This window comes from Diceros bicornis, chromosome 18 (genome assembly GCF_020826845.1).
Source record: "Diceros bicornis minor isolate mBicDic1 chromosome 18, mDicBic1.mat.cur, whole genome shotgun sequence".
NCBI lineage: Eukaryota > Metazoa > Chordata > Mammalia > Perissodactyla > Rhinocerotidae > Diceros > Diceros bicornis.
The window spans coordinates 14,723,979-14,789,740 of record NC_080757.1 but is presented as its reverse complement, the minus strand read 5'-3'; the positions used below and the strand labels follow the sequence as shown (position 1 = coordinate 14,789,740).

Here is a 65,762-nt window from a genome sequence, read left to right as displayed (position 1 = left end):
CCCTTTCCCATATCATATATACACAGAATCATAATATGTCAGAGTTGAGAGTATTCAGTAAAACTGGAGGGCTCAGAGACCATGGTTAGCTCATATGGTAGCAAAATATAATATTCTAGAGGTGTGGGTTCTGGCAACGTGGAAGACTTAGCTGATGCTGACGGTCCCATTCCTATTAAAATGCATAGAAATTCTATATAAATTATTAAAGAAAAAGAAAAAGCACGTCTTCAAACCTAAAAGAAAGAAATGGTATTATTCAAGAATAAGAAAGAAAAAGAAAACTCAAGAGCAAGTGTTGTTAAGGCGGTGCTGTTGCTATGGTGGCCCCTGGGAGATGTGGCCACAGATCCATATGAAGCACGGAGTTTATATTGAGCCTTCTGTGTAAAGCACTTGAAGCATTGTTCTATTTGTGAAAAGAGCACTAGAAGAAATTTTTGCCGTATAATAACTGAAAAGGAACAATTAAAATGGATGGAATTCACAGAAAATAAGATTGTCTCCAAAGGAAATCCAAGAAACTTTCTAGATGAAGTAAGAGCGTTCAGCAAATTTGTCTGATATAAATCATTGTTAAAAAAAATCAATACTGTTGTTACATTTGAGCAAAAGTAAATTGCAAAATCTAATTTAAGGAAGACTTCCTATTCCCAATTGCAACAGAAATTTAAAGAATCTAGAAATAATTAAAACAAGTGAGGACCAAGACTACTCAAAAATTGTGAAACTGTACTGAAGAACAAAATGAGTACCTAAAAAATGTGGAGATAAGCAGTGTTAATGGAAACTCAAAGTTGTAAAAATGTCAATTCTTCTCCAATTAAGATATGAATTCACTGCAATCCCTATCAAAACATCATAGGTTTCTTTTAAACATGGAACTTAGTAAACAGATCAAAAAATTTAATAGGAGAACAAAGAGCCAAGAAGAGCTAAGACTATTTGAGGAAAAGGATAAGGAGGGAAGAATTCCCTATCAAGTGTGAAAATGATTTACTCTGGAACTTCATACAATGGCTTAGTGTTGGCATAGGGACTTTTGCAATCTTTTATTTAATGTAGATGTGACAAACACATCCACATAACAGACTAGGGAGCCTAGAAACAGATCAAGTATTTATTAGAAATTGGTATATGACCTGGGTTGGTTTAGAAACAGGCAGAGAACAGTTGGACTGATTGACTGGTAAAGAGTGCTGGGACAGTTGGATACCCATACATAAAAAATGATACAGAAAAATAATTCCTAATGACTTAATAGTGAAAAGCAAAACTTCACAAACTTTAGAACAAAGTATGTTTATGATATCAGGGTAGGAAGGGATTTCTTAAACCAGGCACAAATGCACAACACAAAAGAGAAAATGTAACATTTGACTACTTGAAAAATACAACATTTGTATGAAACAGACACCATAAAGGAAGGAGAAAGACAAGTCATGAACTAGAAGAGGTGTGTGCTGCACACATAATCGATAAAGGGTTAGTATTCAGAGCAGAAGAGTCCTACACACTAATAAGAAAAGACCAAAAACCCAGTAGGAAATAATGGGCAGCAGGCTTGAATATACAGGTTATGGGGGAAGAAACCGGTGTGGACAATGACCAAAAGAAAAGAATTTCAACCAAATTAAAACAAAATTCAGATTAACATCCTTTTTCTTGGAGCAAGTATAAAGTCTGACAATTTCAAGTATAGGGAAGAAATGGAAAAATTAGTATGATCATTTGGAGAACAATTATCCCATATCTAGGAAAGCTGAAAATTCTTGCACCTCTTGCTGACTCAGCAATTCCACTTCTTGATTGGACACTACAGAAACTCTAACACATGTGTTCCAGAAGACATTCAAAGGATGTATATTGTCATACAGAAAACTTAGAAATGGATAAGTTACTTGTGACATTTTCTTATTAGTGAATTCTGCAACAAAGTGAATGTATTCACAAGGAATAATTTGTAAAAATTCTAATGTGATGGAAAAAACAAGTTTCTCTAAGATGTATGGCGTAAACGTATGTGTAAATTTTATCATATAAAATAATACATGCATATGTAGTAAAAGTATACATCCTGAATAGGAGTATGTTACCCATTCTAGAATAGCTGTTATCTCTGTGGTGTAAGAGACAATACTTCCTCAATGTTCTCCCCTGCATATCACACCATGCACCTACTTCCATCCTGTCTTTTTTCCCCAAAGACTCAGAAGAGAAGTGTCCATGTATCCAGTAGTCTGTCATCCCTGATTTTTTCTGTTTCTTCAGCTATATTGCTCCACCGTTCTTTAAAGATTTTATTTATTTATTTATTTTCCCCCAAAGCCACAGTAGACAGCTGCATGTCACAGTTGCACATCCTTCCAGTTGCTCCATGTGGGACGCGGCCTCAGCATGGCCAGAGAAGCGGTGCGTCGGTGCACGCCCGGGATCTGAGCCCCGGCCGCCAGCAGCTGAGCGCGCACACCCAACCGCCAAGCCACGGGGCCAGCCCTGCTCCACCGTTCTTTCAGCTGAAGTATCTTCTTTCTCCAGTATCTACCTCAAGAACCCATTGTCTGGTAAACATATTGTAGTCTGTTTAGTCATTCAATGAATGTTCCCCAATCTTGTAACTCTAGCTACCACTTTGGTTTTTATTTATATTTTTCCTTTCTCAGGCAGGCTTCTTTATAGAGATGTCTCCTTACTGGACCCAAAATTATATTTATAATATAATTGGTTTTGTGTACTCTTTACGGTAACAGTGCCTACCCATCACCTAACAGATGAAGTCCAAGTTCCTCATCATGTAGAAAATCTCAAAGACAAAGTATCCATACATTTGAGGAATATTTAAGGCAAAAATGAGTTATAGATGTTTATTAGGAGCATAGGATAAAAGCAGGAAGAAATCAGTCTGGAAAAAAGTTTGGGTTAATATCATGGAGGATTGTGAAGCAATGCAAGAACTTTGTTCTGTCTTCATTAGCAGCTAAGAATCAGCATGGTGGATGTGGGTTGCACTAACTCTTTCTGGTAATAGACATATGCAATCTTTTGTTTAATGTAGATACAGATATTTGGACACAAATAAAGTGACTAATCAATAGGGCAATATTTGGGAGTGACAATCTGGTATATACACAACCATATGGTGATAAAATAGAAGAGTTAAAGAATATAAGAAAAGAAGCACCAGAAAGATAAGAGGTTGGTGTAATCATTGCAGGAACTGAAGAAACAGGGAATCAGGGGAGAGAGGTTTCTGAGCCCAGAGACTTGAGGATAGAGATGATCCATACTGCGAGATGTAGGGTCATCATGGAGAGAGAGGATTTTTGCAGAAAGCCTGGAGAAAGAGGTGAAAGAAACTTGTACTCCCAAGAAGAGGAGAGGAGGTGCATCATTGCGAATGCTAGAGGCAGAGTGAGAGCCTTGAGATCACTGCAAAGACATCTGGAGTCCACGCAATGCTGCTCACTAAAATACTCTTCCTGGGAAGTGTTCGTGCTCTGAGAATTCCAGCACGTGAGAGTGCCAGTGCTGAGGACAATTTTTCAGAGACACATGAGGCCAAATTCCTCCCCTTAGCATCAGGAGTAGCAGACAAGGCCAAAAAATGTCCTCTAAATGCTTTGAGTCTCCGCAATAGTTCAGCCCATCAGTGCTCTGACTATGAGATAGAATTTTCTGAAGGGGCCTGTAACATGCACCACTGAATGTGGGAGTACAAGGGGCTTCTGTAGCTCCTCTCTTCGGCAGTGGGTTTGTGTGAGTGCATACACACCCACACCTTGCACACAACACACAACACGCTAAACTTCAAGAGTTAGAGAGAGCTCCAACTTGGGGAAACCGAAGCAGAAACACCCCTTTCTGATCTCCTTTTTATGGATAAGAACTCAAGGATAGCCATTTGTCAGAAGGGAAGCCTTCTCTCTCTCTCTCTGTCTCTGTCTATCTGTCTGTCTGTCTGTCTGTCTGCCTCTCTCACTTTGCCTGCTTGATTTTGAGACCTTCGGTTCTGGTTTCAGGTGAAGATGTGAATCCAAGTTTTGCCACTGTCTCTGTGTGACTTTCGGTAATTCACTTCACTATTTTTTCATCTGATAAAATGAGAAAATAATTTTACTTACCTCTTGGGAGTTTTGTGGGGGTCAAAGGAGATAATGCAGGTAGTGCAGTTCTGGCTGTCTATCTCTTGATGTCACTGTCGTAAACACTGTCTTCCCCAACATCCACAGGCTCCACCTGGGGAGTCAGCTCAGATGATGTCAAAAAGGGTCCTGGTCCTGGGCCTTCACTCTTTTTCCACAAAGGGGAAGTTTACAGCCAGCTGGTCTAGCCCCTGTTAGCATCCCTTTTTGGAGGCAGTCATGCTGGAGAAAGTGCCAGGAGTAGTCCTGGAGAGGTGGTCTCTTGTCCTCTGTTCCTGAGGCAGAGGAGTTAGAACTTGGATGGTTTGGAAAGAGGGGCCCTGAGTTTCCCAACATGGAACAGAAGTGGAATCAGCTGTCTTGGATGGAGCCTGAAGATGAAAACTCTAGTTACTTCCTCAAGGCAGCAGGGTGGCTGATAGGATAGAGAAAATTGTGAATTATTCACCAGGTTATAAAGTCTCTTGAAACATGACTCCCTCTGGGTCTTTATCCCCCACTATAGTCAGAGTAATTGTTGACATTCATTACACACTCCTATAGCTGTGCCCTGAGAGGACACAGTGGTTCTCAAGAGTAATCTTTCCCAGAGTTCTTCTAGAAGGAAGGATGGGGGAGAGGGTTATTGAGACAGTGTGTCTCCAGGGCCCAAGCCCTGGGCTGACATATTCTAGCCTCTTGGTTGGAATGTCGGCCCCTGTCCACTGCTGTTCAGTATAAACTGGAATCACCCCATAGGATACAAGGACTGTGCTACAATTGAGCTCCTGGTCTTTAATCTAGACTATGCTGAAGTCTTTCTGGTGTAATTGTAAAAAGAAGAAATATTTCACCATTTGTCTATGATTTGTCTTGCAAAGGGTTATAGTGGAAGTTAAACTTGCTTTTTTCTAGTATTATGACAGTAAGTCTCTGAATTTTTTAGATTCTTAGAGAAGGAACAAGCCTACATGTTTTCTAGTTCACTCTACGTATGTGTCACCTTATAACAGCCCTGATTAATGGTCAGTATGCCATGACTTAGCCCCTCCTGTGGAAGAGAGGTCACTACGTTTCTGTAGAGGACCATGGTGAAGACTGTGAGCTCCGGCTGAGTTTCAGTCCAGATTCTGCCACTTATTGGCTGTTACTGACTTTGGATAGTTATTTAACAAACTTACTCATCTCTATAATCGGAATAACAACAGCAACAATCACAACATCCTGATAAAGTCATTATGAGGAACAAATGAATTAATATCTGAAAAATTCTTAAACCAGAGCCTGGTACATAGTTAGCACTAAGTCAATGTTAACTGTTATTTTATCACCATTCCACTACTGCCTTTTTTACCCAGAATATTACCTATTAACTGCCTGTTTTACTACTAGTCATGTAATTGTTGTACAACTCTCCAAACTCTTCCTCAGATTCTGCACGTGGTAGGTGTTGAAACATATGTTGAAGTGCATTTTCCTTTAGAGATATTTCTGGTTGCACCATCCTATTTGTTCTGTTGTTATCTGCCCTGTGATCAGATCATGCTCAGTGTCCAGCATATGGGCTCTCCAGACACAGATAAGATGACGTCTCAGGATCAATATGTTCTTGCTAGTAATCACATTTTCCTCTTTATGTCCTTCTCAGAATCTCACCCTACTTCCATATTTCTTTTTCTAGGTACCCATTAGGGGCAAGGAATTGTGCAATGTCATCGAAGAGAGCTACAAAGAGAATGAGGCCTTGACCTCAAACCTTGCAAATATTTCTGTGTGTAGTGACTACAGCTTTCATTGGTTTATGAAAGGAATCTCTGATGTTCCAGGCCATAGAGAGAAAAAACTGTGGATGGTGAGAGAGGCTAAATTTAATTGTCTGTTAGAAAACTCCAGGCTTCCTTCAATCCCTTCTAGTTGAAAGACACTTAAAAAAGAATGATCTGGGAAATCTATTTGCAGAGTAAGAGAAGAGGAGCAACACCTTAGGTACTTGGAAGAAAAACATGTTTGAAAGCAGTTTAAGGAAGGGAACAGAAAATTAAAAAAAGTAATTTCTTCATGTTCTTAAGACATTTAAAATGAGAGTATCAAACAGAAACCAATTTAGATGAAAATGAAATTGACTTAGAAACAGCAGACAGAAGTGAATAAGAAGCAGAAAAATTATTTTAATTGGCATTTTAGGCAGAATTCACAGTTCAGAAAATTAGTAACGTTCAGAACAGAATTCAGAAGTTGTCTTGTCTGTTCGGGCTGCTGTAACACAATACCACAGACTGCGTAGTTTATAAACAACATAAATGTATTTTTCACAGTTCTGAATGCTTGAGAAGTCCAGGGTCATGGCGCTGGCAAATTTGGTGTTTGGCGAGGGCTTCCTGGTTCATAGAAGGCGCCTTTTCCTTGTGTCCTCACATTGCAGAAGGGACAAGGCAGCTCTGTGGGGTCTCTTCTATAAGAACACTAATCCGATTCCTTAGGGCTCAACTCGCAAGAACTAAACGCCTCCCAAAGGCCCCACCTCCTAATACCATCACCTTGGGCATTATGATTCCAACGTATGAATTTTCGGGGGACACAAACATTAAGACCTTAGCAGAAGTCCCTCCTTAAGGAAGATCAAAAGAACAAAAAATTTAAAACAATAAAGGAGAAGAGAAATGTAGGGTGTTGGAGAGAACGTGATTCTCTAACTTAAGAATAATAGTAGTTCCACCAAAAACAAGAACAAACAGAACAAAAGCAACAATTAAAGTTGCAAAAAAAGGTAATATTATAGAGAATCAAAAATCAGAGCACAATCAAAAACCTCACCATATTCTGGATGATATTAATGAAAATATCCTTAGATGTATCTTAGTGATATTTTGGTATTTTATTACAGGAGTAACATTTTTATGAATAAAAATTTCAATAACAGAGAATAAATCTTTTGAATAAATTTTTTAGGAATAAAAATTTCAATAAAAGAGAATAACAGATCACATAAAAAAGAGATAGACATTTAATTTAGCTTCTGGCTTTTCTCAACAAAACACCAATACCAGAAAACATTGAAGAAGTATCAAAGTTTTCAGAGGACAATTTCACAACCCAAAATTCTGTACTCAGCTAGGCTATTTCTGCTGTAAATATTATGACAAAATTAAGTGAAATGTTTCTTTAAAAATAGTATTTTATTGTTACAAATTTAAGTATTGTGAATAGTCTTTATTTTAAATTTTCTGAATAATGTAATGAAGACCATGAATTGAAGACTGGGAAGGAATGCAAGGAGCAGAACTCATTCTAAATCTTGTGATACATAAAGGGGACTTAAGATTACTATTGTGTTCTTGACTTTATAAATACAGAAATAAAGGTTTAAGTATATCAATTCTACTGTTTAACTAGATATCCACTATCAGAATTTTTTAAAATGGAGATCACTGTATCAAATAAAATCAACTGTGGGTATATGATGTTATAGAAAGAGACATAGACTCTCATGTTTTTAGTTTAAAAGAAGTCTGTTGGCGTCAGATATCTATTTTACCTTTAAGTAGAAAGGCAAAAGATCTAAATTCCAAGGCTCTTAGAACAATCAACGAAAGTAGACATTACTGATCACCCCAGAAGTCAGAGGTGCAAATTTGAAATCATTATTCAAGTGAATCGTTAATTAATAAATGAGGCCATTTAGTTTAACATGCAAGAAAGATCATGAACAGATTAAAGATTGTGTTTCATAGGCTATAAAAATAATATCCACAATTCAAGTATCTTGACAAAACTTCTTTTCAGGGACATTTTTATATTTAACTGAAAACACAACAGGATGGTTATATTTGAATCTTTTAACCAGGTTTTCTACATTTTTTATAGCTGAATAATAATCCATTGTATGTATATACCAGTTTCTTTTTCCATTCATCTGTTGATGGACAATTAGGTTGTTGTCATCTCTTGGCTCTTGTGAATAACGCTGCAAGGAACATGGGACTGCAAATATCTGTTTGACATGCTGATTTCAACTCTTTCGATAAATACCCAGAAATGGGTTTGCTGGGCCATATGGTAGTTATGTTTTTAACGTTTTTGAGAAACCTCCATACTGTTTTTCATAGAGGCTGTACCATTTTACATTCCCAAAACTGTGCGCAGTGATTCAATATCTCTGCATCCTAACAGATGTGAGGTGATATCTCATTGTGGTTTTGATTTGCATTTCTCTGATGATTAGTGATGTTGAGCATATTTTCATAAATCTGTTGAGCATTTGTATGTCTTCTTTGGAGAAATGTCTATTCAATTCCTCATCCCATTTTTAAATTGATTTATTAGTTTTTTTTTGATACTGAGTTGTAGGATTTCCTTATCTATTTTGAAATTAACCCTTTATCAGATACATGCTTTGAAAATATTTTCTCCCATTCTGTAGGTTGCCTTTTCACTCTGCTGATTGCTTGCTTTGCTGGCAGAAGTTTTGTAATTTGATGTAGTCCCATGTGTCTGTTTTTGCTTTTGTTGCCTATGCTTTTGGTGTCATATCCATGAAATCATTGTAAAGTTAATGTCATGAAGCATTTCTCCTGTGTTTTCTTCTAGGAGTTTTAGTTTCATATCTGATGTTTGTCTTTAATCCACACAGTTGATTTTTGTGTATGGTATAAGATAAGTGTTCAATTTCTTTCTCTTGTGTGTGGTTATCCAGTTTTCCCAACACCATTTGTTGAAGAGAGTTTCCTTTCCATTTTATACATTCTTGGCACCTTTGTCAAAGATCAGTTGACTGTATACGCAAGGATTTATTTCTGGGCCCTCTAGTGTGTTCCATTGGGCTATAGATCAGTCTTTACGCTGGTACCATACTGCATTTTTTTTTTTTCTGGGGAAGATTTGCCCTGCAGTAACATCCATTGCCAATCTTCCTCTTTTTTGTTTTTGTTTTTTTTTGCTTGAGGAAGATTAGCCCTGAGCTAACATCTGTGCCAATCTTTCTGTATTTTGTATGTGGGTCACCTCCACAATGTGGCTGGTGAGAGATGTAGGTCTGCGCCCGGGATCCAAACCAGCAAACTGGCAGGCAAAGCGAAGCGTGCAGAACTTTAACCACTCAGCCACGGGCAGTACCCCTTACTGTCTTTTAATAATTTAGCTCTGTAATATAGTTTGTAATGAGGACGTGTGACGCTTCTAGCTTTCTTCTTTCTCAAGATTGTTTCGGCTATTTGTGGTCTTTTTTGGTTCCATATACATTGCAGAACTGTTTTTTTCTATTTACATAAAAAATGTCATTGGGATTTTTATAGGGATTGCATTGAATCTGTATATTCCCTTGAGTAATATGGCTATTTTCACAATATTAAGTCTTCCAAGCCATGAATACAGAATGTCTTTCCATTTATTTGTGTCTTCTTCAACTTCTTTCATCAATGTTTTGTAGTTTTCAGTGTACATGTCTTTTACCTTCTTAGTTAAGTTTATTCCTAAGTATTGTATCCTTCTTGGTGCTTTGTAAATGGATTTTTTCTTAATTTCTCTTTCTGATAGTTTATTGTAAGTTAAAGAGACACAATTGATTTACCTATGTTAACTTAGTATCCTGCAACTTTACTGAATTTGTTTATTGGTTCTGACAGGATTTTTTAAAATATAGTCTTCAGGGTTTTTCATATATAAGACCATATCACCTGCAAACAGAGAGAGTTTTATTTGTTTTTTCCAATTTTGATACCTTTTATTTCTTTTTCTTGTCTAATGGATCTGGGTAGGACTTCCAGTACTATGTTGAATAGAAGTGGAAAGAGTGGCAGCCTATATTTATAGGAATATAGCCGTTTCTTTCAGATCTGGAGGCTTTAACTACTTTCTGCAGTTTATAGTCTATAGGTTACCTCAGCATCTGTCTTTTTTTTTTTCCCCCATTCTCTTTCAGGATACACCTGTGTATCTAATTCCCTGTATTAAATCTTCTTGGTTTAAATATACCTGGTGTGATTTCTGTTTCCAGAATGGATCCTAACTGATGTACCAGGTATATAATGGATGGGTAATGTGCAGTATGATTATGTATAATCATTATCAGATTATATTCATAGACTAATATTTTCATACATTCATTCTGCTTTCCACAAATATTCATTGGATGCACTTTATCTGACCAAGACTGCAAAAAGTACAATGATATGTTAAGACAGCTCCTGTGTTAAGAGGCTTGTAAGCATAGTAGGAGTGGTTAAACATAATAGTCCAATAAAAGTGACATTTGAATAGTGATTTATAGGCTTCAAAGTATGAACTATTGTGATCCTTTCACCTTTTGACAGTGGCTGGGCAGATATTACTATTCCTATTATGTAGATGTAGAAGCTGAGCCTCATTCTTTCCCAACTTTACTCTGATAGTCAGTAAAATAGTTGGGGCATGAACCCAATATTTTGTGTTGCCACTCTGCCAAAAGGAGTAGAAATGTGTACAAAGGGGTAATTTCAATAACATGTATCGTAAATTGTTACAAGTTTTTGAGAAGAAGAATTTCTAGCTGGAAAGATAGAAACTTTGTTAGGCTTGTGTGAAAGTCAGAAATATGTGGAAAATACAATTTATTAATCCATTTATTCAAAGGGTAAGACAGTCTCTGCTCACAGGGATCTTACAACGTAATGGAGAAGACAGAACCACACACTGATTTTATGACACATGATAAGGAAAGAACAGCATTTTGGAGTCTTTGACAAAATACTCCAATGCAGAGTGTGTTAGTACAAGGACCATCCTGAAAATTAGGAATTGTTCCAATGACCAAACTCATAATAATCCCATTGCCCAGGAAGGAACAGGCATCTGTGCTGACATCAGGAGGTTGTGAATCATCACAAGGACCACTGGGTTAAGGTCCTAGCATAAAGAAGCCTAGTGAATTTCCTCCCAAAGCATCCCATTTTCAAATAAGACTTTCATCACCTCCTTTGATAGGCTTTATCTCTTTGGAAAACTCTCTGATATAGATAATCACAAAGTGTTTCTCTTCAGTCTTTTCTTCCCCTTCTTTATTATTTCTTTTGGTGGCTCATCCAACTCACTGTTGCTTCAACTACTGCTTAGTAAACTCTCAGGACTATATTTGTAGGCTTGACCTCTCTTTCCCATATTTCTATATTCAGCTATCCTGCTAAGTCTGTCCAAAGCCCATACTGTGCACATCCAACCTAAGTAGTTTGCAAGCTTTTTTGAGGAGGAAAATCATACTTTGCTTATTTTTATCACCTCCAGAGAGATCACCGTGAAATATTTTTTATTGCATGAACTAATAAGTTTGCACTCAATATTTCTTGGGTTAAATCAAGGTTTATTTCTTGGGTTCCCTACATGTGGAATGCTGACAGGCACACTCACCCAGTTTGTTGCTCACTTCTACATCTCCTCTTTTGATTCTTCATTTAAAATAATTCTTACATAGCTCAACTTTTCTATTTATTGTCTCAGAACACTAGCTTAGATCATCTTCACCTTCTACCTAAATATTATAATGCTTCCTTAACTGCTTGACTACAGATTCCCTTCTCTTTGAGTCACTTGCACTCTGAGGCATGCTACTTATGGCAAACAATACTAGCTGCTCATCCAAATCCAATCTCTTCTTCCTGGACATACAATTAGACTACATTTCCCAGGCTCCCTTGCACTGAGGTATGGTCATGTGACTGACTCTAGCCAATCCATCTGTGTGTTCCAGTTCTGGGCTTTCTCCACGCTCTTTTCCCCCTTGTGCCAACTGGATGGAAATGGCCAGGAGGCTGAATGGAATGGTGGATTCACATGGTGAAATGAACCTGTGTTCCTAGTTATCCACATCCAGGAGAGCCACCATCCACCAAGAAGACACCCACTGGGACTGTTACATAAGAGAGAAATAAAATTTTATTCTGTTTAAACCATTACACATTTTGTCATGTCTTTTTTTTCTTTGGTGAGGAAGATTAGCCCTGAGCTAACACCTGCTACCAATCCTGTTCTTTTTGCTTGAGGAAGAGTGGTCCTGAGCTAACATCTGTGCCCATCTTCCTCTATTTTGTATGTGGGACACTGTCACAGCGTGGCTTAATGAGTGGTGTAGGTCCATGCCCAAGATCCGAATCCATGAACCTGGGCCACTGAAGCGTAGTGTGCCAAACTTAACCACTATGCCACAAGGTCAGTCCCACATTTTGTCATATCTTTGTTCCTGTAGTCCGGGATATCCTAAGTAATTTACTAACTTTTCTAAAGAGAAATGTACTTAACAATTAATTCAATCTATAATTAACTCATTCACCAATTGTCAATGTCTCCTATAGTACACATGAATTATATGCTAGACACAGGGGATGCAGTTCTAATTATATTTCCCCCAAATATGTTGTGCTTTTTCATCTCTGTACCAAAAGAAATTTGGTTTTCTCTCTCGAAATGTCTCACCCTATCTTCACACAGAATCACATTATCTCAGGGTTGGGAGAGTTTGATAAAGCTGAAGGGTTCTGAGACTATGGTTAGTTCATATACTGTGGAAGTGTAATGTTTTGGAGATGGGGTTCTCAGCAACATGGTGGACTAAGCTAATGTTGACAGGTTTGATTCCAACTAAAATACGTAGAAATTTTAGATAAATTTAAAAATTAATGCAAAAAGCACATAGCCAAAAATAAAAGAAAGAAATGGGGACACATAGGTATTAGAAACAAAAAGAAAACTCAGAGCAAATGTTGTAAGCCATAGTAGATGCGGTTGTACTCCCTTGAGGCTTCCACACAAAAATATGGCCCTAAAGGCGAGGGTCTGGTGTGTTAATTCCCCTTTTATACAGGAGATGTGCCACAGATGTGCATGAAGTTGAGAGATAATTTGAGTTCCCTGCATGAAACACTTGAAGTGTTGTCCTACTTGTGAAATAACACTAGAAAAACTTTTTTTTCCCATATTAGAATTGGAAATGAAAGAACAAAAGGATAAAATTCACAGAAAATATGATTGTCTACAAAGAAAACACAAGGGAATCTCTAGATCAATCAAGGATTCCCAACAGATTGTCTAGAGATATCAGCAAGTTTGTTTGATATAAACCAATATTAAAAACAATCAATACTATTCTTATACTTAAATAATAATAAAGTAGAAAAGGTAATTAAAAAAACTGCTCATTCACAATAACAATAGAAAATATTAAGGAATCTAGAGATAATTCTAACAAAAGAGGTCCAACTGGTTTCAAAACTTTACTGAAGGACTAAAAAAGAAGAGAGACATGCAATGTTAATGGCAAGAAACAATGTGGTAAAAATGTCAATTCTCCTCGAATTAATCTATGAATTCAATGCAATCCCAATCAAAACACCACAGGTTTCTTTTAAACACGGAATTTAGCATGCAGAAGAATAAGGAGCCATAAAGTGCTCCGACAATTCAAGGACAGAGAATAAGGAGGAAGGAATTGCCCCATCAGGTATCAAATGATTTACTGTAGTAATTCAAACAGTGGAGTGGTACTGGTTCAGGGAATGAAAAATAGATCCATGTAACAGACTAGATAGTCAGACACAGATCAAGCATTTATTAGAAGTTGGTATATAACATGAGTTGGTTTGGAAATGCACAGGGAAAGGATGGCCTGACCATTTTGTAAAGAGTGTTGGAACAATGAGGTACCCATATATGGAAAATAATACCGAAAAATAATTCTTAAAGGATTAATTGTGAAAAAAGAAACTTCAAAAAAATTTAGAGGACTACATAAGCGTATCAAACCAACACATGTACTTCTTAATGTTATACAGTGTTATATGTCAATTATATCTCAATAAAGTTGGAAAAAAACTTGGAGAAGAAAAAAGTTTATGATAGGGAAAGAATTGATTTCTTAAAACAGGCACAAAACACACAAACATAAGAAAAAATATATTAAACTTAGACTACTTTAAATTTAAAACATTTGTATGAAAAAGACACTAAAAAGAAAGGAGAAAGACAAGACATGCACTGGAAAGAAATATTTGCTACACACATAATCAATAAAGGATTAGTATTTAGAATACACAAGAGTTCTACACACTAGTAAGAAAGACACCAAAAACCGAGTAGGAAATAATGGGCAGCAGGCTACAATAGGCAAGTCATAGAAAAGGAAGCTGGTCTGGGCAATAAACAAAAGAAGAGATGTTTAAGTTAAAACAAAATTTAATTTAACATTTTTCATCTTGGAACATGTAAAAGCATAAAATTCTGACAATTTCGAGTGTTGAGAAGAAATGGAAAAATTAGTATTGCCATTTGAAAAACACTTAGCCCATCTCTAGGAAAGCTGGAATTCATCTACCTATGGCACAGCATTCCACTTCTAGATTAGACTCTAGGGAAACTCTGGCCTATGTGTTCATAATGACATTCACAGGGATTTGTATTGTCATGGAATAAACTTGGAAATGGCCTACCCATGAGGAATGGATAGGTAAATTGTGTGAATTTCTTATTAATGAATGCTGTACAACAGTAAAAATGAATGAATTCACATAGACAAATTAAAAAAAATAATAGGATGGAAAAAACAAGTTATGGGAAAATATATTCTCTATCACATCATATAAAAATTTTGATACATAAAATAATACATGTGTATGTAGTAAAAGTATAAACCTTGACTGGAAGTATACTACCAACTCTAGAAAATTGGTTATTTCTGGACTAAGAGGGGGGAAAATAAGATTTTGAATGGGAACGGAGAGTTTCATGTGTTATCTGTAAAATTTATTTGTTTAAAAAATTTGGAGTAAATATGACCAAATGTTACATTTGGTAAATCTAGGCGATGAGTTTTTGTTATGTCTTTGTCATTCTGATATTTTAACAAATTCATAATAAACAAATTTTATTTAAAATAAAGATTTCAAAGGTTTGGTGATAACTGAGTCCGGAGTGTGTTCGTGGAGCTGGGTGGCTCAAGTGCACTTTCGCTGATTGTAGGAGATAGAGTGTTGCTTGCGAACAGGTTGAGAATAAACAGGATTTTACACTGCGAAGAAAGATCCAGGGACCACATATAATGCTGAGTGAAGGTTGCAATGAAAAAAGATTCAGGTTAGAGGAAGCAAAGTAGTAATTAGATGCAAATAGGGATGGACTTGTACACTATTTTGCAACGTTATTTAATTGTCCGATGCTGCCACTCTCTGCTCATTCATTTTCTGTACACCTGCTCTTTGACCCAATGGTGATCTCCAGCCTCTTAACCTCTATATGCCAGCCTAGTTCTAGCACTTTCATCTCTCACCAGCATGCACCCCATGGCCATGCACCCTTCCAAAAAACTTCAACCCAAGACAACATGTCTGGGTGGCCAAGAGATAGTGCAGAAATCACACAAATGTGGGGAATCAGCCTGGAAAAGAAGTTTGGGATTATATTGTGGAGATTTCAGATCTTTTGCCCATTTTTTAAATTGGGTTGTTAGGTTTTTTTTTTTGTTGAGGTGTATGAGTTCTTTATATATTTTTGATATTAACCCCTTATCAGATACATGGTTGGCAAATATCTTATCCCAATTGTTAGGTTGTCTTTTTGTTTTGTGGATGGTTTCCTTTGCTGTGCAGAAGCTTTTTAGTTTGATGTAGTCCCATTTGTTTATTTTTTTCTATTGTTTCCCTTGCCTGGTGAGACATGGTACTTGAAAATATGCAGCTAAGACTGATGTTGAAGAGCATAATGCCTATGTTTTCTTCTAGAAGTTTCATGGTTTCAGGTCTTACATTCAAGTCTATAATCCATTTTGAGTTAATTTTTGTGTATGGTGTAAGGTAATGGTCTACTTCCATTCTTTTGCAGGTGGCTGTTCAGTTTTCCCAGCACCATTTATTGAAGAGATTTTCCTTTCTCCCTTGTGCGTTCTTGGCTCCCTTGTCGAATATTAGTTATCCATAGATGTGAGGGTTTATTTCTGGGCTCTTGATTCTGTTCTTGATCCGTGTCTCTGTTTTTGTGCCAGTACCATGATTGTTTTTGTTACTATAGCCTTGTAGTATATTTTGAAATCAAGGAGTGTGATACCTCCAGCTTTGTTCCTTTTTCTGAGGATTCCTGTGGCTATTCGGGGTCTTTTGTTGTTCCGTATAAATTGGAGGATTCTTTGTTCTATTTCTGTGAAAAATGTTGTTGGAACTTTGATAGGTACTGCATTGAATCTGCAAATTGCTTTAGGAAGTATGGACATTTTAACTTTGTTAATTCTTCCAATCCAAGAGCATGGAATATCTTTCCATTTCTTTGTGTCTTCTATTTCTTTCAACAATATTTTATAGTTTTCAGTGTACAGGTCTTTCACCTCTTTGGTTAAATTTATTCCTAGATATTTTATTCTTTTTGTTGCAATTGTAAATGGGATTGTATTCTTAATTTCTCTTTCTGCTACTTTGTTGTTAGTGTATAGAAATGCAACTGATTTTTGTATGTTGATTTTGTATCCTGCAACTTTATCATATTCATTTATTTTTTCTAAAAGTCTTTTGGTAGATCCCTTAGGGTCTTCTATATATGAAGTTGTGTCATCTGCAAATAGTGATGGTTTGACTTCTTCCTTTCCAATTTGGATACCTTTTATTTCTTTTTCTTGCCTGATTGCTCTGGCTAGGACTTCCAATACTATGTTAAATAAGAGTGGTGAAAGTGAGCATCCTTCTTTGGTTTCTGTTCTTAGTGGGAGATCTTTAAGTTTTTCTCCATTGAGAATGATATTAGCTGTGGGTTTGTCATACAGCCTTTATTATGTTGAGGCATTTTGCTTGTATACCCATTTTATTCAGAGTTTTTATCATAAACCTGTGCTGTAATTTGTCAAATTCTTTCTCTGCATCTAATGAGAGGATCATGTGATTTTTATTCTTCATTTTGTTAATGTGGTGTATCACATTGATTGATTTGTGGATGTTGAACCATCCCTGCATCCCTGGAATAAATCCCACTTGATCATGGAGTATGATCTTTGTGATGCACTGTTGCATTTGATTTGCTAGTATTTTGTTGAGGATTTTTGCACCGATGTTCCCCAATGATATTGGCCTCTAATTTTCTTTTTTTGTGTTACCCTTGTCTGGTTTTGATATCAGGGTAATGTTGGCTTTGTAGAATGAGTTAGAAAACTTCCCCTCCTCTTCAATTTTTTGGAAGAGTTTAAGAAGGATAGGTATTAAGTCTTCTTTGAATGTTTGGTAGAATTCACCAGGGAAGCTGCCTGGTCCTGGACTCTTATTTTTTGGGAGGTTTTTGATTACCATTTCGATCTCCTTACTGGTGATTGGTCTACTCAAATTGTCTATTTCTTCTTGATTCAGTTTTGGAAGTTTGTATGATTCTATGAATTTGTCCTTTTCTCCTAGATTATCCAATTTGTTGGTGTATAGCCTTTCATAGTATTCTTTTATACTCTTTTGTGTTTCTGAGGTGTCCATTGTAATTTCTCCTCCTTCATTTCTGATTTTACTTATTTGAGCCTTCTCTCTTTTTTTCTCAGTGAGTCTAGCTAAAGGTTTGTCAATTTTGTTTATCTTTTCAAAGAACCAGTTCTTTGTTTCCTTGATTTTTTCTATTGCTTTTTAGTCTCTATTTCATTTATTTCTGCTCTGATTTCTATTATTTCCCTCCTTCTACTGATTTTGGGCTTTGTTTGTTCTTTTCCAGTTCCTTCAAGTGTACTATTAGTTTATTTGATATTTTTCTTGTTTATTGAGGTAAGCCTGTATTGCTATAAACTTCCCTCTTAGAACAGCTTTTGCTGTATCCCATGAATTCTGGCATGTCTTATTTTCGTTTTTGCTTGTCTCCAGGTATTTTTTGATTTCTCCTTTGATTTCTTCATTGACCCAATCATTGTTCAGTAGCATTTTGTTTAATATCCACATACTTGTGGATTTTCCAATTTTCTTCCTGTAGTTGATTTCTAGTTTTATATCAGAAAAGATGCTTGGTATTATTTCAATCTTCTTAAATTTATTGAGGCTTGTTTTGTGGCCTAAAATGTGGTCAATCCTGGAGAATGTTCCATGTGCATTTGAAAAGAATGTGTATTCGGTGGTTTTTGGATGAAATGTTCTGTATAAGTCTAAGTTCATCTGGTCTAATGTGTTATTTAAGGCCAGTGTTTCCTTATTGATCTGTTTGGAGGATCTATCCATTGGTGTAAGTGGCGTGTTAAAGTTCCCTATTATTGTATTACTGTCTATTTCTCCTCTTATGTCTGTTAATAATTGCTTTATATATTTAGATGTTCCTATGCTGGGTGCATAGATATTTACAAAAGTGTTATATCCTCTTGTTGGATTGTTCCCTTGATCCTTATGTAGTATCATTCTTTCTCTCTTGTTACAGTTTTTCTTTTAAAATCTATTTTGTCTGATATAAGTATTGCTACCCCAGCTTTCTTGTCACTTGCCATTTTCATGGAGTATCTTTTTCCATCTCTTCACTTTCAGTTTGTGTCTTTATGTCTGAAGCATGTCTCTTGTATGCAGCATATATATGGGTCTTATTTTTTTATCCAATCAGCCACCCTATGCCTTTTGACTTGAGCATTTAGTTCACTGATATTTAAAGTAGCTATTGGTAATATGTACTTATTGCAATTTTTAACCTTTTTTCTCTGGTTGTTTTAGTAGTTCTTCTCTATTCCTTTCTTCTTCTCTTGCTCTCTTTCCTTGTGGTTTGATGGCTTTCTTTAGTATTATATTTGGGTTCCTTTCTGTTGGTTTTTTGTGTATTTGTTATATGTCTCTGGTTTGTGATTACCATGAGGTTCATATATAATAACCTATGTATATAGCAAACTATATTAAGTTGATGGTCTCTTAAATTTGACCTGTTTCTAAAAGCTCTACTCTTTTACTCCCCTCCTCCCACATCTTTGTTTTTGATATGATATCTAACCTCCTTTTTTATGCATGTGTATCCATTACCCTCTTATCATGGCAATAGATAATTTTAGTACTTTTGTCTTTTGACATTGTTATCTTCACAGGTGGTTGACCTGCTACCTTTACTGTAGTTTTACCTTTACCAGTGATCTTATTGCTTTTCTTTTTTAAATCATTTCTTATTCCTATTTGTGGTCTTCTCTTTTCCGCTTAAATAAGTCCCTTTAGCATTTCTTGGAAGACTGGCTTCTTGGTGATAAACTCTTTAGTTTTTGCTTTTCTGGGAAACTCTTTATCTCTCCTTCCATTATGAATGATAACCTTGCCAGGTAGAGTATTCTTGGCTGTAGCTTTTTCCTTTCAGCACTTTAAATATATTGTGCCACTCCCTTGTAGCCTGTAAGGTTTCTGCTGAGAAGTCAGCTGATAGTCTTATGAGGTTTCCTTTGTATGTAACTAGTTGCCTTTCTCTTGCAGCTTTTAGGATTCTCTCTTTATTTTTAATTCTTGACATTTTAATTATAATGTATCTTGATGTAGGCCTCTTTGGGTTTATCTTGTTTGGTGCTCTCTGTGCTTCCTGTACCCAGATGTCTGTTTCCTTCCTTAGGTTAGGAAAATTTTCAGCTATCATTTCTTTAAATAGTTTCTCTGCCCCTTTATCTCTCTCTTCTCCTTCTGGGACACCTATAATACAGATCTTAGTGTGCTTGATGTTGTCCCAAAGGTCCCTTAGACTGTCCTCGTACATTTTAATTCTCTTTTCTCATCTGTTCAGCTTGGGAGATTTCCTCTAGTCTTTCATCGAGCTTGCTGATCCATTCTTCTGTATCATCTACTCTGCTATTGAGTCCCTTTAGTGAATTTTTCATTTTCAATATTGTATTCTCCATTTCTGATTGGTTCTTTTTTATATTTTCCATTTCTTTGTGGAAGTTCTACTGAGTTCATCCGTTCTTCTTCCAAGATCAGTGAGCATCCTATGACTGTTTGAACTCTTTGTTGGGTAGATTGTTTATTTCTGTCTCATTTAGTTCTTTTTCTGCGGTTTTGTCCTGTTACCTTACATGGAATGTATTCCTTTGTCTCCTCATTTTGCCTCTTTCTCTGTGTTCATATCTGTGTATTAGGTAGGTCAGCTACACCTCCCAATCTTGGAAAGATGGCCTTATGTAAGAGATGCCTTATGAGGCCCAGCAGTGTGCTTCCCTCTGATCACCAGTTCCAAATGTTCCAGGAGTTAACCCCGTATGGGCTACGTGTGTCCTTCTGTTGTGGCAAGGGTGCTCTTGTTGTAGACCCCCAGGGAGGCTGAGCTATCCCCCTGGTCAGATGGTTGTAATGTTCAGTTGCATGTGGCTGTTATGGACCCTTCAGTCTCTTTATGAGGTGTGGGAGCCCCTGCACATTTGGCTGCAAGGTCTAATAGCACATTCCTGTTGCAGTTTTTCTGTTAAGTGTATAGGCCTCCAGCGTGGCTGGTGGTTAGGCTCAGGGTTTACAATTGCTATAGGCCTCTGGCCTATAAGGCTCTTGTTAGCTCTCTCAGGATTGCAGCAGAGTGGGGCTGGCACCAGGCAGGGGAGCACCCCATTGTTTCAGGCTTTGGAAGGTGGGGCCAATCCCCTATGTGGCTGTTTGAGAAGCACAAGTCTGCTGCAGCTGACAAGCCCCACTGCCCAAAGGGCCACACACACCATCAACACAGTCCTGCCCTGTGAGCACACCCTGACCCCCTGAAGCAGACCCAGTTGCCCCACTGCAGAGGCCCCACACACTCCACCAATGCCCCAGACACTCCATCCGCTCCACACGCATGCTCTGCCCCACAGAGGTGGATCCCCTCACCCAGCTACAAAGTTTCCAGGCACCCAGCCTATGCAGGTGCACAAGCTTCCCAAGGGCTTGCTGTTGGGTGGGGCCAGTCTGTAGGGCATGCTGCTTGCCCTGGGTGAGCTGGATTAAGTTGGTGCTCTAGTGGGGTGGGGTAGACCCTCGGCAGAGAGTCCAAGGGAAGAACTCCAATGGCGTCTGCCAGGGACTGTGCCAGCACGCCTGCACCAGGTCACAACAATGACTGCCTTCAACGTCTCAGTCCCTGGAGAGGTCTCACTTCTCACCAAGAGGTACCCTGGGCCTATCAGGTCAGTCTCTTTCACCAAAGGACTGTGCACCTTTCTGTCTGGTGATTTTAGGTTGCTTTCCAAAACAGGTGAATTTGTGTGTGGGCCCTTTAAGAACTGGCTTCTTTTCTTCTCATAGCCGATTGCTTTTCTGGAGGTATTCCCTGTTGTTGTTAGTAGCCAGCAAAGCCAGATATTGTGACACTTGTCTCTGTTGTGCTTGGTCCGGAAAATGCTTATAGCAGTAATGCTACCCCGCTCAGGTCTCCCACTCCTCCAGGAAAGTGGGAGCAATATCTTTGGATTGCTCCTCGGAGGCTGTGAACCACTGCAGCTTGCAAACGTGGCTTTTTTTCTCTCCATAAGGGAATTTCTGTCTCTTCCACCTTAGTCAGGACTGTTGTGTGTTACAGGGGTTTCTCTTATCCAGTTTTCAGTTCTCTTTCAGTGGTAATAGTTCCAAGAACGTTTGTAAGTCTGTTGTGTCCATGGGAAGAGGTGAGTTCAGAGTCCACATATGCCACCGTCTTGACACCAATCCCCCTCATCATATTCTTGACTTTAACATAAATGCCTCCTTACCCCCCAAAACAAAGTTGATCTTTTAATAAAGATATACAATATTTAATCTTGTTAGTGAAATATCCATTGGTTTCTCAATTAATGATTATTTTTAATTGAGAAATGGGTTTTGAATATTGTTAAATGCCTTTTCAGCATTCCATGGATGATAATATTATTTTTCCTAATATGCAACCAACCTTTCATTCCTGGAATAATCTTCATGTGGTGAAGATAGAGTGCTCTTTTAATGTTTTCTTGGCTCATCCTCATGTTTTTCTGAGAATTTTTGTATCAATATCCACAAGTGAGATTCTTCTGTGGTTTTAGTTTTGTGCAATTAATCAGGCTTTAAAATAACTGTTATCCTCGCTTTATGAAATGATTTTTGAAGTTTTTCTTCCCTTTCTATACTCTGAATGAGCAACTCTCCTCAGAGGACAGCTGATTCCTGCTATCTTTTTCTTCAGGATAGGGAAGGCATGATTTTAGGGAAGAAATATTTCCTCTGCTTTGATTTTTGCCCAAGCCCTTGACCCAATGCTACATCATTTAATAATTCCCATGACTTCCTGGGAAACCAGAAGCATGAATGGAATGTAATATCTGTGATTTATGTTACTGTCATTCTCCCCTTGTGGAATTCCTTGCTATCCTCTTCAGTGACACTGACTACATGTGGATAGACTGAGTGATAGTGATGAGAATGGGAACTGAAACTAGAAGGATCACTTCTCTTTCCTGCTTTAAAGTTTGATAACTTCTATGTGAGTCCATGTTTCCCACCTGTGTCCTTTAGCTCAACTATTATCATGGCTGGAATGCCCTCTCTGCTTGTCAAAACTCTAGCCATGTCTTCTGCTAGTGCACACATCCTGACTTACTTAGATATCTCTCCCTATTATTTTATATCTCATCTATGAGCCAGCTGTTGAGTCAGGCGAACGCACTGGGCATGAGGAAAGCTGAGCTCAAATCCTCATTTCCTGCTTTCTAATTGCAACACATTGAATAAGTCACTTCTCCTTTTGGATATTTGGTTTCTTCATCTGTAAAAGAAAGTTAATATTATCTGTGCTGCGGGGCTATTTTGAAAATTAAAAGAGACAATAGTGCATGTGATATAGTAAAAGCACATATACACACACATGTATATTTGACATTTAATGAAATACCTACTTTCTCTGAAACTGTATGGTACATGGGGAACTTCCTTTGTAGCACTCATCACTTTCTTCCTTGTGTTGGCTATTGTTTCATTTTTTCAAAAACAAATGTCTACGTGCCCACTCAATAGTATTATGGCACACACTGAAAATCCACTGTGCTATGTGCTTTGACTGATAGAAAACTGAGTGAGACACAGAGCTTGACTTACAGGGACATCAAGTCAAGATTCTACAAGTTTCTTCCTCCCCCTACTAGAATTCTCACTCTCCATTATGGCCCTCTTTCCTAAAATTTAGTCATTCTAAAGAGTCTCTTAGATGATTTCATCCATATTTCCAAGACTTACTTATCAACAACTCCACTCTGACTCATGCTCTGTTAATTTTGCTGCAAAGTTTCATACCTTCTTTGTACAATTTATTGAATCCTTTCATGAGAGTGTCCCGCAGGAACCCTTTCTGCCCACAATGGAACTGAGTTTTCTTACATTACTCTCTTCTTCACTATTTTAATTAAAGGTATCCTTTATTATCATAAAATCACTGCATTCTATTGTTTTCATTTCCATATCATTTTTGTTTCTAATTCTTTGTCTATATATTCACTCTCTTTTCCTTAGATTGCTCTGAGACGCCTAATTAAACTCTGGTCTTACCACTGCCCATTCCTCCCTAGTGCTGTCTCTCTCTATCCAATCCTAGACTAAAGAAAAATTCTCATCATTGCTTCATGCAGAGCTCCTTATTTTTTACCTTTCTACATCTATCCGTCTATCTACCTAGCTATCATTTACTTATTTATTTATTCAATAAGGAAAATATTGTAAACACCCATTGATCCACCACCCAACATGAAAATTAGGACTTTAGTAACAACCTATATCAATGACATGGTGCCTCACTTCCATTCTCTTGACTCACCCCTCTTGAATATCCTCTCATCCTGAATCCTATACTCATCTTTCTCTTCTTTTTGTTTTTAATGCACTTTTAATGCACTTTTTATTGCATCTATATTTATCCCCAGAAAGTGTAATTTTTGGTTGTTTTAGTTATTTATAACCTTATGAAAAGGTTATAAATAATAATCTTTTTGAATTTACATATTTTCAGCTTATATTATTATGGTTAAGATCAATCAAATTATAGCATGACTCTGTGGGCCATTAAGAAAATAAAGAATTTCTCTACTGGCTGGAGTGACTGATTCCAAGTAGAAATATATTGTGTGGGGTGCCAGGAGATCCATGTCTACAACTATGTCAGATGCATTTGTATGTCCATGCCCAACTGTAAAGTTTAATAGAAACTACATCAACATCAAATTCAGTACTATTGAAGACACAGATGCTCAGGAATGAAAGTTTTGGTCACTTCAGCAAGTGGGGACCAAGTGACAGCAGTTTAGCAGCTCCTCTCAGAGATCTGAGCATCAAATATGTGGTCATCCCACTTCTGAGCTCCTAGGTTCTGGTAACACCTCCTTTTCACATAGTTCCCCCAGACCTAGTGGAAGTAACTTTTTCCTGGAGTTAAAAACTTTGGGGATACATCAAAATCCACCTTTTTTCTTTTTTAGTCACTTTCAGAATACATTATGTATTTAATTCCTTGTTTTATAATTTTATTTATTTATTTTTTTACCCCAAAGCCCCAGTAGATAGTTGTATGTCATAGTTGCACATCCTTCCAGTTGCTGCATGCAGGACGCGGCCTCAGCACGGCCGGAGAAGCGGTGCGTCGGTGCACGCCCGGGATCCGAACCCGGGCCGCCAGCAGCAGAGCGCTGCGCACTTAACCGCTAAGCCATGGGGCCGGCCCTAATTCCTTGTTTTAAATCTTCTTTGTTTAAAAATAATGAGTATGATTTCTGTTTCCTGAATGGATCCAAAGTGACTTTATGACATGCTAGGTATATGATGGATGGGAAATAACATTGAATCTGGTCTTGTCTAATCATGATCAGATTATATTTATTCACTTACATTCATTCATTCTGTCTCCACCAGTGGTTACTGGATGCACTTTAATGACTAACATTAGGAGTAGTACAGTGATGTGTTAAGATAGCTCTTGCCCTCAAGGTTTGCAAGCGTGGTAGGGATTATTAAACATAATAGTCCAAAAAAATTGACATTTGAAGAGTGATTTATAGCCTTCAAAGCATGAACTACTATGATACTCACACTCCATAACAGATATTATTCTTTCTATTAGCAGTTGTGGAAGCCAAGACTCAACCCTTCTCAACTTTACTCTGCTAGTCAGTAGCATAGCTGGGACAGGGACCTAATATTCCTGTGTTGCCACTCTGCCAAAAGGAGCAGTAATGTCTAAAAAGTGATCATCTCAATAGGATGTCTCATCAAACTGTTACAGGATTTCTGAGAAGAGGAATTTAGTGGCTGGAAAAACAAAGGTGGATTCTTGGAGGGAGAGGACATAGACAGGATTTTCAAGTGCATCCTAATTGGTAACTGCAGTCACCAATATGACCTCACTTTGGTTATGAGGAGATTCTCTTGTTGAAGAGTTTCCCTAGGGCAGCCTTCATGTCTCGATTTCTCAGACTGTAGATGAAAGGATTTAACATTGGGGTCACTGCAATGTACATCACAGTTATCACAGCATCCTTTAGGCTATAACTAGTTAGAGGGCGGAAATACATGCCCATGACTGTCCCATAATACAAAGAAACAACTGTGAGGTGGGAACCACAGGTGGAGAAGGCTTTGAGCACACCCTTGGTGGATGGAACCCAGAAGACTGTGGAAAAGACCTGAACATAGGAGATGATGATGCATAGTAATGGCACAGAGAAGACACCAACTCCTAGGTACATCATCTTCACATTGAAGTGGATGTCAGAACAGGACAGCTTGAGCAAAGAGGCAATGTCACAGTAGAAGTTGGCCACTTCCTGGTTTCCACAGAAGGACAGACTAGCTGTGAGCAGAGTGTGGGGGAAGGCATTGGCATTTCCAACCACCCAAGACCCAACAACCAACAGGACACAAGACTGTGGACTCATAATTGTTGTGTAATGAAGTGGGCGGCTGATGGCCACAGCACGATCATATGCCATTGCTGCCAAGATATAGCTATCTGTGTTACCCAAGGCCAACATGAAACACATCTGTGTTAGGCATCCTCCAAAGGAGATGGCTTTGGTGCCCAAGAGATGATTGACTAGCATCTTAGGAATGGTTACAGAGGAGAAGAAGATGTCAACTAAGGAGAGATTGGCAAGGAGAAAATACATGGGGTTGTGAAGGCAAATGTCAGAGTGAATGGCCAAGATGATGAGCAGGTTTCCAATCAATGTGATGGGATAAATGAACAGGAAGAGAATGAAGAAGAAATCTTCCTGTTCTTGCTGACCGCTGACTCCCAGGAGGATAAAATTGAGAACAGAGGACTGGTTGTCTTTTCTCATGGGCCCTTCAGCAGAAAAGGGGAGAGGAAACCAGAGTTATTAGTGAAGTGCTATGTGTAATGATCATCCTAAACTGCCACTTTTGACTCTTGTGGTGGCTGTGTCTATACCTGGGCTTACTAAATCCAGAGATAGCCAATACATGGGGGGAAAATCCCTGTTGGTCAGTGGGAGTAATTGACAATTAGCCCTGAACACTCATATCTAAGAGGTGAGCATCATGTGTCACAGGTGCCTCTCCTCCTCAACCCCAGAACAATCACCCAAACTTCTAAGGTTTAATCATTTAACAAATAATTAAAGTTCATCTTCGATGTGCTAGAAACTTTGTTAGGCCTCATGGAAAAATCATAAATATGTGAAAAATACAGTTTATTCATCCATTTATTCGTATATGACATAGTCTCTGCTCTCAAGGAAGTTACAACTTAATGGAGAAGCCTGAATCACACAGTAATTTTATTACACATGAAAAGTAAATGACAGTATTTTGGGGTCTTTGAAAAAACACTCCAATGTAAAGGATGGTCAGTACAAGGAGCACCCTGGACAATTAGAAATTGTCCCTCTGACAAAACTCAGAGTAAGCTCAGAGCCCAGGAAGTAAGAAGTGTCTACACTGGCATCAGGAGATTATAAATCACAAAGACCAGTGAGGTTAGCTTAGTGAATTTACCTCCTGGGCATCCCATTTTTAAAGTAAACATTCACTTTTGAAAGGTTTCATCTTGATTTCAATATATATAATACATATGTAACCATAATATTTTTCTTTTTGACCTTCCCTTACCTTTTTTTATTATTTCCTTTGGTGATTCATCCAATTCCATCTTGGCTTCAACTGCTGCTTAGTAGACTCTCAGGTCTATATCTGTATGTTTGATCTCGTTTCCCATATTTCCACGTTCAGTTACCTCGCCAACGTGTCTGACCAAACCCCACACTCTGCACATCCAACCTAAGGGAATTGCAAGCTTTTTTGAGTAGGAGAACCATATCTTGTTATTTTTATCTCTTCCAGAGAGATTATTGTGGAATATTGATCATTTCATGCACCAATAAGTTTGAAGTCAGTAGGTCTTGAATTGTGTCCAGGTTTATTTTATGTGTTCCCCATATATGGGGTGCTCACAGGCACTCATCAAGTTTATCCCTCACCTTTACATCTAATATTGTTGATTCTTCATTTAAAATAATCTGTACATAACTTTTATACTCATTTTCTCAGTGCTTTAGTTTTGACCACTATCATATTTTCTACATGAAATGTTGTAATGCTCCCTTAACCACTTGACCACTGGTTCTCTCCTCTTTGATCCATCTTGAGGTATACTAATTGTGACAGAGACTACTAACTGCTCACCAAAATCCACATTGCTCTCTTCTTGGGCACTCAGCTATACTACATTTCCAAGCTTCTCTTGCATTTAGGTATTATCATGTGACTTAATTTTAGACAATCTATTCAAGTGTTTTTGTGCTGGGCTTCCTCCACACTCTCTTTCCCATATTGTCAGCTGAACACAAATGGCCAAGGGGCTGAATGGGGTGGTGGAGTCACATGGTGGAATGAGCCTGTGGCCCAAGTTTTTCATATCCAGGAGACCCACCATGCACCAAGGAGACACACTGGGACTGCTGCATAGGAGAGAAATAAACTTATTCTTTTTAAACCATTACACATTTTGTCCTGTATTTATTACTGTAGTCCAGGATATCCTATGTGGTTCACTAATTTTTCTAAAGAGATTTTTACTCAATGATTGATTCAGTCTGTAATTCATTCAACCACCAATTCTCAGTGTTTCTTAGAGTACACACGAGAATTATATACCAGGCACAGGGAATGCAAGTAAAACTCTCTTTCCCCTAAATATGATGCGATTCTTCATCTCTGCACCTAAATGAATTTGAATTTCTCTTTTGAAATGCCTTTCCCTATATTGCCACAAATCATAATATCTCAGAATTGAGAAGATTCGATAAAACTGGAGGGTTCAGAGGCTGTGGTTAGGTCATTTGGTAAGGAAGTCTAAGATTAAGAAGAGGGCTTTTGGCAACACGCCAGACTAAATATATGTCAACAGGTCACATTCTTATTAAAACACATAGACTTTATAAATATTACAAAAGTAAAACAAAAAATACATGTAGCCAAACATAAAAGAAAGAAATGGGAATACCTAACTATGAAAAATAAAAAGAAAGTTCAAATAAAGTGTTGTAAGTCAAAGCAGATGCTATGGTGGCCCCTCGGGGTTCACAATCAGGAATAAGGTCCTAAGAGCTCAAGTCTGGGACGACAATGCCTCTGTTCAAAAGACGTGGACATAGATCTGCATGAAGTAGGGAGCTTAGTGCTCTGAGCCTCAAACAAAGTGTTGCTCTATTTGTTAAAAGAACACTAGAAAAAATTTTGCCATATAAGAACTGGACAGAAAGAATGAAGTGGATAGAATTCATGGAGTTGTTTTAAAAGAAAATTCAAGGGAATCTCCAGATTAACTAAGAATTTTCAGCAAGTTTGTTGCATAGAAATCAGTATTAAAATATCAATACTGTCTTATACTTAAATAATAATAAATTAGAAATTATAACTTTAAAAAAGAATCCCCATTTACAAAAGCAACAGAAATTTAAAGGAATATAGAAGTAATTCTTAAAAAAGGAAGTCCAGACTAGTTGTAAAAATTGCAGAATTTTACTAAAGACATAAAATAAATACCTAAAAAATGGGGCAATAAGCAATGTTAATGGAAGTTTAAATATTGTAGAAATGTTAAGTCTCCAATTAACCTATGAATTCATTGCAATTCCAATCAAAATACCAAGAGAAACAAAAAGAAAGCTCAAATGAAGAGTTGTAAGCCGGAGCTGAGGCTATGGTGGACCCTTGGGATTTCAACCAGGAATTAGGTCCAAAGGCTGAAGTCTGGGGTGTTAATGACCCTTATACTAGATGTGGCCACAGATCCACATGAAGCAGGATATTTAATTTGAGCCTTCTGCATAAAACACTTGAAGAGCGGTCCTATTTATGAAAAGAGCACTAGAAACAATTTTTGCCAGATAAGATTTGGAATTCTAAACACCAAAATGTTTAGAATACATTGAAAATATGATTGTCTACAAAGAAAATCCAAGAGGTTGGATTTTGGATGAACTAAGAGGTTTAAGCAAATTTGTTTGATATAAATCAGTATTAAAAAATCAATACCATTCTTACACTTAAGTAAAAATAAATTGCAAAATATAATTTTAAAAAAGACTCCCTATCCCCAGTAGCAACAGAAATTTGGGAATCTAGAAATAATCCTAACAAATAAGGTCCAAGACTGGATTAAAAAATTACAAAAGCTTCATTTCACTATATAAGAAAGTAAAATCATTGTGTTGTACACCTTAAACTTATGCAATACTGTATGTCAATTATATCACAATAAAACTGGAAAAAATTAGGAAACTTTACTGAAGGACAAAAAGAATATCTAAAAAATGTTGAGATAAGCAATGTCAAAGGAGACTCAATGTTGTAAAAATGTCAATTTTTCTCCAATTAATCTATGAATTTGTTGCAATCTCAATCAAAACACCATAGGTTTCTTTTAAACACAGAACTTTAGTAAACTGACCTAAAAATTCATGTAGGAGAAGAAAGAGCCAAGAACGGGTAAGACAATTTGAGGAAAAGGATAAGGAGGGAGGAATTGTCTTATCAAGTGTGAAAATGACTTACTCTGGAACTTCATACAATGGCTTAGTGCTGGCACAGGGACTGACAAACACGTCTATGCAGCAGACTAGAGAGTCTAGAAACAGAGCAAGTACTTATTAGAAATTGGTATATGACCTGAGTTTGTTTAGAAACAGGCAGAGAACAGTTGGACTGACTGTTTGGTAAAGAGTGCTGGGACAACTGGTTACCCATATGAAAAAAATACAGAAAAGTTTTCCCTAATGACTTAATTTTGAAAAGCAAAACTTCAAAACTTGAGAACAAAATATGTTTATGATATCAGGGTAGGAAATGATTTCTTAATCTAGGAACAAAATGCACAACACATAAGAGAAAATGTAAAATTTGACTACTTTAATAATAAAACATTTGTATGAAACAGACATTATTAAGGAAGGGGAAAGACAAGTCATGGACTGGAAGAGATATATGCTGTGCACATAATCAATAAAGCCTTAGTATTCAGAAGAGTCTATAGCCTAATAAGAAAACCCCCCAAAATCGAGTAGGATATACAGGAAAGCAAGCTTGAATTGACAAGTCATAGAAGAAGAAACTGGTGTGGACAATAACCAAAATAAAGGTGTTCAACCAAATTAAAACAAAATTCAATTGAACATCCTTTGCCTTGGAGAAAGTGTGAAGTCTGACAATTTCAAGTGTAGGGAAGAAATGGAAAAACTAGTATGATTATTTGGAGAACAATTTCCCATGTCTAGGAAAGCTGAAAATTCTTGCCCTTCTTGCTTACTCAGCAATTCCACTTAATGGGACCCCCGAAACTCTAACACATGTTCCGGAAATATTTAAAGGATGTATATCGTCATATAGAAAACTTAGAAATGGATAAGTTATTTGTGACTTTTTCTTATTAATGAATTCTGCAAAACAGTTAAAATGAACGTATTCATATGGAATAATTTTGAAAAATCATAATGTAACTGAAAAAAATCAAGTTTCTGGAAGATATATGACGTAACAGAGAAGGCATGAAAAATTTAACACATAAAATAATATACACATATATAGTAAAGTATGAATCCTGAATGGGAGTATGCTACCCATTCTGGAGCAATTGTTATCTCTGGGGTGAGAATGGGAAAAGTAAGATTTTGGATGGGAACAAAGAGAGTTTCAAGTGTATCTGTATTATATATTTCCTTAAGAAATTTGGAGCAAATATGACCTAATGTTCCACTTAAATCTAGATGAATAGTTTTTGTTACATTATTCTCTTTGCCTTTCTGATTTTTAACAACATAATAAAACACTTAAATTTAACATAAAGATTTCACAGGTTTGGTGATAACTGGGTCCAGAGTGTGGCCATGGGACATGGGTAGATCAAGGCCATTTTCCTAAACGTAGGATGTGGGTTGCACTAACTCTTTCTGGTAATAGACATATGGAATCTACTATTTAATGTAGATATAGATATTTGGACATTTAAATAAAGTGACTGATCAACAGGGCAACATTTTGGAGTGACAATCTGATGCATGAACAACCACATGGTGATAAAATAAAAGAGCTAAAGAATGTAAGGAAAGTAGCACCAGAAAGATAAGAAGTTGGTGTAATCATTGCAGGAACTAAAGAAACAGGGAACAAGGGGAGAGAGGTTTCTGAGCCCAGAGACTTGAGGCTAGTGATGATCCATACTGCAAGATGTAGGGGTCATCATGGGGAGAGAGGATTTCTGCAGAAACCCTGGAGAAAGAGGTGAAAGAAACTTGTACTCTCAGGAAGAGGAGAGGAGGTACATCATCGTGAATACTAGAGGCAGAGTGAGAGCTTTGAGTTCACTAGAAAGACGCCTGGAGTCCAGGCAATGCTGCCCACTAAAATACTCTTCCTGGGAAGTGTTTGTGCTCTGAGAATGCCAGCAAGTGTGTGTGGTGGTGCTGAGGACAATTTTTCAGGGACACATGAGGCCAAATGCCTCCCCTTGGCATCAGAGGTAGTAGACAAAGCCAAAAATTGTCCTCTAAGTGCTTTGAGTCTCCCTGATAGTTCAGCCCATCAGTGCTCTGACAATGAAATAACAGAATTTTCTGAAGGGGCCTGTTAGTATGCCCCATTGAATGTGGGAGTACAGATGGGTTTGTAGCTCCTCTCTAAGGCAGTGGGCTTGTGTGAGGGCACACACACACACACTAAACTTCAAGAGTTAAAGAGAGTTCCGACTTGAGAAAACCAAATCAGAACTATCCTTTCCTGATCCCCTTTCCATGGACAAGAACCCAAGGGTAACCATTTGTTAGAAGGGAAGCGTTCTCACTCTATGTCTATCTCTCTGTCTCTGTCTCTCTGTCTACCATTTGCCTACATGATTTTGAGAACTTGGGTTCAGGATTCAGGCCAAGCTGAGAGTCCTAGTTTTGACACTACCTCTCTGTGACAAATTAGGCAATTCAATTCACCATTTTTTATCTGATAAAATGAAAAAATAATTCTACTTGCCTCTGGGGAGTTTTGTGAGCGTCAAAGGAGATATTGCAGGTAGTGTAGTTGCTGGCTGTCTATCCCTTGATGTCACTGTCATAGAAACTCCCCAACATCCACAGCCCCTACTTGGAGAGTCAGCTCAGGTGCTGTCAAAAAGGGTCCTGGTCCTGTGGCCTTCACTCCTCTTCCACAAATGGAAAGTTTACAGCCAGCTGGTCTAGTACTCCTTTTTGGAGGCAAGCATGCCAGAGAAAGTTACAATAGCAATCCTGGAGAGTGGGTCTCTTGTCACTGTTCCTGAGGCAGAAGAGACAGGACTGGGATGGTTTAGAAAGAGGTGCCTTGAGTTTCCCAACCACGGAGCAAAGAGGCAGAAGGATCTATTCTGTATGGAGCCTGAGGTTGAGGAGTCTAGTTTCTTCCTCAAGGAAGTAGAACACGTTATAGCACAGAGAAAACTGAATTATTCAACAGGTTATAAAGTCCTGAAACATGACTCTCCCTTGACTTCATTCAGGCCAAAGTCAGAGCAATTGTTGAGACCTGTTGACACACTCCTATAGCTGTGCCCTGAGGGCACAGAGTGGTTCTCAGGAGTAATAGTACCTAGAGTTCTTTCTGGAAGAATGGATGGGCGAGAGTGTTTCTAGGAGAGTATGTCTCCAGGGTCCAAGTCCTGGGCTGACCTATTCTAGCCTCCTTTTGGGAATGTGGGCCCCTGTCCTCTGCTGTTCAGCACAAACTTGGAACCACCCCTTGGGATACAAGGACTGTGCTACACCTGAGCTCCTTGTCATTCTTCCAGGCTATGCTGAAGCCTTTCTGGTGTTAAGTGCGATGAAGAAAAGAATTCTGTTTTATCTTTCCTTTAGCATTTGACTTGAGGAGCATTTGACTTATGATGGGAGTTATAATTTCTTTATCTACCATGCCGATGGCAGATCTTGTACTTTTTCAGATTCTTACAGATGAAAAGGGCCTTGATGTTGTCTCATCCACTTCATATATGTGCCCCTTTTATAACAGCCCTGATTAATGGTCATTATCCTATGACTTATCACCTCCTGTAGCAGAGAGGTCACTTCCTTTCTGTAGAGGGCCATGGTGAAGACTATGAGCTCTGGCTGGGTGTCAATTCAGGTTCTGCCTCTTACTGGCTATAACTGACCTCTGACAATTATTGAACAAACTTATTCATCTCTGAAATAGGAGTAGTAGTAATAATAATAATAATAATGGCAATAACATTCTCCTAAACTTGTTATCAGGATCAAATGAATTAATGTTGGAAAAGTCCTTAAAACAAAGCCTAGCACTTAGTAAATGTTATTTTATTAAATTTTATTCTACTCATGTAATAGTTGGACAACTCTAAAATCTCTTATCAGAGGCTGGACATAGTAGATATTGAAACAACATTTTTTAAATTATATTCTTCTCTAGACATGTTTCAGGTTATACATCCTATTTGCTCTGTTGTTACTTGCCCTGTGATCAGATCATGCTCCAGTGTCCAAGACATGGGCTCTCATGGGTAAGATGACATCCCATGGTAATATTCTCTTCTTAGTAATAATGTTTCGTTCTTGGTGTCCTTCTCAGAATCTCTTACTCAGATTTTACTTATCTGTCCACATTATTTATTTATCTGGCCTTCTCAGAATTTATTTACTGAGTACCCATTAGAGGCAAGGAATTATGCAATGATATATAATAAAACCTTGAAGAAAATGGTGCTTTAACATTGAAATATTTGCAACTGTTTTCTGTGGAAAGTGACTATGGCTTTCTTAACTTATCAAAGAAATCTTTGACCTTCTCCTCCCTCCCAAAGAGAAAATCTTTTGGTTGATGAAAGAAACTTAGTTTAATAGGCTGGTGGCAAATTACACGCTTGATTAAATCCCTTCTCTTTTAAAGACATTTAAAAAAAATGTACAAAATATATTTGCAGAGTAAGAAAAAGGGAATAGTACCTTAAGTCCTTGGAAGAAAAATTTCTGCTTGAAAGCAATTTAAGAAAGGGAAGAGAAAAATTTTTATAAATTATTTTTTCATGTTATTAAGACATCAAAAAAAGGAGACAGTATAAAATGAAAACAAATTTAGATGAAAATGAAATTGACCTTGAAACAGCAGACAGAAATGAATAAAGAGCAGAATAATATATATTTTTTGACATTTTAGGCAGAATTGATGTCAGAAAAATAAATTCAGGGGCCAGCCAGGGTGTAGTGACTAAGTCCACATGCTCCATTCTGGTGACCTGGGGTTCGTGGGTTCAGGTCCTGGGTGCGGACCCACTCACCACTCATTAAGCCATGCTGGGGTGGTGTCCCACATAGAAGGACTAGAAGGATCCACAACTAGGATATACAACTACGTACTGGGGCTTTGGGGAGAGAAAAGAAAAAGAGGAAGATTGACAACAGATGTTAGCTCAGGGCCAATCTTCCTCAAAAAATAAATAAATTCATAAGAAAAGTAAGAGGAAACAAATTTCTCTCATAGAAGGAAACCCTCAAAATGCTATCAGCAGGTATCTCAGCAGGGACCTTGCAGGTCAGGAGAGAATGGGATGATATATTCAAAATGCTGAAAGAAAGAAACTGCCAACCAAGAATACTTTACCCAGCAAAGTTGTCCTTCAGAAATGAATGTGAGATAAAGACTTCCTCTAACAAAGAGAAGCTGAGGGAGTCCATCACCACTAGACCTGCTCTACAAGAAATGCTGAAAGGAGTTCTTCAATCTAAATAGAAAAGTCACTAATTAGTACTCAAAAATATATGAAAATATACAACATATTAGTAAAGATAAGCATATAGTCAGATTCAGAATACTCCAATTCTATAATGTGGTGGCGTGGTAACCACTTAACTATAATTAAAGAACAAAATTATTAAGAATAGCTATAGGTAAAATAATTTGTTAATGGATACACAATCTAAAAAGAGGTAAATTGTGACATCAAAATCACAAAGTGGGGAGTAATAGAGTAAAGTTTTTGAATGTTATTTAAGTTAGATTGTTATCAGCATAAAAGAGACAGTTATATTTATCAGATGTTTTATGTAAGCCTCATGGTAACCACAAAGTAAAAATCTGAGTAGATTCACAGAAGGTAAAGAGAAGGGAATAAAAGCATGCAACTATGAATAATTATCAATTGACAAAAGAAGGAAGCAAGAGAGGAATAAAGGAACAAGAGACCTACAAAACAGCCAGAAAACAATCAAGAAGATGCCATTAGCAAGTCCTTACCTATCAAAATTACTCCAAATGTAAATGGATTGCATTCTCCATTCTAAAGACAGAGTGGCTGGACGGATTAAAAAATAAGACCTAACTATATGATACCTACAGAGACTCATTTCAGCATTAAGACTTAACTATACGATACCTACAGAGACTAATTTCAGCATTAACGACACACATAGGTTCAAAGTGAAGGGATGCAAAAGATATTCCACGCAAGTGAAAACCAAAAGAGAGTAGAAGTAGCTATCCTTATACAGAAGAATAGACTCTAAGTCAAAAATGTCAACAAGAGACAAGGTCATTACACAATTACGAGGAAGTCAATTCGTCAAGAACATATAGCAATTGTAAATATATATGCACGCAACATTGTAGCACTGAAATATGTTAAGCAAATACTAACAGTTGCGAGGGAAGAAATAGACAACAATACAGTAATAGTAAAGAATTGCAATACCCCACTTTCAACAATGGATAGATCATCCAGATGGAAAGTCACCAAAGAAATTTTGAACCTGAACCGTACTTTAGACCAAGAAGATATAACAGAAGAAAACAGAACATTTGATCCAAAAGCAGCAGAATACACATTATTCTCAAGTGCACATGGAAAATTCTCCAGGACACATCATATAATTGATCACAAAACAAGTCTTAGCAAATTTAAAAAGACTGAAATCATACCAAGTATCTTTTCTGACCACAATGGTGCGAAACTAGAAATGAATAACAGGAGAAAAGCTGGAAAATTCACAAATACGTGGAAAGTAAATAACACTCTTCTGAACAACTGATGGGTCAAATAAGAAATCAAAAGGAAATTTAAAAAATATTTGAAACAAATAAAAGTGGAAAGACAACATATTAAAACCTATGGGATGCTGCAAAAGCAGTGCAAAGTGAGACGTGTGTAGCAATAAACACCTACGTTAAGAAAAAATAAAAATGTCAAATTATTACCTAATTTTACACCTCATGAAACTAATAAAGGAGAAGAAACTAAGCTCAAAGTTAGTAGAGGGAAGGAGATAAAAATCACAGTAGAAATAAATGAAATATACATCACAAAAAAAAAAAAAAAGAAAAGAAAACCACAATAGAAAAGACCAATGAGAGTAAGAGTTAATGTTTTGAAAGGATGTACAATAAGGCTGGGGAGAAAAAGGCAAGAGAAACAGGTGAAAATCATTTTAATATTATAGTTAATTTAACCCAATATTCCAAATTATTATCATTTTGACATGCAATCAGCATTTTAAAACAATATTGATATATCTCATAATATTTAAATTCCAGAGTGTAATTTAAGCTTACAACACATTTCAATTTGGACTTACACATATCAAGAGTTCTATAGCTACACATGGTTATGGGCTAAATATTTGGGATAGTTTAGAGTTGACACTGATTGAACAGTGATAAAGCCCCTGTATTTGAGTTTTACTGACTCATGGGTGGGGGCCAATGACCAAGCCATATGGTGAGGACTGCAGAAATCTGGCTTACTAAAGGGATACCCATATAGGGCAGAGCTCTATGGAAAACACTCTGGGAATTTGAGGGGTGCATTAAAGTAGGAGATGTTGATGCCCATCAGAAGAATTCCTTTCCCGGTTTGGAAGGTGATTGGAATTATAAGCAGACATCCCCGTGTGCTCACTTGAGGTGCCCACCTGGATCTATGAAATGAGTGGATATGGGGTATTGTAGCAATACAGAAATGGGCTGAATCTGGACATATTCCTCTTGGACCCCCTGGAGCAGAAAATACCAATAGGAACTGTTCTGTCTGCCAGCAAAAGAGACAGAGACTGCAGATGGCTTTGTGGCAGATTCCCTGGAGGGAAGGCCCTGATCATAGCTGGCAAGTGGGACTGATGCTGGTAGCCCTGTGGGGCTACAAATAAGTGGGTCTTGACATTAATAGACACTGACTCTGGACTGGGCTTTGCTTATCTGGTGGTAGATGCAAATGCTGAGTGCTATAAAAGAACTGGAAAAGAAGCTATTGCACCATTTTGGATGGCCAACCATTATTTCTTCAGACCCAGGAATATACTTTGTAGCCTATAATGTCAAACAATGGGTAGAGAGATACTCTCTTCAGAGTATAGTCTGATAGAGAATTGGAATGGGCAATTAAAACATTGGTTATCTAAAATGGGGGGAGATAAAGACATGATGGGTTAGCTTATACACCCTCATGAGTGTGTGCTCACACTCAATATGAACATGAATGGGGCTAAAGGAGTGTCTCCACCGGATAGGTTTCTGTTTTTCTAGTGGATCTGGGGAAGAGGAGGTAGGGAAGCATGCTGCTATGACTATGCAATTCTTTCCAAGGAAAGAGTATACTGGTATAATGACTATACTTTTTTCTTTCTTACCCATATTACCTTGGTTTTTTCCCCCTACTTGATGTAGTGCTCACAGGACCAGGGCTGCAACTATAAGTCCTGGATGGAGGGATAATTCCTATGCAAGAAACTGTGACTGTTTTTGAATCTTAAGTCAGAATTCCTAAGGACCTAATAGGGTGGATTGTAATTTGATCCCATCTGGCAAAGTTGGTTGCCTAGTGGTCAGGATAGCTCACTAGTTCTGTACCTATGCGACCTTTCATTATTTGAAAAGAAGTGGACTGAGGGGGAGACTCTTGCTAGTATTGCTGCCTGCAATCTGGACCAGCACAGTGGCTTAACCTAATGTCCCTTCCAAAGGTGGAAAAGTTAGAGTATAATGGAGAAAAGATGGAATAGTGGCTGAGGGTAAAGGAATGAATAAATGCGTTATGAAATAAGGGAAATCCACTATTACATTAACACCTTGAAAGAGGCTCAGAGCTCAAGGTGATATTCTCTCTTAGCTCAATATAGCAGATGCCAGAAAGGGTGCCACCATACACTGCTGACATCTCTCATGCTTTTGGACCTGACAGGAATGAATGGAAGCCTGCAGACCTGAGTGGTCTTGCCCTGGGAAATCAAAGGCGGTTTCTTGGAGGGAGAGGACATTGGGGCTGGATTTTCAAATGCATCCTAACTGGTGACTGAAGTCTCCAAAGTATGAGGTTATGAGGATATTCCATTGTTGAAGAGTTTCCTCAGGGCAGCCTTCATGTCCCTATTTCTCAGACTATAAATGAAAGGATTTAACATTGGGGTCACTGCAATGTACATCACAGTTATCACAGCATCCTTTAGGCTATAACTAGTTAAAGGGCGGAAATACATGCCCATGACTGTCCCATAATACAAAGAAACAACTGTGAGGTGGGAACCACAGGTGGAGAAGGTTTTGCGCACACCTTTGGTGGATGGAACACGTAAGACTGTGGAAAAGACCTGAACATAGGAGATGATAATGCATAGTAATGGCATGGAGAAAACAGCAACTCCTAGGTACATCATCTTCACATTGAAGTGGATGTCAGAACAGGACAGCTTGAGCAAAGAGGCAATGTCACAGTAGAAGTTGGCCACTTCCTGGTTTCCACAGAAGGACAGACTAGCTGTCAGCAGAGTGTGTGGGAGGGCGTTGGCACGTCCAACCACCCAAGACCCAAGAATTAGCAGGACACGAGATTGTGAGCTCATAATTGTTGTGTAATGAAGTGGGCGGCTGATGACCACAGCACGATCGCATGCCATTGCTGCCAAGATATAGCTGTGTTAGCCATGCCAATAATAAAATACATCTGTGTTAAGCATCCTCCAAAGGAGATGGCTTTGGTGCCCAAGAGATGATTGACCAGCATCTTAGGAATGGCTACAGAGGAGAAGAAGATGTCAACTAAGGAGAGATTGGCAAGGAGAAAATACATGGGGTTGTGAAGGCGAATGTTAGAGCGAATGGCCAAGATGATGAGCAGGTTTCCAATCAATATGATGGGATAAATGAACAGGAAGAAGATGAAGAAGAACGTTTCTTGTTCCTGATGACCACTATCTCCCAGGAGGAAGAAATCCAGGTTAGAGGTTTGGTTGTCTTCTCCCATGGACCCTTCAGCAGGAAAAGGGAGACGAATCTAGAATTATTAGTGAAGGGCTGTGTGTAACGATCTTCCTAAACCACCACTTTTGACTGCCGTGATGGCTGTGTCTCTACCTGGGTTTACTAAATCCAGAGATAGCCAATACATCGGGGAAAAATCCCCGTGGTCAGTGGGACTAATTGACAATTAGCCCTGGACATTCACGTCTAAGAAGTGAGCAGTCTTAAATAGTGCCCCTCCTCCCCAACCCCAGCACCATCATGCAAACTTCTCGAGTTTAATCATTGAACGATCAATTAAAGTTCATATCCAATGAGGTAGAAACGTTCTTAGACCTCAGGGAAAAACAATAAATATGTGAAAAACAGTTTATTCATCCATTTATTCATATATGACATAGTCTCTGCTCTCAAGGTCCTTATAACTTTTGGAGAATTCTGAACCACACACTAATTTTATTACACATGAGGAGGAAAGGACAGTGTTTTGGGGTCTTTGAAAAAACACTCTACAAAAAACAAAACACTCTACAAAACACTCTACAAAAACAAAGGATGGTCAGTACAAAGAGCACCCTAGACAATTAGAAATTGTTCCAGTGACCAAATTTGGAACAAGCCCAGAGCCAGGATGTAACAAATGTCTACTCTGGCATCAGAAGATTGTAAATCACAAAGACCATTGGGGATAGTTTGTAGCAAAACAAGATCAGCGTTTACTCCCCAGGTATCCTGTTTATTTAAAGTAGACATTCACCACCTCCTTGGATAGGTTTCATCTCTATCCAAAACCCTTATATATATGTAATCATAATGATTTCCTCTCCAACCTTCTCATACCTTTCTTTATTATTTCCTTTGGTGACTCATCCAACTCCATCGTGGCTTCAACTGCTACTTAGTAGACTCTCAGGTCTGTGTCTGTAGGTTTGATCTCATTTCCTATATTTCCACCTTCAGTCATCTCACCAACATGTCTGATCCCATATTCTGCACATCCAACCTAAATAGACTGCCAGATTCTTTTGAGGAATAGAACCATATCTTGTTTATATTTTTTACAGAGATTATTTGGAATATTTTTTGTTTTAAGCAACAATAACTTTGCACTCAATAGTTTGAATATATCCATGTTTGTTTCATGGGTTTCCCACATGTGGGATGCTCACAGGCTCTATCACTCAGGTTATCCCCCACCTCTACCTCTAATCTTGTTGATTCTTCATTTTAAATAATTCATACGTAGATTTTGTACTTATTGTCTCAGTGCTTTAGCTTTGACCACCATCATTTTCTACCTGAAATATTGTAATACTTCCTTAATCGCTTCGCTGTTGGTTCTCTCCTTTCATTCACCTTGACTCTGAGGCCAATTATGGCAGAGACCAGTAGCATCTCACCCAAATCCACTTTGTTCTCTTCTTCCTGGACACTCAGCTTGACTATGTTTCCCAGGGTCCCTTGCACTGAGGTATGGTCATGTGACTGAGTTCTAGCCAATCCATCCATGCATTCCAGTTCTGGGCTTCCTCCAAGTTCTCTTTCCCCTTGGGCAACTGGATGCAAATGGCTAGGAGGATAAAGGGGATGGTGGAGTCACATGGTGGAATGAGCCTGTGTCCTTAGTTCTCTGCAACCAAGAGGGCCACCCACCACCAAGGATACCCACTAGCACTGTTACATAAAAGAGAAATAAACTTTATTCTGTTTAAATGATTACATATTTTAAATGTATTTATTACTGTAGTCCAGGATATCCTAAGTAATTCACTAAGTTTTCTAGAGACCTCTACTCAATAACTAGTTCAATATGTAATTAATTTAACCACCAGTTCTCAGTGTCTCCTATAGTACAGATGGGAATTATATGCAAGCACCAGGCAAGCAGGTAAATTATCTTTCCCCTACACATGACACGCTTTTTCATCTCTGCGCATAAATGAATTTGGTCTTCTGTCTTGAAGTGCCCTTTCCTGTATCATACATACACAGAATCACACTATCTCAGAAGGAGAGGGTTCAGTGAAAACAGAGGGCTCAGAGACTACAGTTAGCTTGTATGGTAGAGACGTAATATTTTAGAGGCAGGGTTCCTGGCAATATGGCAGACTTAGCTGATTCCTATTAAACACACAGAAATTCTATATAAATTATTAGATAAAAAGAAAAAACACATGGGCAAAACCTAAAAGAAATAAATGAGACTATGTAGTTCTGAGAAAGAAAAAGAATACTCAAGAGCAAATATTGTAAGCCAGAGCTGATCTTAAAGGCCCCTGGGAGATGTGGCCACAGATCCATATGAAACAAGGAGTTTATATTGAGCGTTCTGTGTAAAGCATTTTAAGCATTGTCCTATCTGTGAAAAGAGCACTAGAAGAAATTTTTGCTGTATAATAACTGAAAATGAAAAATCAAAGTGGATAGAATTCACAGAAAATAAGATTGTCTCCAAAAGAAATCCAAGAGACTTTCTAGATGCAGTAAGAGGTTTCAGCAAGTTTGTTTGATATAAATCATTGTTAAAAAACAAAACAAAACAATACTGGGGGCCAGCCTGGTGGTGTAGTTAAGTTTGCGTGCTCTGCTTTGGCGGCCTGGGGTTCACAGGTTTGGATCCCGGGTGTGGACCTACACACCACTCGTTAAGCCATGCTGTGGCGGTGTCCCACATACAAAAAATAGAGGAAGGCTGGCACAGATGTTAGCTCAGGGACAATCTTCCTCAAGCAAAAAACCCCAACAAACAAAAAACAATACTGTTGTTACATTTAAGTAAAAATTAGTAGCAAAACATAATTTTAAAGAGACTTTCTATTCACAATAGCAACAGAAATTTAAGGAATCTGGAAATAATTCTAACAAATGAGGTCCAAGACTAGATTCAAAAATTATTAAACTTTACTGAATGACCAAAAGAATATCTAAAAAATGTCGAAATAAGCACTGTTAATGGAGACTCAATGTTGTAAAAATGTCAATTCTTCTCCAATTAATCTATGAATTAATTGCAATCCCAATCAAAACACCATGGGTTTCTTTTAAACATGGAACTTAGTAAACTGATCCAAAAATTTAATAGGACAACAAAGAGCCAAGAAGATCTAAGACAATTTGAGGAAAACGATAAGGAGGGAGGAATTCTCTATCAAGCATGAAAATGATTTACTCTGGAACTGCATACAATGGCTTAGTGCTGGCATAGGGACTGACAAAAACACTATCTCTGGGATGAAAGGGATAATATTTCCTCAATATTCTTTCTTGCATATCATATACCTAAGTCCATCCTGTCCCTTTTCCGCCAAAGACTCAGAAGAAAAGTGTCCATGCATCCAATATTCTGTCAGCCTTGTTGTTTTCTGTTTCTTCAGCTATATTGCTCCACCATTCTGTCAGCTGTAGTATTTTCTCTCTCCAATATCTACCTCAACACCAGCACTTTCCCATTACCTGGTAAACATATTTTAGCCTCTTTAGTCATTCAATGAATGTTCCTCAATTTTGTAACTCTTTCTACCTACCACCCCATTTCTTATTTATGTTCTTCCTGTCTCAGGTAGGCTTCTTTACAGACACATCTGTTTAGTGAACCCAAAAGTATATTTATAATATGCAAATGTAATTTTCTGTGCTTTTTAAAATAACTCACTCTCTACCCATCACCTAACAGAAGAAGTCCAAGTTCCTTATCACGTAGAAAATCTCAAAGACAAAGCATCCATACATTTGAGAATTACTTCAGATAAAAATGACTTATATATCTTTATTTGGAGCACAGCATAAAAGCAGGAAGAAATCAGTCTGGAAAAGTAGTTTGGGTTTATATGTGGAGGATTGTGAAGCAATGCAAGAACTTTGTTCTGTCTTCATTAGGAACTGAGAAGCAGCATGGTGGTTGTGGGTTGCACTACCTCTTTCTGGTAATAGACATACGCAATCTTTTGTTTAATGTAAATATAGATATTTGGACATTTAAATAAAGTGACTGATCAATAGGGTAACATTTGGGAGTTACAATCTGGTACATACACAACCATATGGCAATAAAATAAAAGAGTTAAAGAATGTAAGAAAAGTAGCACCAGAAAAGGATCAGAGTTTGGTGTAATCATTTCAGGGACTAAAGAAACAAGGAACCAGGGGAGGAGATTTCTGAGCACAGGGACTTGAGGATAGAGATGATCCATACTCTTTAAAATAACTCACTCTCTACCCATCACCTAAGAGATGAAGTCCAAGTTTCTTGCCGTGGAGAAAATCTCAAAGACAAAGCATCCATACATTTGAGGATTAGGTGTCATGTGGAAAGAGAATTTCTGCAGAAACCCTGGAGAAAGAGGTGAAAGGAATGTATACTCCCAGGAAGAGGAGCAGGAGGTGCATCGCTGTAAATGCTGGAGGCAGAGTGAGAGCCTCGTGTCCACTGGAAAGGCGCCAGGAGTCCTGGCAATGCTGCCCACTAAAATACTCTTCCTGGGAAGTGTTTGTGCTCTGAGAATTCCAGCACATGAGTGTGATGGTGCTGAGGACACTTTTTCAGGGATACATGAGGCCAAATGCCTCCCCTTGGCATCAGGGTAGCAGACAAGGCCAAAAATTGTCCTCTGAGTGCCTCGAGTCTTCCTGATAGTTCAGCTCATCAGTGCTCTGGCAATGAGATAACACAATTTTCTGAAGGCACCTGTTAGCATGCACCATTGAATGTGGGAGTACAGGTGAGTTTGCCAGTCCTCTCTAAGACAATGGGCTCTTGCGAGTGCGTACACACACACACACACACACACACACACAAACCTACACAACACACACAACACAATAAAACTTCTGGAGTTAGACAGAGCTCAGGCTTGAGAGAACCAAATCAGAACTACTCCTTCCCGAAGCGCTTTTTATGGACAAGAACTCAAGGATAACCACTTGTCAGAAGGAAAGAGTTCTCTCTCTCTCTCTGTGTCTCTCTCTCTCTCTCTGTGTCTCTCTCTCTAGTTGATTTTGATTCCTTAGGTTCTGAATTCAGGCCAAGGTGTGAGTCTTAGTTTTAGCGTTTTTTTTTCATCTGATAAAATGACAAAATAATTCTACTTACCTCTTGGGGGAGTTGTAAGGGTCAAAGGAGATAATGCAGGTAGTGCAGTTCTGGTTATCTATCCCTTGATGTCACTGTCATGAAGACTTTCTTCTCTAACATCCACAGCCCCTACCTGGGGAGTCAGCTCAGATCCTGTCAAAAAGGGTCCTGGTCCTGTGGCCTTCACTCCTCTTCCACAAATGGGAAGTTTACAGCCAGCTGGGCTAGCACCTGTTAGCACTCCTTTTGCAGGGCAGGCATGCTGCAGAGTGGGTCCTTTGTCCTGAGGCAGCAGAGATAGGACTGGGATGGCTTGCAAAAAAAGATCCCCGAGTTTCCCAACTGTGGGGCAGAAGATGCTTCCCTGGATGGAGCCTGAAGATGAAGACTCTAGTTTCCTCTTCAAGGAAGCAGGGTGCATTGTAGCATGGAGAAAATTGTGAATCAGTCACTAGATTACAATGCCCTGAAAAATGACTCTCTCACATCTCTATTCAGGCCCAAGTCAGAACAATTGTTGAGACCTGTTGACACACTCCTATAGCTGCACCCTGAAGGGACACAGTGGTTCTCAAGAGTAATATTTCCCAGAGTTCTTTTCTAGAAGGCAGGATGGGCAATAGAGTTTTCCGGAGAGTATGTCTCCAGGGTCCAAGTCCTGGGCTGACCTATTCTAGCCTCTTTGATGGAATTTGGGCCCCTCTCCTCTGCTGTTTAGCACAAACTTGCAACAACCCCTTGGGATACAAGGACTGTGTTACAACTGAGCTCCTGGTCGTTCTTCCAGGCCATGCTGAAGCTTTTCTGGTATTAAATGTGCAAAGGAAAAGAATTCTTTTTTATCTTTCCTCTAGGATTTGACTTAAGGAGGGTTATGGTGGGAGTTATACTTACTTTATCTAGCATGCTGATGGTGGGTCTCTTGCTTTGTTAGATTTTTAGAGAAGGAAAGAGCCTTGATGTTATGTAGTCCACTTCATGCATGTGTCACCTTCACGACAGCCCTGATTAATGGTCGTTATCCTATGACTTAGCACCTCCTGTGGCAGAGAGGTCACTAGGATTCTGTGAAGGACCATGGTGAAGACTGTGAGCTCTGGCTGGGTTTCAATCCAGGCTCTGCCTCTTACCGACTGTAACTGACCTCAGACAGTTATTTAATATAATTACTCATCTCTAAAATAGGACTAATAATAATAATATCCTCATAAACTTGTTATGAGGATCAAATGCACTAATATCTGAAAAATCCTTAAAGCAGATCCTGGCACATAGTTGGCACTTATTCAATGTTAGCTGTTATTTTTCAGCTCCTACTGTACTCATGTATTTGTTCAACAACTCTCCAAAATCTCCCAGACTGTGCACATGGTAGATGTTAAAACAACATTTGTTTAATTACATTTTCTTCTAGGCAAGTTTCAAGTCACATCGTTCAATTTGCTGCATTGTTACCTGCCCTATGTTCAGATCACGCTCCAGTGTCCAGGACATGGGCTCCCCAGACATGGATAAGATGCATCTCATGATAACATTTCTTCCTAGTAATCATATATTGTGCTTAACATCCCTCTCTGATTCTCTTACTACTTCCATGTTTCAATTACTGGGAACCCAAGGGGCCAAGGAATTGTGCAATGGTATAGAAGAGAATTATGAAGAAAATGATGTTTTATCACTAAAACGTTTGCAAATATCATCTGTGGACAGTGATTTTCATTAACTTATAAAAAAATTTCTGACTGCCCCTTTTCCTCCAAAGAGAAAAACCTCTGGATGGTGAGAGAGGCTAAATTGAATTGTCTGTTGGCAAATTTCAGGCTTAGTTAAATCCCTTCCCAGTTAAAGACATTTTGAGAAGAAGGAATGATATATGAAATGTATCTGCAAAGTAAGAGAAAGGGAGCAACAACTAAAGTTCATGGAAGAAAAACTTGCAAACAATTTAAGAAAGTGAACAGAAAATCTGTTTATAAATTACTTTTTCAATGTTCTTAAGACATTAAAAAAAGATACAGCATAAATCAGAAACAAATTTAGTTGAAAATGAAATTGACCTGGAGAGAGAAAACAGAAATGAATAAGGACCAAAAAAAAAAAAAAAAAGATTTTAATTGACATTTTAGGCAGAATTAACATCAGAAAAAAAATTAGTAATGTGGAGGGCAGACTTCAGAAGTTATTAAAAAATCAGAGCTTAAAACAATAAAGGAGAAGAGAAATGTTTGGGGTCAGAAAGAATATGGATCTCTAAGTTAAGAATAATAGTAGTTCCAGAGAAAAAACCCAGAACAAATAGAATAAAAGCAACAATTAAAGTTACAGTAAAATGTAAATTTATAGAGAATCAAAAATCTGAGATCTCAAAATGAAATCCTCACCATACTGTGGATGATGTTAATGAAAATATCTCTAGACATATTCTAGTGATATTTTTCTATTTTTTTGACAGGATTAACATTTGGACAAAATTTCAGTGCCAAGGAATAACAAATTTCTTAAAAATAAATAGAAATTCAAACTGGCTTCAGACTTCTCCCTACAAAACACCAATGCCAGAACACACTGAAGAATTATCAGAGTTTTAAGAGCAATATTTTACAACTCAAAATTCTATACTCAGTTGGGTTATTTCTGTTGTAAATATGTTTACAAAATTAAATGAAAATACTGAAAATATTTTTTTAAATAGCATTTTGTGAACACAAATTTAAATATTGTAAATAATAAGCATTTTAAAATCTCTAGATAATTTAGCAAAGACCATGAATTTGAAGACTGGGAAGGAACGCAGGGTGCAAAACATTCTAATTCTTGTGATACGTAGAAGGGACTCAAGTTATTGTTTTGTTCTTGACTTTATAAATGGAGAAATAAAGATTTAAGTATATTAATTCTACTAGTTAACTAGGTATCCACTACTAGAATAAAAAAAGTAGAAGTCACTGTATCAAATCAAATCAACTGTGGTCTATGTGATGTTATAGAAAGAGATACAGACCCTCATATTTTTAGTTTAAAAGAACAAATCTACCAGAGTCAGATACCTATTTTAACTTTAAATAGAAAGGGAAAATGGGTTAAATTCCAAGGAGCTTACAACTATCAAAGAAAGCATGGACTACATAGAGTTCCAGATATCAGAGGTGCAAATTTGAAAACATAATACAGGTAATTCACTACTTAATAAGTGAGGCCATCTGTTTAACATACTCACAGATCCCTTATGAGTTTACAGAATATAAAAATAATCTTTAAAATCAAATATCTTGAAAAAACTTCTTTTTAAGGACATTTTCATATTTAACTGACAACGGAATAAGATAATTACAGGTGAAAATTTTCACACAAGTCTTTATACTAGAAAAGAGAGTAAGATAGAAATTTTGTGCATTTTCTCAGTTTAACATCTTATCACAATTCAAATGAACCACGCCTTTAAGCTATATGTACAGCTCAGAATTCTGTCTGCACTCTGTAGCTACTAAGAGCAACTATATTTTATTTTTATTTACAATATCACTTTTTTTATAAGGGAGGGTCTACATCTTTAATGTGAAACACAAGGATCCATTAGACAGCACTGGGTGGTGTGCTGGAAGGTTCCATTTGCTTTTCCAAATTCGTTCGTCTCTTTTTCCACCCTGCTCTGCACTCTGGGAAGTTGATCAGTATAAACTCAATAAAGAGCTGCCTTATCCTTTGCCATCTAGTTTGGTTTAGCCAGTGAAGAGCTGCAGCAGAGACTGCAGGGAGGGAAGAAAGTGAGGTTGGAGAATTTATTCCTAAAAATACTAATTTGCGGCTGCTGCCTCCTCATGTGAAAATCACAGCTCCTGCCAGGCAGCTGTCTTTGTACATCTCTGTCTCTGTCTCTGTCTCTGTCTCTCTCTGCTTTTACAACTTTTCCTCCACTTCCCCCTTCAGACCTGGGGTGTCAAGTCCTTCCCGATATTTCAAAACTGACTTCTGCACAATAAGTGTGCTCGTTGCTATTGAGATGTCATTGTTTCTATGTCTGCTCTGTGGACAGAGCTAAGAAATACATGTATGCACATATACACATGCACATGTACACACACCTCTCTATACATCTATTTGTCTGTCTACCTATCTGTAGTCTGCCTGTCTGTCTATCTATCTGTCTGTCTGTCTGTCTCTCTCTATCTTTCTATCTTTCTGTCTATGTATCTATCATCTTCAAAACCATGAGTTTACACCCATACCACTGGTTCCAGTCCAACACACAGGGGTCATTCTAGCCTTTCCCCTTTCTATATTTGAAATTCTCTTCTGCAACGGTAAGAAATCTGTCTCTCATTATCCATATTATATTTACTTATTTGCTCAACTGTAGAATACACATAAAGTAGTTTCAGAATCGCTAACCCATTCTACTGTGAAAGACAAATCAATAACAAAAATAAAATATAATTTTTACAGTTAAATGTGTCATTAGTCTGAAGACATTTGGTCAAAATACTATGTTCAAGACCTTCTTGGGTCAGATTTTCTCCCCCTTTTCTATGTGGTTCTATTATTCATTTGAAATACAGTTGGCTTCATTCATCTCTGTCTGCATTCTATTTGTATCTATATCCATATCTATGTCTACCTATATCGTGTGTTTTATAATCTGGTAAAATTATTCCCATCCCACTCCCACCGTATTTCAAATGAAAAACATAACCTCACTGAAAGGGGGCAGGAGGAAGTAACCTAAGTAATTCTTCACCTCTATACCTCCTCATACTATATTCAAAAAGGAACTGTAAACAAATACACTTCAGTTGTTTGTTTTTCTCAGTGGTATGGGTTAGCAGTTCTAAGACAACTTCATGTATATTCTAAGGTTGAGGTTTCCTTTTCCAGAGTTTTCCTGAGGGGAGAGCAAGGAAAGCACTGGCCACGGACATACTGGTGGGGTGGGCTGTGTGGGATCTCAGCTTTGATCACACTGGCAGCAGCTGCACTTAGAGGACCAATGCTGCACGCCCACTCAGGGGAGGGTGACCGCTAGTGACCCTTGACTTTCACTGAGCATCTGCAGTGGAGCAGCAAGCATGTCCAGAGTCTAGAGTTTTCTGGCACCCACTGGCCCTGGTGCCCCTTAGTCCTCAATGTCTTCTGACTGCAAACTCACAAACCGCTGTGTCCCAATACTTGTCCCTCTCCCCATCCCTCTACCAAGCTTATAGTGACCTTCTCATAAAAGCTCTGTGAAAAAAATCCACACTGAGTGATAATGACCATGGTGTCACTCATTTTCTACTGTCTCAAGGGGTGATTTCCTCCACACAAGATATCCTAACTTTGGCAGAGGCCTTTTGTGATTTAATTAAAGAGTGTCATTTCAGACATCAGCTACCAGAGGAGATATTTTGGATGGCTATGGTGGCTCTCTAGTTCAGCCCAAAGAGACAGGCAGTTAAAAACTTTTCTTAAAGGAAATCCCAATACTGCTGGACCACATCCTTCCCCCTTCCCAGCAACTCCTGAGAGGATATAAAGGGCATGAGACAATTACCAACCTTCAAACTCCCACAGGACCCCTGAAAGAGCTCATAGTGAGGTTACCTGGGAAATAAATAAATAGCACAAGTCCCCTTATAGCCCTGAGCTGAGAAGTCTAGGGTTATTCCAGAGGTCCTGATGTTAATGAACAGAGACCCCCTGTCTGCAGCACTGCTGCAGCTGGGTGTAGGAAAGGCTTGCTGCAGTAGAGGCAGGCAACCTGGACATGAGCCTGTTATTATGTTTGCTGCGTCACACAAGGACATCCTCTGAGTACTGAGGCAGATTTTTCATGTTAATTTCCAACGATGTGAAGCATTGAAGAAGAGGCAATAGGTCATTGGTGATGATGACTGAGACAGACACAGGCAGGAAGGTAAGCTTCATAGCTGAAGTGGGGCACAAGACCCAGTGCAGCCCCTGTGTGAAACAGCAAACACAGACCAAGCATGTCCTAGGTGCAGTGAGGACATGAAGGTGAACAAGGCATGCTCTCCATCTCTGATGTGTCAGAGTCAAGCAGGGAAGAAAAGACCCAAGCATTTGATAGTGAAAGTATAATGAAGTGGTGACACCTGCACTGTTTGGGAGGAATGATGATATAAGTCTAAACAGCCTTTTCTACCAGAAGACAAGAGATTCCCCAGGCAGTTTATGGGAGCCACCAAGTGAGGGGCACAGAAAATAGGTGGTAGAGGAGAGCAGATGAAGAGGATCGCCGCAGGCTGGTGCATGCAGGAAGGCTTCACAAACGGGACAGCATGAGGTATTTAGAGCCAGCCCCACTGGACAGGGTGGAGGGACTAGTGAGAGAAGTGTTTCTCTTCAGACACATAAATCCCAGGGTGAATCTTTCATGACGGCTGTGGATTTCATACTCTAGCCCCTGTGGGGAGACTCAGAAAGTTGGGCACTCTAAAAAAAGGGAGTCTGTATTTTGACTGAGAAATTCCTTCCTATGGGACTGATCCCTTGCATTAGGTGGTCTCAGGTTTGGTGGAAATTGAGAATGTCTACTAATCTCTTCCTCTATCTCAAGGCAAGACTATAGTTTTTCATTGCTCCCAGTTGCAGACAAGACAAGGTTCTGGACTTCTTGAATATAGTCAGTGGATAGTACCCCTCCCCCCAGCTACACACAAATTCGGGGAAACTGCCTCTTTGTTTCTCTCATATTTATGAGGCTCAGTTTTCTGAAGGTAAAATGGAGGAGTTAAATTACACATCTTCCAGTGTTCATGCCTTCATTCACTCAGGCATTGTCTGTTTATTGAACACCTCTTTGGTGCCAGGCATTGTCTTAGGCACTGGAGAATCACATGATGAACAGAACACAGGGGGGCCCTGACTTCTTGAAGCTTTCATTCTGGTGGTGAAGCTGGATTTAATGAAGTAAATACTGTAAATTATGGTGATGTTAAAATATGGGTAGCGAAGGTTAATATTGGAAGACCCAGCAAGCTGTAGAAAGCTTGAGAAGTCTTTTTAGGGATGCTTATGCTGAAATCTCAGGGATGAGCAGGACTGAAGTGAAGGAACAGGGGGTGGGAGGTGGTGTTGGAGAGAGTGTTCCAGACAGAAGGAAGAGTAATTGGAAACATCCAGAGATGAGGGCTAGACAGAGGGGTTGAGGGGAGCCTGTGTGTTCAAGAAGCTGATAATCATATTTGGTCCTAACAGAGCAGAGACAGGGTCAGATTGATGGTGGTGTTGAGTGGACAGGTCACAGGGAGACAGTCAGGGTCAGGTAAGCACTGATGGAGGAGACCCAAGATGGCATCTGTTGGGCCATCAGTGGGAGAGCCCCAGATCCGAATGGACAACCAGTTGCCAGCAGGAAGCTATTTAAGACCAAATGTCAGCTCTGCCTGGCCTTTCTCCCTTCCAAAGTACAGGATACCAGTGTCTGACATTGGGAGTCACAAGAGTAAAGAGCAGATCCAGATTCTGCTATTTATTAGGGTGTGACCTTGGGGTACCTCACTCAGCCTCTTTGAGCCTCAGTTTCCTCATCAGCACAGGGTGATAGTAATGTCTGCTTCCAGTGGCTCTGGAGGGGGTTTAGAAGTTCCCAGGGCTGAGCCCCTAGAAGGGCTCACTGAATGTCAGCTGCCTTCCTTTAACACTGTCCTCCCTGCAACATCATCCCCTCCTCAGCAGGGAGGCCGTGCCAGGAACTTGCTTTACTTACCTTGACTTTACAAGAAGCGCTCTTTCCTTAGGGTGAGGGTCTCGCTCTGAGCTTGTACTGTTAGGTCTGCCAGAGCCAGGCATGCAACCCAGTTTGCTGGGCCCTGCCCTGTGCAGGCGAGGGGATCGCTCCATCCTGGTGTCTCTGTCCTGCCCAGGATCCAGGCCTTCCTCTCCTTGGCTCCTCAAAGTGACCCTCCTCCCTCTCTCTACTCTCTGTTGCTCACCCGGATGTGTTGCTGAGCATGTAGAGCCTACCCCCTTCCATGCAGCTCCTCTCCCCCTGCTCCATCTCTGCACAGACTCTCCCCTGAGACTCTGAGCTTCCCAGGAGATGTCCCCACTGACAGGAGTCTGTCCCTTCATGACTACTGACTTAGAGCTCCTCGAAGGTAACTCTGTTTTCCTCCCTCCTCCCTTTTGTTAATGGAAGTAGCATTGGAATTAGAGGTGCTGTGAAGTCTGTCCAGTACATTCTTCCTTTCAGTTCAGGAATCCTCTTAGCAGGTCCTGGGAGATGCCGTCCTTCCTCTGGTTAGAGACTGACAGTGACGGGGAGCTCCCCCACAACGGAGCACCACACTCTGCTTTGGATGGGGTTCCCATTTCACTTTATGAGGTTGCAAGTCTGCGCACTTCTTAACACTGTCCAGATGGGTTTTTAAAACACCTTTCAGTTAATATTATATTGTATGCATTTTCCTATATTAATTAATGTTCTTCAAAACATGATTTTAATTATGCACGGATTTCTCCTCTTTCTGTCAATGCAGATGTCCCCTTACCCTCGCCTCATCTACTTCCTAGCCACTGTGAGTCATTCTCAGTGCTCTGAGGATATCGTGCTTTCTTTTGCCTCTGCTCAGATGCAACTTCCTCTAGGAAGCCCTCCCTGACCAACAAAGCTGAATTTACTAACCCTTCAATGTTTTCCCGGCATCCTATGCCACCACCTATTACAACAGGTTGCAAGTACGTATTGAGTTTCTGCCTCCACCACTCTTTGAAGCAACAAAGATATAGTGGTGAACAAGCCAGACCAGGAACTTACTTTCGTGGAGGAAAAAAAAGAAAGACCAGGACAAAGTAAACATACAAACAATATAATCTTAGCTTGCAGAGATTGCCATGAAATTAATAAGCATGACAACACGATGGAGAGTAATGGGGTGAGTGCAGCTTTTTAAAATAAAGAAGTCAAGAAAGGACTCTCTGAGGAGAAGAATTTGAGCTGAGACTTAAAAGTTGAGATTCAGTAATTTAGTTGGAATTGAATTATATTTATATTTTGATTTGGGGAGGCTTAGCATTTTTATGTTACTAAATTCTGCCCAGCTAAGAACATGGTATATCTTTCCATTTTTCATATCTTGACTGATTTTCTTCAACAAAATTTTATAGTTTTCTTCACATAGGTTTATGTTTTACTTGTTGCACTTACTCCTAGGTGCTTCATAGATTTTGTTGTTGCTGCTGTGAAATTTTTTTTTTTTTTGCTATTTCTAGTTCTAGCTTGTTTTTGCTAGAATGGAGAAAACCTATCATGTATATATATATTCTTCTATCCAGCCGTCATAATATAAATAATCTTTCTGTATCCTTAGATGTTTACGCCGTCTGGCACTTACTTCACACTCAGTAGTATTTGTTGAATGAATGAATGCCATACTATTAGTAATGGAAACAGCATCTCTTCTTGCCTTATGGCAGAGTTCCTCTTTGTAGAGGGAGAAAGAAGCTTTGACTCACCCAGGAAATGAGAGGGAGAATCAACTTGATGTGGTCAAAGATAAGAGCCGAGGTGTTAGATTTTGAGAGAATTGGACTTGAGTCTTGATTCTGCCACTTAAAAGCTGTGTGAATTAGACAAGTTATTTCTACTTCATTTATCCAGACATCAATCTCCTTATCTGTAAATGGAACTAACAGTTTCTACTTTATAGTGTAATGTGAATGTTAAGATAATACAAGCAAACTTCAGAAAGTATTCTGTAGAGTAAGCTCTCAATATATGTTGATTACTATTTGAAATTGTTTGGTAAATGTTCATCTTTAAGATTTAACCATCCCAGGATAAGACAATTTATGGATCTTTTTTCCTTCAGTAATTATGTGCAGAATTCAGGGAACCATTTAGATTTTCAAATGCAGGACTCTTTCCATTTTAGTACAATTTGCCTCAGACTCCCATATTTTGCTTTATTCTTTTGGGGTTTCTCAAATTCTTGGATCGGATCTTGGGTCTCTATTCCTTATAACTATATTTCTTTTTTGTTATTTTTATCTGTCTCTTTCATCTGAATTTTTTGAGAAAACCTTAAGTTTTTACTCTACAAAATGAATGATCTTTTCTGGAGTATCCATGTTAATACTATCTGTACCCGATATGGATTTTATAAATTAACATTTTTATGCTGAAATATTTTAAAATAAATTATAGAAATCATGATAATAGATCCCTAAATATTCAGCATACATCTCTAAAAAAACTTGTTCCACATGCCTTAAATAGCATCTTCACACCAACCCAATTAATAATAATTCCTTATTATTACCCACTTCTAGTATATATTCAAATTTCTCTACTTATCCCCAAAAGTGTCCTTTTCAGTTGGTTTGTCAAAATAGTAATTTAATCCAGGACCTTGCATTGCTTCTGGTTGTTATGAATTCTGTTATGGATATTTAGTGTACAACAATTCATTTTTTTCACAGCAGTGACTGATTGTCCCAATCTCCTCTTTCTCAAAGTCAAGTTCACTGACAGCAGTAGAATCATCACCTGGAGCTTGCTAGAAATGCAGATTCTTGGGTCCCACCTCAGACTCACTGAATGCAAATCTGCATTGACTCGTGTGCCCACGGTGACTTACATGCACATTAAAGTTCAGGAGGCACTGCTGTAGAGTGTCCCCCATACGATTTATGTGATTGTTTCCTCCTGTTGGAGCCAGCTTGCTCCTTGAGATCCTGGATTCCTGTAACTGGAATTTATTGCTAGCAGTTTGATTACATTTAAGTTAAACATTTTTGGATAAAATACATCACATTATATTGTGTGCCATGATGGATGGATGGCAAGATTCGCCGCTGGATTTGTGAAATGATAACCTGATCCCTCCATCGTAAAGTCATATTTTCCTTCTTGGGACCAGGAAGTAATCTGTGTGGTGTTAGTTTGGCATCATACAAATATCTAGTTCTTCATCAACCACTGACTGAATGGCTTTAACATCATTTTATATCCTTTTTATCTTTGCCTAAATCGAGGCTTTAATTAAGCTTTTAAAGTGTTCCTCGTAAAGATCTTGAACACTTCTTTTTAAGTGTTTTTTCCCTAGGTATTTTGCCTTTTTTGGTTGCTATTGTAAATGGATTCTTCTCTTTCATCACATTTGGCTGGATGTTGTCTGTATACGTGAATATGACGCATTTGTGCATGTCAATTCTATAACATGTTACTGTTTTCAGTAGTCTTATTGTTTTTCAGTTGGTTTTCTTGTGTTCTCCAGAAAAATCTTTTCATCTTTTTGTACAATACTTATCAGACTTTAAAATTAGTCTTATACTGGCTTTATAAAAAGATTTTGGAAGTTTTCCTTCTCTTTTTATACTCTGAATAGAAAAAGAGATTGTCTACCTTTTACAGGTTTGGTGGGATGTTCTGTGAAACCAGGTTATCCTGGCTCTTCCTTAGGGAGTAACTCTGACAGATATGCTAGATTGTATTTTTGTTGTCCGTTGTTTCCTACCTTCCCTGAAAGAAGGTTATACATTCCTCTTGTACTGCCTCCCTATGGAAGGTTACGGTTCCGTGTCCCTCTGCTGTCTGGTTGGCCACGCCACTTGTTTTTACCATTGAAGTTGAGTGGACATGATGTGTGCCAGTTCCCAGCAAAAGCTTTAAGAACCATTGTGCATTTCCATAAGCTCTCTTGCTCTATTCTCCTTTTCCTTAAGAATCATATGTCCCAAATAGGGATGCTTCTTCACCCTGGATCCTGGAATGAAGAAGATGGATGAGGCAGTGTTAATCAGAGCTACATGCAACTTGCAGTTGACATGTAATATAAGTGAGGAAATATATCTTTGTTTTTGTAGGCACTGAGATTTGAGGGTAGTTTCTACCACAGTATTAACAAGAGAAAAGTGATTAATATAACATTCTTTTTTCTTTGTGGCATGTGGTTGGCTTAAACTTTCCATCTCTACCAGGGTTATTTTTGGTACATTGTATTCTCCAAAGATTATTCATTTCATCTAGAAGCACACATTTATTTGCATGGACTTTTGCTAAGTAATCAGGTAATTTTAAATAATTTCCTTTTTCAGTTTATATCCTCCTTGTCATTTCTTATTATGTCTATTCGTGTTTTCTCTCCCTGCCCTCCCTCTTTTTTTAGCTTGATTAGGTTAGCAAGTGGCTTATCTCTTTTATTGGTTTTCTCCAAGGAACCTAAAAAAGTTTTTGAAAGCTTTATTGATATTCAGTTCACATACCATACAATTCACCATTCAACGTGTACAGTTCAATGGCTTTTATTATATTCTATATCCACTGAATTTTGCAACAATCACTGCAATCAAATTTAGAACATTTTCATCACCCCAAAAAGAAAGCCTACACTCCTCTGCCACCATCCCCACTCGTCCATCCCTCCCAGCCTTAGGCAACCACTAATCCACTTTGTGTCTCTATAGATTTGCTCATTTGGGATATTGCATATAAACTGAATCATACAATATGTTGTCCTTCAAGTGTGGCTTCTTTCACTCAGAGTAATGTTCTCGAGGTCCATCCCCATTGCAGCATGTATCAGTACTTCATTTCTCTGCATTGCCAAATACTATTTCATTTTATGGATATGCTACATTTTATTTATCCCTTCACCAGATGATGGACATCTGGGTCATTTTTGGTTGTTGTCTATTATGAGTAATGCTGCTATGAACATTTGTGTGCAAGTTTTTGGTGGATGTATGTTTTCATTTCTCTTGGATATACCGAGGAGTGGAATTGCTGGGTCATATGGTAACTCTATGTTTAGCCTTTTGTGCAAGTTTTTGGTGGATGTATGTTTTCATTTCTCTTGGATATACCGAGGAGTGGAATTGCTGGGTCATATGGTAACTCTATGTTTAGCCTTTTGAGAAACTGCCAGACTATTTCCCAAAGAGACTGAACCATTTTTCACTCCCCCTAGCAGTGTATGAGGTTTCCAATTTCTCCAAATCTTTGACAACACTTGTTATCTGGCTTACTGGTTCTAGCTGTTCTAGAGGATGTGAAGCGGTGTTTCATTGTGGTTTTGATGTGTGTTTCCCTAGTGGCTAATGACATTGAACATTTTTTTTATGTGCTTATTGACCATTTGTATATCTTCTTTGGAGAAATGTCTATTCAGATCCTTTGCTCATCTTTAAATTGTGTTAGTCGTCTTTCTATTATTGAGTTGTAATTATTCTTTTTATATTCCAAATAAAATCTCTTATCAGATATATGGTTTGCAAAATTTTCTCCCATTCTATGGGTTGTCTTCTCACTTTCTTGAGGGTGTCCTTTGAAGTACAAATGTTTTAAATTTTGATGATATGCAATTTACCTACTTTTTGTCTTGTCGAGTATGCTTTTGGTGTCATGTCTAAAAAACTATTGCGTAATCCAAAATCACAAAGATTTATGCCTATATTTTCTTATAAACTTTTTATAGTTTTAGCTCTTAAATTTGGGTCTTTGATCTATTTTGAGTTAATTTTGTAAAGTCTGAGGTAGGCATCCCAATTCTCTCTTTTGCAAGTGGACATTCAGTTGTCCCAGAACCCTTTGTTGAAAAGGCCAAAGAACTGTTTTGTTTTGTTTTGTTTACTTTATTTGTCTTCTGATTTGTGACTCAATTTTTGCTTTAATGTTTTTTTCTGTATTCAGTTTATTTTTGTTGTTCTTTTTGTGTCAGATGCTTAATTCATGTATTACATTATTTACTGTTATTCATATAAGTGTTTAAGGCAATGAATTTTCCTTTGATTACTGTGTTAGCAATATTCCATAGATTCTTCTATGTAGTATTATTATTTTCTAAAAATTATAAAATTTACATTTTTATTTCTCCTTTGGACCTAAGAGTTATTTAATAGAGCGATTTAAAAAACTTTTTCCATGTTGAAAGGCCATTTTTGTTTTTTGATTTTGTTATTAATTTCCACTTTTATTGAATTTTTGTCAGATGACTAGTTGAATTATTGCTACTTTTTGGAATTTTTTGACGTTTTCTCTGTGGCCTTATGTATTGTCTTTTTTCTGTATGCTCTATAGGAACTTGAAAGTAAAGTGTATTTATTACTATTATTGGAACACAGTGATATATATATATATATTTAAACACACACATATATTCACATACATAACTATCATTTTGTTTAGTATTCTCTATCTTTAGTTATTTTTAGATTACTTGGTCTGCCTTGGATGACAGAAGTTTAAGTCTCTTCTTATTAATGTGCCTCTGTTTCTTCTTGCATCTCCTAGAGTTTCCACTTCAAGAAAATTTCTGCTGTTTTGCTTGGTGCTTAGATTTCAAAGATATTATATTTTTTACAATTTCATTGAGAATGTAGGTTTTACTATCATAAAGTAATCTGCATCTTTTTTAATGCTTTTTGTCCTGAATTCTGCCTGGTGTGATATGAAGATCATGTTCTTTTGTTCACATTAGCTCCCTATGCCTTTGCCCATCATTTCATTTTCAACCATTCTGAATTGCTTTATTTTAGTTATTTCTCTTGTATACAGAACAGAGTTGGGTTTTGCTTTGTCAATTAAAAATTTAAAATTTTTTTCTGTTAAAAGGTGCATTAAGATCTTTTATATTTATTAACATGAGTGATATGTTTGGCCTAGGTCTGTCATATTATTTCGTGTCCTTTAGTATGTAGTCTATTCCCTCTCTCTGTCTCTCTGATCGTAGGAAGTTTTCCATTATGCTAACTCCTTAATATAATATATATTCTTAGTCCCCTCTTTCTTTAGACAAATCTTTTGTTCTTTACTATAAACAACAATAAAATTAACTTATAACATTTATTCTCCTCTCCCTTCCATCTTTTCTATCATCCAGTAATACTATTTTATCAATAGTATTATCTTTCTTAGTTTATCTTTGTACTCTTAAATTGGCTTAAGCATATACTATTTGACTTATCTGCTTAATAATATATTTCTTTCTCCTAACTGATCCTCAGAGACAATCAAGAACTTTTTATACTTTCTTCTTTCCTCTTCTGTCTTCTATTATTGTTGTTAGTTATTTCCACATTATTAGAGTGTATTAATTTCTATACCATTTCGTCACCTTTAGCCCCACATTCTGATCTTAGTTCTATAGTAAATACATATTCAATACTTTTCACTCATCTTTGCTGAGGTTACGTCAACCCTTTCTTTTCACCTGAAGCTCATATTCTAGTAGTTTCCCCGGGAAGGGCTTATGAGAACAATATTCCTGGAGTTTCATTATGTTCAAAATTCTTTGCTCATAGCCATTATACTCAAAGTACAGATTGGCTGGTATAAAATCCTTGGCTCATTTTTATATTTTTTAGTTTCTTGAGGTGTTTTTTTCTTATTTTATGGCATTGACTGTTGCTGTGAAGACTGATGCCAACCTGGGTTTTTTACCCCTTATCAGTTCCTTGATTTTGGGGGTTGAGGAGCTGGTTGCCTGAAGGATTCCTTATTTATTTCAAAGGTCTAATAATTTTACTAGGATATGTTTGGGAACTGACTATTTTGTATCCATTTTCCAAAGGGTAAGATATGTGTTTTTAATATGCAGAGTAGGGTCTTCTTTTATGTCAGGAAAGTTTATTTAAATTATAATCTGAAATATTTCTTCTATTCCAATGTTTAATTTTCTTCTTTGAACACTCTGCTTAGTGTATACTGAATCTCCTCTGTTAGTTTTCTCTACTCTAACTCTTTTATCTCATTTTTTATTTTTGTTTCTTTTATTTTTCTTATTTCTGTCTTTTATGTTCCTTATAATGATTTCTGTATTGTTAATCCTCCTTTGAAATCTTTGTAATAGAGTTTTCATTGCAGACATGACTTTTCCTTCAGTTTCTTTCCAGGATTTCTCAGTTCCTGTTTCACATCTTCCTGTTGTCTAGACCTTTTTTTTTCCTCCAAGTTTCTTTATTTCTGCTTTGAATATTCTTTCATAAGTCTTAAATGTGTTATTAAATTTTGAAAATTCTTGAAGATATTGTGTATTGGAATTTTTCTCTATACAACGCTTTACTAGTGAGTTCTCTTCTGACGAAAAGCTTGAATTTTCAGTGCTTTCTTTCTTACGATATTTCTTGAAATCATTCTGTATTCAAGGCAGTACTGCAGCTGCTATGGGGAAGACAAGATATCTCACAGAATCCATGAGTAATACAGGGACACAAAAATGTTCAATTCAAGTGCTGACAGAAAAAGAATCATTAAAATTATGTAGGCAAAATGTTGTGGAAGTTTGGTGCAGGGACAACCTTTTTTTCCATGGAAGGACCAGTGAAATTTTATGTAGTAGGTGACATTTATGTGGAACTGTGTGGAATTTTACAAATCAGAGATGCAAAGAAAACTCACCCATATACAATTGCCTCACTCATTAGGAGGAACAGTTACTCCCTACTCCTGATGATTCTCTCCAGACTAACAGCTCTGGCCCTCTGCACTGCTTTATTCAGTCCTACCCAAAGAGACTTACCTGATTGCTGAATTTGGGACCTCAGCTTCTCCCTTCTCATCAGGAATCTGATCACTTTCAGGGAACACCCATTTTGCTCTGTTCTTCCAAGTTTTATGTTTTATAGGGGCAGGTTCTTCCCTGTGGGAGACACCCCTGATTGTCCTGCTGAGGCTGTGAAATGGAAAACAGATTTAATTTTGGAAGAGTATTAAAATGCCCACTTAGTGAACACAGCTAAGATACATTCTCCATCCTAGTCTTTTTCAATTAGCAAAGGTGATTTTGTTTTTTCCATCTGACTGAGCAACTCCACGTCTAACCCTCAGTTGGTTCCACACATGGGAAAGGAACAGGATTTTCATGTACTGGGACAACTCAAGCATTCACATCACTTCCTGCTCAAATAGCTTTAATAGATCTTTATAACATACAGAATAAAGTTCTGGATCCTTTAGTTTTCATTCCAAACATTCCTAAATTTGACCCTCAGTTCCCTCGGCAGCTTTATCTCAGCCTACAGTCCCTCCTGCACCTCATGCTCAAAGCTCCTCCTCCCCATCTCTGAACCTGTCCAGGGCTTCCTACCGCCTGGCCTTTGTTCAAGAGTTTGTCTCAATGTGCCACCCACATCCATCTGGTAAGATCCTGAACTACATTTATGGCCCAGAAAGCCTTCCATTTTTGCCTCAGTCTGCTTTGTATCAGATGTGTGTGTGTGTGTGTGTGTGTGTGTGTACATCCAAGAAGTTTTTGAGATTTTGGAGACTAAAGATTGTGATTTCTTCTTTGTCAATACAGATAATGACATATCTTTACTAAACAGCTGTTTGATTGTTAAATTGGTTTCTGGAAGAAGGGACAATATAAAACTATGTCTTCAGAATAGTGACTTACAGATACGATAGGTCAAAACAGGTAAAATCTGGGGTCTGAGAGTGATTTGAAGGAAGCGGAATGGGTGGAGAACCCTGAATCAAAATTTTATAGGATAGTAATATAGGTAGTTACATCTGTCCCATTAGATGTAAATTCTTTGAGGTTAAAGATTATCATTGTCTTATTTACCTAGGACTTTACCAGGTCCAGAGTTGGTACTTAGTATCTGTTGGAATGAATGAATGAATGATTGAATGAATGAAAGCTCTTGACTCCTCTGAGAGTACAGCTGAAGAAAAAGAAATTATAACTCAACAAATTTGTGACAGAAAGGAGTGTAGACAAACAAACCAAGAAATCTATTTTAATTCTCTTAAATTATGTCTCCCACACTTCCTAGCACATTGTATTTAGTAGGTTTCAATAAATATATACAGTGCATATAATATGTGATCAATACAGATTCATTAAGGTCATTCTTTTTTCTTCTCTAGAATTCAGAGAATGGCACATTCATCAATCATCTAGAGTGAAGTATGTTTAGAGAGTTTTAATGGGTCTCACTTGAGGTCTCTTTCCCTGACTTCCGGGCTCATGGCAGGAGGGAACCAGACCAGCAGCTTCGAGTTCCTCCTCTGGGGCATCTCAGAGCAGCCAGAGCAGCAGCACATCCTCTTCCTGCTGTTCCTGTGGATGTACGTGGTCACTGTAGCTGGGAACCTGCTCATCATCCTGGCCATTGGTACCGACATGCGTCTCCACATGCCCATGTATTTCTTCCTTGCCAGCCTGTCCTGTGCAGACATCCTTTTCATCTCCACCACAGTGCCCAAGGCCCTGGTGAACATCCAGACCCAGAGCAGGTCCATTTCCTATGCAGGATGCCTGGCTCAGCTCTACTTCTTCTTGACTTTTGGGGACATGGACATCTTTCTCCTGGCCACAATGGCCTATGACCGGTATGTGGCCATCTGCCACCCTCTCCACTACACAATGGTCATCAGCCGCCGCTGCTGCCTCCTCCTGGTCACTGCCTGCTGGACCCTTACGAATCTTGTTGCCATGACCCACACCTTCCTCGTATTCCGACTTTCCTTTTGTTCTAAAAAGGTCATTCCTAACTTCTTCTGTGATCTAGAACCCCTGATGAAAGTGTCTTGCTCTGACACTCAGGTCAATGAGCTTGTGCTCCTCTTCTTGGGGGGAGCAGTCATTTTAATCCCCTTTACGTTCATCCTGGTCTCTTACGTTTGCATTGTTTCAGCCATCCTCAGGGTCCCCTCTGCCCAGGGAAGGCGCAAGGCTTCCTCTACCTGTGGGTCCCACCTTGCTGTGGTTGCCCTATTCTTTGGGACAGTGATCAGGGCTTATCTGTGCCCCTCATCCTCTTCCTCCAACTCCGTAGAAGAGGATACAGCAGCTGCTGTCATGTACACAGTGGTGACACCCCTGCTGAATCCTTTCATTTACAGCCTGCGGAACAAGGACGTGAAGGGTGCCCTGGGGAGACTTCTCAGGGGCAAAGTCTCCTTCTCATGGGGCCAGTGCCTTCTGCAGAGAAACTGCGAGTGTCCTTGTTCCCTCCAATGAGGAACTTCACAGAAATTTCTACCTCAAGTGTCTCATTTCTGAGTCCCACATATGACTCATCACCACTCCCATCTTTGAATCTCCACCACTAGTTTGATATTTTTGAGGAAAATCAAGATTTTGCATCATGTTTTAAAGTTAATCTCTTAAGAGTTGCTTATTTACTCATTTATTTTACTTGTAAAGTAACTTTTCACAAGGAGGACGGTCTTTTGCAATGACCATAACTTTAATAGTCTGTGCAACCTTTTATGCTAGTTTATCAAAACTTGATCACAGGCCCTGGAAAGTGGGATAATGATCAAAGAATTAGCAAGTAAGGTCAATATTGGGTAGCAAAGAGTTTACAACTTGAAGTGAATAAGTATATTTTTTTCCTACAAAAATAGGAAATTATACAAACACTTATTGCCTTAAGGGAATGGGTCAAAAATCTGTGCAACCACTAAAACAAAGCTCTCAACAATACATGAGGGGGCCGGCCCTGTGGCGTAGTGCTTAAGTGCGCGAGCTCCGCTGCTGGCAGCCCAGGTGCAGATCCCGGCCTGCACCCGAGGCACCACTGGTCAGGCCATGCTGTGGCGGCGTCCCATATAAAGTGCAGGAAAATGGGCACAGATGTTAGCCCAGGGCCAGTCTTCCCCAGCAAAAAGAGGAGGATTGGCGTGGATGTTAGCTCAGGGCTGATCTTCCTCACCAAAAAACAAACAGAAAAACAATACACAAATGATCTATGTTATTTTCAGTAAACAGATTATGAACACTTTATAATAAGAAGATAAATAAGCTTAAGGTAAATACTATGATAACTAGTGTGTAGCTATTCTCTAACCTTCTTCCTTATCTGTTTTAAGTCATGGCTGATTGTGAATGCTGATTTTCACATTTGCAGTAAAGGAATCTCAAGGTTCTTTCTTGTTGAAACTTATGGCCTCTAGCCTCAACCAAGACTGAATCAATTGGGATAATTGGGGCTTATGATTTTTATTTCTACAGTGTAAAATTCACAGTTCCATACCAAGACTGAGAATGAACACAAAATCATCGTCTAAAGATGAGGCCATGGAACAAACTCATTGCAGAGCTTTGTGAGGGAAGAATCCTGGACTGGTGCCCAGGAGTCCCAGATCCTAACCTAAGTGCCTCCACTTATTTTGCCTGAGTCTAGTCTTTTCTTCTGCGGAAAGAAATTATTGATATTTTTTCTGTCTACCTAACTGGGATTTTGTGGGGAAAATGCCTATGGTTTGGCTATTATAATAGAGAAACTCCAAGTAATTGCAGCTTTAAAAAGCTGGACATTTATTTCTCTCTAATGTACAGGTCAGTAGTCCAGGTCTGATGTGTTGGCTACACAATCATCAAAGATCCAGGCTACTTCTCTTTTGGTTTTCTGCCAACCTCAAAGAATGGTTCCATGTCATGGTCCAAGACAGCTATTAAAATTCTGCCAGTAAGTTTTCACTTCGACCAATAGGAAGGGTGAAAGGGTCTACTGGAGAACACAGCTTTTCCCACTAGGGGAATCTGGGAGAAGTGGCACGCATCTTTTCCATGTCTATCCTATTGGCCAGAACTTGGTCACTTGACCTCACCCGGCTGTGCAATTGAGCCTGGGAAATGTAGTCTTTATACCTGGTGCCCATATATCCAGCTAATATTATATTAATACAGAAGAAGCAAAAACCTTATATTAGGGGAAAACCAGCCATCTCTGCTACATGGGGTGCATGATGGAAGTTAAAAGCCTTTCTAGCATGAAGAGCTGATGAAAACAGGTGAGCTCATGGGAACTTGGTCACTCTCTAAATCCTCAAGGCTGTTAGACTACAAGCTAAGGAGATGTCTTCTTCCTAGTGATCATAGAAGCTGCCCGGTGGAGTCACAATAAATGGGAGTGGCTGATGATAATTGTGTGGTGCCTGAGACATTCTCCTCTGAGGATCATCCTGTCCCCCTCCCCTCCTCCAGGTGAGTACCTAGGGGGACAGAAGCTATGGTCTGACTTTTGGCTCTTCTGAATACC

General features: G+C 38.3%; 3 protein-coding genes across 3 annotated transcripts; 1 reads left to right on the top strand and 2 right to left on the bottom strand.

The window, feature by feature from the left end:
• Positions 1-25,392: 25,392 nt before the first annotated feature.
• LOC131416644 (olfactory receptor 1A1) lies at positions 25,393-26,322 on the bottom strand. Its single transcript, XM_058559303.1, has one exon. The coding sequence runs from the start codon at positions 26,320-26,322 to the stop codon at positions 25,393-25,395; it is 930 nt and encodes a 309-aa protein (XP_058415286.1).
• Positions 26,323-38,838: 12,516 nt separating this feature from the next.
• LOC131416643 (olfactory receptor 1A1-like) lies at positions 38,839-39,764 on the bottom strand. The gene is given in 2 exon segments (XM_058559302.1): positions 38,839-39,437; positions 39,440-39,764. Coding segments are annotated over 2 exon segments (924 nt in total).
• Positions 39,765-39,858: 94 nt separating this feature from the next.
• Positions 39,859-63,736, top strand: LOC131416795 (olfactory receptor 1P1-like). Its single transcript, XM_058559462.1, has 3 exons — positions 39,859-39,926; positions 53,545-53,696; positions 62,748-63,736. The coding sequence occupies exons 1-3, from the start codon at positions 39,859-39,861 to the stop codon at positions 63,734-63,736; spliced, it is 1,209 nt and encodes a 402-aa protein (XP_058415445.1).
• Positions 63,737-65,762: the final 2,026 nt, after the last annotated feature.

What these genes read in the sequence shown, in the direction of transcription:
- LOC131416644 (XM_058559303.1), bottom strand. Translation starts at nt 26,322, where the DNA reads ATGAGAAAAGACAACCAGTCCTCTGTTCTCAATTTTATCCTCCTGGGA.
- LOC131416795 (XM_058559462.1), top strand. Translation starts at nt 39,859, where the DNA reads ATGGCTGTGTCTCTACCTGGGTTTACTAAATCCAGAGATAGCCAATAC. An exon ending in ATCGGGGAAAAATCCCCGTG is followed by an intron (nt 39,927 to 53,544) that starts GTCAGTGGGACT and finishes CACTCTTTGAAG; the next exon opens with CAACAAAGATATAGTGGTGA. An exon ending in GCATGACAACACGATGGAGA is followed by an intron (nt 53,697 to 62,747) that starts GTAATGGGGTGA and finishes GGCTCATGGCAG; the next exon opens with GAGGGAACCAGACCAGCAGC.